This window comes from Ursus arctos, unplaced genomic scaffold (assembly GCF_023065955.2).
Source record: "Ursus arctos isolate Adak ecotype North America unplaced genomic scaffold, UrsArc2.0 scaffold_8, whole genome shotgun sequence".
In the NCBI taxonomy this organism is placed as follows: domain Eukaryota; kingdom Metazoa; phylum Chordata; class Mammalia; order Carnivora; family Ursidae; genus Ursus; species Ursus arctos.
The window spans coordinates 26,732,695-26,804,783 of NW_026623100.1; positions in this window are offsets into that span (position 1 = coordinate 26,732,695).

The following is a 72,089-nucleotide window of genomic DNA, read 5'->3' on the forward strand; positions in this document are numbered from 1 at the left end:
GAAGGTTGGAGAGACACTCCAGGGCATGAAAACAAGTTCAGAAAGCAGCTATAAAGCAGTGTGGCTGGAGTTCCAGAGAGTACGTAGTTAAGAGAAAAGAGGTAAGAAAGGAGCCTGGAGAGGTGGATTATAAAGATGCTGAATACCACACTAGGGAATCTGGATCAAAGTTGCAGATTTTTCATTTGTTTGTTTTGTTTTTATTTGGTTTTTTAATTTATTTTTATTTATTTTATTTTTATTTTTTATATAATTTTTATTTTGTTATATTAGTCTCCATACAGTACATCCCCAGTTTTTGATGCAATGTTCCATGATTCATTACTTGCGTATAACACCCAGCACACCATGCGATACGTGCCCTCCTTAATACCCATCACTGGCCTATCCCAATCCCTCACTCCCCTCCCCTCTGAAGCCCTCTGTTTGTTTCCCAGAGTCCACAGTCTCTCATGGTTCATTCCCCCTTCTGTTTACCCCCACTTCATTCTTCCCTTCCTTCTCCTACCAATCTTCCTATTTATTATGTTCCATAAATGAGTGAAACCATATGATAATTGTCATGAAAGGTTTTGGACCAGGAGAATAATAATAACAAACCTGGTGTTTTAGAAAGATGTAAAAGAGAGAGACTATAGGCAAGACAAAGTGACCAGTTAGAGCTTACGAAATTTGTTCAGTCAAGGAGTAATAAGGGATTAAACTATGATGTCAACAGAGTGTACAAAGAGGGTCGATCTGAAAAAAAAAATTTGATGACCAACTGATTAGGCATGGAGGGGGATGAAAAAGAAAAATTCAAAAATGATTTTGAGAAGTAGTATATATACGCAATGGAATATTAGCCATAAAAAGAATGAAACTTGTCATTTGCAACAACACAGACGGACCTAGACGTTATAATACTAAGTGAAATAAGTCAGAGGAAGACAAATACCATATGATTTCCTCATATGTGAATTTAAGAAACAAGACAATAGGGGCACCTGGGTGGCTCAGCCATTAAGCATCTGCCTTCAGCCCAGGGCGGGATCCCAGGGTCCTGGGATGGAGCCCCGCATTGGGCTCCCTGCTCTGCTGGGAGCCTGCTTCTTCCTCTCCCACTCCCCCTGCTTGTGTTCCCTCTCTCGCTGGCTGTCTCTCTCTCTGCCAAATAAATAAATAAATAAATAAATAAGATCTTTAAAAAAAAAAAGGAAAAGAAACAAGACAAAGAGGGAAAAAAGACAAAAAAAGAGACTCTTGGCTAATTGGATTTAAATTAAAAAATATAAAAATTAAAAAAAACTCTTAATTATAGACAACTTATGGTTACCAGAGGGGTGGTGGGTGGGGGGATGGGTGAAATAGGTTGAAGGGGTTGAGAGTACACTTACTGTGATGAGCACTAAGCAAGGTTAGAACTGTTGAACCACTGTATTTTACACTTGAAAGTAATATAACACTGCATGTTAAGTATATTGGAATTACAATTTTAAAAAAAAGTACGTAGTGTGCTTTTTGAATGCTTTATAAAAGTAAATAATAAAGTTTTGTTTGCTTTCTTAAAAAATGATTTTAGGGGCGCCTGGGTGGCACAGCGGTTAAGCGTCTGCCTTCGGCTCAGGGCGTGATCCCGGCGTTGTGGGATCGAGCCCCACATCAGGCTCCTCTGCTATGAGCCTGCTTCTTCCTCTCCCACTCCCCCTGCTTGTGTTCTCTCTCTCGCTGGCTGTCTCTATCTCTGTCAAATAAATAAAATCTTTTTAAAAAAATGATTTTAGATTTCTAACTTGGTTAGCTAAGTGAATAACTATTCCTTAATTGAGAGGAGAAAATATAAAAAGAGAACAGGTTTAGGGGAAAAGATAGTTTGGTTTTAGAAATACTGTGCTTGAAGAAGTTCAATGGGAAGTCTCAGCCAGAAATAATGACAAGGGTTTCATCAGGGAATGTGCAGGTGGTAGCTGAAGCCACAGGAGTGGTAGTCACTCAAGAGAAGAGTGTGGTGTAAGATGAGTAGAAGACCCAGTATGAAACTTGAGAACCAGCTACATATTAGGACCATATGTGCAAGGGATATCAGAAAAGGTGACCAAGGAAGAGGCACCAGAGAGGTGAGCAGGGAACCAAAATAGAATGCCTCACACACCAGGGAGAGCAGGGTCAAAGTGACAATGCTACACAGAGTATGGATGAGATAAAAACTTAGAAGAACCAATGAATGTGGCCATTGGGAGATCACCAGTAATTCCAAGAGAATACATGTTATAGTGATGGGAGAAGTCAGATAAAAAATTATACAGCATTACTTGGATAGCAAATTGAGGATAAGGAAGGGTATAGACCATTCTTCACTCACACTGGAGATTAGGACTAGCTCAAAAGGAAGGCAAGGTTGAGAAAAGACTCTATTTAGTAAAGAAGAGACTCAATAATATTTACAAGAAGCCAATGCAAGAAAGGAGGAAGATAATCGACAGGTGAGATTCTAGTGGGTTCATGAAGGGGCGTGACCAAGTGCAAAGGTGGAAGAGTGTGGAACATCTCTTAAGGCAAAGAGAATGAAAGAAGGTAGCTGAAGGCTAGGTATGCTCGGTGGCAGGACAGAAGTTGAGGGAATTCAAATCTGGTAACTAGCATTTTTCACTGAAATAGAAAAAGTCATCTTCTAGTGCGAGTGAACAGGTGGATTGAGCACAGTGATAAAGGCTAAAATGGTTAACCCTAGTGGCACATGAAAGAGGTAACTAGAGATGAGTAAATGTCAGGGTCAGGACTCAAGTGAGCCAGTGAGGCATGGAGGGCACAAAACGTAAGGAGGCACTCATTCTCAGGGCCCAGCAAATGCATGGTTGGCTCCAACAGTGAGTTCTTCAAATTCTGCATTCTAGATAACTCATTTGCCCCACCCTACTCCTGGCCCTGGGATTTCTAAACAGCTTCACCATCCAGATGAGGTTGGAAATCATGGATTTTTCATGAGGTAGGCTAGCTCATCCTAGTTAGAAAATTTTCTTCCATAGTGCTTAGAAATTGAGGATAAGAAATGAAGAGAGACAGAGACAAAGACAGAGACAGAAAAGACAGAAGAAGAAGAGACCAGGAGAGAGGGAGATGGGAGATAGGAGATGTGGATGGGGGGTAGAGGTGGGGGAGGGAGAAGGTGAAGGAGTAAGATAGAAATTATTAGCCAGAGATTAGAAAGACAGATAAAACAAGTCAAAGGACTAAAAGAACTGAACGTGCTTGTGAGAGCAGAGTTGAAATGGTTGCACAAACAAGGTAGGAACAGAAATGGAGTTAGGAGGGAGTGATATACTGCTCACATAAGGAAAGGTCAAGAGACCAAGAGTCCCAATGAGACCAAAGAACATATATCAAGGGCATGAAAGAGTGAGGACTGACAGAAGGATCAGAGGTTGTGGTCAGAAAGGAGAATTTCAGAGTTCAGGATTTCAAAAATGGAGCAACTCCAGTTGATGACAAGGGCCAGTAGTTGCCATGGGAGCAGCTGCAAAAGTGAAGTTGAGGTGGAGGTTGTTGGAGAAAGAGGTGTCAGGAACTGTGAGGCTGAAGCATTGGATGGGGTCCTCCATGAAAATGTGACTGCAACAGTTGGAGAAAAAAAAAAAATCACCATGCTGTCCAAACACAGGGTTTTAACATAACCAGAGAGGACAGAGACAATTCTTCACATCCACCCATCTGTCTCTGCTGTCCAAGTCAAAGTAGTATCACTAGCATAAAGTACAGTGGACTCCTGCTCTCCCATTGGCTTGTTGCTTTCTAGATCAACTCTTCTATATTACGTCTTTACTGTAGACTGTTATATATCTTGGGATGATGTATGACTCAAGGTTGACATGAATCCATGCAGTGTGATGAGTATAATTAAGTGCTATTGAAATATCATCAAAAACAAAGCTGCTTCTATCTTCCACAGCTAAAAGCTTTCTTCTCATAATGCAGGTAAAGCTAGTATGTGGAAGAGGAAGATTTCTATTTCCTATGTTTTCTTCCCCAGTGTGTGAAAAGGTTTCTTCTGTCCTGAGCCCTATCTCCTATCAATTGTCAACTCGCATAGAACTACTTTATGAATAAAGAAAACCAACCGGTCAAGTGGGATTTAACTTTAAAAAAGATAACAGGTGAATTCTAGTCATTTTTATTGGAACAAAAACACAGTCCAGCTTTTTAAGACCTGAAGACCTGGGTCTGAAGTAAACACATCTGACCTAAGAGTTTGGATGGAGGTCATTCTATGTGGCGCTGACCCAGCTGAAGCTAAGAACACTTGTACAAGACTCTATCCATGTAGGAGTCTGCACCGGTGCTGGACCCATCCATTCTGGCTATTCTGCTCCGGGGGAAATTTTAAGAACATTTCAAAATCCATTTCCACAGACTATCTAGGACTCATTACAAAAAAGAACACCAAGAGTTAAAAAGTACCACCCAACAACACAGGAGAGCCTAAGCATGCAGCAGCCGCCATGGGCATAAGGGGCACAATTTGTCCCCATCTCTACTATTAAAGTATTCAGCAGGTATTTAATAATTATGACTTTACTGCATGGGCCCAGTTGGCTCCCTCTCTCTTCACACAGAAAACGTTAAGAATGTCTCAACTACGTGTCAACATTTTGGAGGGTCTGGATTAAGGGACTATATCTTTGTAATATTGGAGAAATCCATCACAGATTTAAGAAGGGTGAAAGACTTCAGGTCTTCTAAGAACACTGACATTTAATTAACCCTTTAGGACCCCATCTCAGAACTAGTTTCTACCACTCTCCCAAAGAGGCATACAAGAATCTTTCCTTTGCCCCAAACTGCTCCTATCCTTCAAGTAACCAAGTCAAGCGCCACATCCTCCAGGAATCCTTCCCCAAGTGCTCGAAGCCCTCGACACTTCTCGTTTCTGCAGGAAAGGAGAGTCTGCATGGCTTGGGGACCCATGTCTCAAGTGAGCAGCATTTATTCACACTGTTAACATATCCATGTAAATAAATTAACATTTCCCAATTCCAGCAAAGACTAACAAAATGTGAATAACAAGTAAAAAGAATGAAAAAGGAAAAGAATGAAAGTGTTTTATAATTGTTTGAGCTAGAAGAATCTATACTTCCTTTTCATTTCAATCAAAACAGTATTCACTCTAACACTTGACTATATACTCTTTTTTACAATACTGACCTGTATTAGCTTTGAGGGAAAGACACTATATATTTCTTTGTGTGCCAAAAGGACACAGCTACAAATATAAAATGTATATTTTAGAAAACAGAGTATCTCACATCCACCTAGATCCTAAAAACCAAAGGTGTCTAATACCATTCTCCAATAAACAGAACCAGGGCTCCTTGGAGAAATGGCTGATTCTAGGGCTAGGGGAGGGAATACACCTGATGAGTCTAAAGCATCATGCAGTGCCAGAAAGTAAAGAAGTGCTCATAAACCAGAATGATGGGGACATGTCAAAGTGACACAGAAACCAACTTGAAACAGTTCCTAATGGCCAAAACTGTAACAATTTGAGAAACAAAATAAATAGTGTTGGATTATAATCCAAAATTTATAATATATATCCATGTTATATGTCAATCACATCTCAACAGAATGGGAAAAATAAAATATATATCCACAAGTCCACACTGGTATAAAAACGTGACTGTATAAATACATGAGGAGAAGTAAATCTCCTTACAGAAGTATTCCATGTAATTTATGTAGGGACTCTTCAACTAGGACGTGGAGCTTCGTCCCTCTCACCCATGCTATCTTGGGTATGGGCTGCACTTAGTGCTAGCATCCAAAGAGTAGAACATGAAAGGGGAACAGGAAGAGTTTACATTGAAGAAATACGGCAAACACTACCTCAGCCAGATGATCAAGGTTAATTAACATTATCAGTTGATAGCATGTACCACTGATATGATGTGATAAGAATGGCATGTCACCTCTGTGGTCTTCCTCCCAAAAGCCCATAACCCCAGTCTAACCATGAGAAAAACAGCAGACAAACCCTAATTGAGACATTCTACAAAATACCTGACAAGTGGTCCTCAAAACTGTCAAGGTCATCAGAAACAAAAAAATCTGAGACACTGTCACAGTTCTAAGGCGGCGAAGGAGATAAGACAACTAAATTGTATCCTGGATAAGACCCTGAAATAGAAAAAAAGGGCATTATAAGACTAGCGAAATCTGAATAAAATGTCAACTTTAGTTAATAGTAATATATCAGGGACATCTGGATGGCTCAGTCGGTTAAGCATCTGCCTTCAGCTCAGGTCGTGATCCCAGCGTCCTGGGATCAAGTCCCACATCAGGCTCCTTGCTCAGCAGGGAGACTGCTTTCCCCTCTCCCTCTGCCTGCTGCTCCCCCTGCTTCTGCTCTTTCTGACAAATAAATGAATAAAATCTTAAAAAAAAATAGTAATATATCAGTGCTGGTTCCTTCGTTATGACAAATGTACCAAAGTAATGAAAATGGTATTCACTAGGGGGAAGGGGGTGACTGACCTACATGAACACTCTATACTGTCTTTGGAAGTTTGTGGGTTTTTTTGGTTTTGTTTTGTTTTTTGAAATCTAAAACTATTCTAAAATTAAAAGTTTAAAAGTTTACGGTAAAATGGAAAGAATGGGAAGAGAATTGATATCAAATGTTGTAACTAAAAGGAATTTTAGAAACCACCTAGCCAAAACTAAGCCCCTTATTACATGTAGAAACCAAAGACCAGAATGGTTCAATAATATGCTCAAGATCACACAGCCGGGAGAAAAAGCCTGGATCTCTTCAATCCTACTGCAAGATGCTCTTCATTATATCATGCTGGGAAAGACAGGTGAGAAGCCTCCAAACAGGAGATGAATGTTATCTTTGAAAGGCAATGTTCCCCTTTTCAATAGAATGGTATGTCTTTTAGGGAAGGAGCATGAGGAGGAAGGGCCAGTGCTCCACACTGCCCACAGTGGTGGGGTATTACTGCAAGCAGGCGCAAGGACCTCCAACACAGCTCCTTGGCCAGAACCCGTCTGCCTTTGTCCTTAGCTTTAGAGACTAAGGGCATCTTCTTATTTTGTTTGTTGTGCCCGTTTTAGTCTGGTGGGAAAAAAAAACAACAACAAAAAGAAAAAAGGGAACCCAGGTTCAAGAATTAGTTGACAGCCAGCAAAAATGAATAGAAATGAGGTTATTTCTATCAAAATAGTTTCATTACCATGCCGTCTGATAAAACCAAATGCTCAATCCTCTCTAGCAAGAAAGGTGCTGAAAGCAGTGTCCTTCATCCTTGGGGAGAAGAGAATCCATACCTTAAATATTTTAAACTTACAATAACCAAAATAATACCCACTCTAATACTTGATTATGTACTCTTTATGATACTGACCTATATTAACCTTGGGGAAAAGACATCATGTACTTTTTTACATGCCCAACACGACACAGTTATGCACGTAACTATGTATTTTAGAAAATGGAAAGTCTCCTATCCAGCCCATACCCATTTCTGATTGAGCCAAACTGGGATACACATTTTTCTCCAGTACAATCTTGAAATAATCTGAGGAGATAATAAAATAGCACTAGTCTTGTCCTTTTTTTTTTTTTTTTAATGCTTGGTTTTATTAAAAAAAAAAAAAGAGCAGATGCACTTGAGAATGCTATAAAAATTTGCCCTAGTTCTGGTAGGGGAAAATATTGTTAAAGATTTAGAAGCTAACGCATCTTGGCCATGGACCAGGCTTCAGGGATTGTGTAAAACTATTAAATTTTTTCTCGATGTTTTTCATACACAAGACAGTAGAGACTGTTCATTAAAAGTGATAGCAGAAGACTCTGTCAGCTGAACTCCTCTGCTGCAGGTGTAAACCTGCATCCTAAATGAAATCCAAATCCAGTTCTTCATGGCCAACCAGGCAGGAGTGAGCCGTCTGATCCCTACTATCTCCACCCCATAACTCACATTTTGACAAGGCTACATTTGCACGACAGGAGCTGGTTTTGGTGCCACTGGGCATTCACCTTTCCTACTTCCCTTTCCCCCACTTCTTATAACCTGTAATCAAGGAAGTACGGAAGGAAATAACTATCCAAATGAAAAAATATCTCACGACCACAGAAAACAAACTCCAATCCAAAGAAGTGCTCCAGAGAGTACTGTCATTGTAGCAGGACATTACTTGTTTCCTCCAAAAAAGGAATGAATGGGCCAAACTCCAGACTGTTGAGTCACGAGTCACTCGTCTGTTACCACCCGCCCCTTTCCCTTGAGGAAGAGGCCCAGTAGTTTCTCACTTGGCCAGTGAGTGAAAGCAGTCCTTCTGTCTACTTTGCCAATCCAGGAACAGTGAACTTCGATGGTCATTTTCCACTAGGCAGTAAAACCTTTCCTTTTACACATCTTGAGAGTTCTGACTACTCACTTTTAAACCAGAAACTCCAAGCAGGGCGAGTAGAGCACATCATTTGTAAACGACTTGCCAAGGAGGGAGGGCTGGGGCTCTCCGAACCACTGCCACGGAGCCTTTTAACACTGAACGGTGCAAATTGTCCACTAGGGATGACTTGAAATGTGTCTGCAATACACAGCGCCTGGTGCCTCCAGCCTGGCTCCAAGTGAGTTTCTTACCACTTACCAAAGACACTTACAAAACAGCCTTATGGATTCTCTCTGGTTCCGGTAAGAGAGGCAGCTTCAAATAAATTAGGGAAAATTCAAGATGGGAGACAAAAGAATGGGAATCTTCTTGCAGAAATCTGAGTCACTTGCCCCTGAGCAAGATACTATTATCTTGCTACACACACACTCTCTCTCACACACACATACACACACACACACACACACACACACACACACGCAGCTACTGAAAGCAAATCCACTTGTTAATGTTCAACTCTCCTATCTGGCTATGGAACAGGCTAGCAATAAAGGGCATATAGATCAGTTCTTTAAGGCGGACACACCACCGATAAATCAGAAACAATAAAGCTGGAGACAGGCTTGCTGGGCCCCAGCTGGTATTGCTTATATCTGTCCTAAGCAATCAGGAATCATGAAGAAACTTCTTTTTGGAACGCCTAACCGCAAAACTTCACAGTGACCGCCTCAATCCCACATGCCCACGTGCTGAAGAGGGGTGCCAGGGACTGGATACCTTTATTCTTTTTGACAAGATCAATCAGTCTCTCTGGAATCTTCCCGTGGCCCACTTCTGCCTGGCCCACTCCCATCCTCCCCACTCCAGCCCACGTCCAAGAAAGAAGTAATAAAACAATGAGGCATTGCTTCCCTCCTCTGCTTTTGCTAGAAGCTAGCCAAATCTTGGTATGCTCTGACTCAGAGCACACCTCAAGGAAGGGAACACAGTTACCCCCAAGAGAGTAAACAGAGGCATCGTGCCCTGAAATCCAGAAATGGCAAAATCACACCCAGAAAACCCTCATCCTCAAACAATGAAGTCCTGGACTCCCACCAGGCCAACTAACTGGATTTCTACCTGGAATCTCTCCCACATCAAACTAAAAATGCCAGCAAGGTGTAGGAGTTTAGTGATGCAGGATCAGCCACGGTGATCTGCAAACTCATTTTCCTACTGCGGCCCCAGGAATGATAGTAGCTCTCTGGTCAGAACCAAGCTCTCCCTCCCACTGCATCATTTCTCTTATACCTGTTCACACGCAGAGACATGTGCCCAGCCAAGTCCTGGTCTAGAAACACACATTGGGCACATCCCCGACTTTGCAATGGACTGGCTACTTCTCCATCCTTTCGTTGTGGGGTCCACAAACGGCATCTCATGTTCACTAATTACTGCAGCCTCTACCTACTGTCAGTCATCAGAACCTGCCATGTGGTTACCACCAGGTGTGCTCAAGCTCCTGTTATGTGGCATTCCCGGATGCCCCAAACAGATATTGCAGAATCTGCTTGGGTTTTTACAGGCCCACTTATATTTCAAAGAAGCTCATTTGGCTTCAAGTGATTGCTAAGGCGGGGGGGGGGGGGGCTCCTTGTTCAGCATTGTGCTCTACTGAAAACCCCAGGGCTTCCCCTCTCCCCTACACCACTACGTGCCATGTCGGCGCATCCTGTATACTGTTACCTTTGGGAAAGAGTTTAGAGAGTGTTTTCCATGATTTTAAGGCAGGTGAAATACTGGGGAGGATGCCAAGTTGATCAGTAAAAGGGTCTATCAACTCTCCATCAAAACTAGATATATAAGGAACAAGAATAACCTAAAAGAGACCCCAAAGAAATGATGTCAATACATGATGTCATACCGTGTATATCTGCCACTGATCAAAATACATGTGGCTCCGATCTTTGTGCTTTCCAGGTTACTGAAAGAAGACACACTTTATTAGAAAGGCCCAAACCATGTAATGTGCTCACGGACAGCCCAGTCCTTCCTTCCCCCTTAAGTTCATTGCTGTCTGACCCTTGAGGGTATCCATTTTTTTTTTTTCCACCTGAATCACAGGTGTAACCAAGTTGGAAAACTCCTCTGTGGATCTGAACACTCTGAATGATGTACAGGGTCATGTGGTCTGAGTAGATAAAGCCCTGTGTTAAATTCTGAAATAAACGTGGCGTGTGATTGGGCAGGATCTTCTACCCACAGTTGCAGTGGCTTTTGAGTTACTGGCCCTATTTCTAGCAGTTGCACAGAGCCTGCAGGTCTGGATTGATGACAAAATTTATAATTTTGTGATAGCATTACCATCAGTAGGACATTTCTAGAAAATTACTCCAACATATAATTTTGTCAATTGGTTTATACAGACATGTGAACTTAAATGGCAATGTTGAACTTGGTTTATAGATATAAATACTTCCTATTTCTGGGTTTAACTTAAACTCACACTTTTCAGGGCCTGAGAGCCCTAGAGGGTGAATCATTAACTCTGCATAAAGGTCCAGAAATGTGCATTCACACACACACACACACACACACACACACACACACACGTCTCCACAGTGATTAGGGGAATAGAAATATGATGAAGTGCAGAATTCTGGCTTAAATTCCAAGATTCTCTGTTCCAAATTATTTCCTATTAGTCACATAGTTTCAGAAATGCCCATTAACTTCCCAGGATAGACTAAACTCTATTTTCTAGCCTGACAACAGAAAAATCATTGGAACAAGGCACCTTCTATTTTCCTATGCATATAAACTTCTTTAAGGAAGTTACAGACATGAGCATACTGTGTTTGCCCCTTTTCGTGGACAAACCTGTGGGTGACAAGGGATGGCTACACCTCTAACAGGAAAGTATAAAATACACTCAGTAATCTCTGTGCCTCTGGTGAGGGAGTGCCTACATATACGGTGGTGGTGTCCAGGCTAGTCACTGTGGCCTCATAGCCATTTCATAGAAACCAACCCCATTCAAGGAAAAATGACTCACCAGGAAAAAAGAGCAGGTCAGTATCCAGGGCTCAAGGTCACATTTCTACAAACACCTGCTTGTTCTCAGATAACACCTGCTCAGAATATCAAACAAAAAAGGGCAGGGCTCCATCGATAAAGTCCTCTCCTCTAGGCTACAAAGGGAAGCACAACCTTCTTGGTGTGGTGAAATGGAGATAATAGGAGGGAAAACTCCCAGAGTGTCCCAAAGAATTGCTTTCCCCAACATGGAGACTGGTTGACAGTTAGGGAAGCTTTAGATGCCCCCATGGTTTGTACAAAGATATGCATTGAGAATGACCAGAGCGCTAACCCAAAGAGCAAGTTACGTCAACTGAATAGATTAAGTCCCTAGGTGGGTCAATATTTGGAGGAAATTACCATTAAATACACAGTGTCTATTTTCTCAGTTATTCTCACACACCAAACAGCTGTTATTATAGCTTCCAAATTCAAATTGTAACTCTAAAGGCCTCCTATGAAGGACATGTGGGTTCAAAGAAGACACCGAAAAAAAGGAGTCTTGGGGCACCTGGCTGGCTCAGTCAAAAAAAGCATGCAACTCTTGATCTCAGGGTTGTGGGTTCCAGCCCCACACTGGGTGTAGAGATTACTAAAAAAATAAAATAAACAACAAAAAGAGTGAGTCTCTAATTCTCCTGCCTTCTCTGTTTTACATACTAGGTTTCTGAACACGCTTTTATTCTCATCAAGGTGTGGCAGGTTCAAGATGGCCACAGATCTTTGCTATTCCTCCCAATGAAAGGTAAAATCCAACCCCCTCCACTCAAACTGGCAGCATCTGTGACCCATGGCAACCAAGAGAATATGGCAAAAGTGACATTGAGCCAGTGTTCTAGGCTGAGCCTTAAGAAACTAGAAACTTCCATTTCCTCTCTCAGAGAACACTTGTTCCTTGAGTTTTGAGTGAGGCTTGGACTAGGGCATTGCCAGTTGCCCCTGATATGGCTGACCTTATGTGGGCAACAACATGTCCCGAGCTTCTCAAAGCCACAGATACAATAAAGGGGGTCTCTGGTATGAGAAACCTTCTAGGATGCACTAAAAGCAGAACTCACTAAGAGGCTGAGACCCCCACAGACTGCATGACATGGCACATCTACTCCTGGCAGCATGCTTTTGTTGTCCTTGAACTGATTTCCATAGGATTCTTGGGATGAGATGAACAAGACCACCCCAAGGGACTGAACTAGAGTGATACAGATTATGAGGAAGATTTTGGGCTTGGAGTCCCATGGCTAATGGTGTGAAATGGTTTCTTGGAGGAGTGTTAATATGTGTGTAGTCTTGGGTAGGGCTGGGCAAGAGGGAAATGAGTGAAAGTAATAGTATCAACAAAGACATGCCACTAAGAGTAGATGTGGCTTATCTTATCCAATTCTCCTTTCCTCATTCTTGATGAATGAGCATAGCATAGGACCAAATACATAGTAAGAGGTATGTAAGAAATGAGACTTGAATCTGGAATTGGAATTGAACTGAATTGACCCCTACTCACTATAAAAATAAGCTTGAAATCCAGACCACAACTGAATGAAGGACCAGGTCTTCCTGCCAGTCCATTAAATATAAGTAGGGGCTTCCAGTCTGACCTGTGAGCTACTTTCATTGTGGCAAATTGAGGATGATTGAAGTCAATGTCAGCCTTAGGCCAAGCTGGAGACAGAGAGAAAGCAATTCTTAGCATTCTCCCTTCCTACCCAGGCCTGGGTCCTCCCTTCCCAAGGCTACCTTCTCTGGATCCCTACATCCTCCTCAGCTGTCTTCCCAGGGATTGTACCTGTCCATTTTTCAACTTCATTCTCACATTTAATTTAAACCTCCTCTTCCCCTTCCCTCCAGGCCCAGACTGGAGCTCAACTCCAGTAGTAGAGAGCACAGAGAAGGCGTGGCCTGGCCTTTAGAAACATGCCCCAGCCCTCCCTCTTGTGAGTGCCATCTCCTCCAGGGTGAAGGAGTGAAGAAGGAAAGGGGCATTCCACTCCCAATTTGGCTGCAAGACTTTACAGTCACCTCCTTGTTCAGAACTGTTAGGCTACCTCATCGTCTCTGGGTTCACTGAGGTTGGATGGGAGCATCAACCTGCCCCACTGACATGAGGTGGCCCCCAAACAGCTCCCTGGGGTGCTATTACCACATAATTTTGGCCACATTTTCTGATTAACACCAATCACATATCTCCAGTGCAGCAGTGTCTGGAAGTCAGAACCTCCCACTGTCATCAATTACCCATGGACAGTCAGGAGACCCATGGCAAAGGCAGGGTCCATCTTCTGGAGCTCTCAGTGGTGGCAAGAGGGAACTTCATGCATACTACCTTTCCCCACAGCCATCTCTGCTCTCCTGGCTCTTACACTGGGTAAGTGGAGTAATCAGGCTTGTTCTCTGAACCGACATCTCCCTGGAAGCCTAGGGAGAGGGGGCCACCCATGGTTGCATTTGTCCTGAGACTTGAGCCCTAGCTACAAACTCTAGGACCACAGGAAAAAGCACACTGGTCAATCTTTGACATTTTTTACATATATTGGACTTTCAAAACTTATCTGAAGAATCCCTCAGCTGAAAAAGTTTGAAAACCGCTGGTCTCCACCGTTAAAGCCCAGCCCTTAATTCTATGGATAGTGCTGTTTCTCATAATTTCAGCTGTTTAAGTCATACTTTCCCATACTCTAGGGAAGGGTCCTGTCTTACTCATCCTGCCCCAGACCTTGTCCTTTCCATGTATCTGGTACCCCAATGTCCAGGAATGAACCCATGGGTGGCCACGCTGCTCGCCATCCCCTGACTACTTGCTATATGGATCTCAGCAGGGTCTTGCTAACAACATATTGGAAATACAGCTTTCCTGGCCCACATGGACAGGTTTTTGTCTATTTTCATCCTTTCCCTACTCTGTTTAAATATGGTGTCTGTGACTGAGTTTCGTGTTCCGGAGGCATGCGGTCCAGAGAGAAGGAGCCAGTGTTGCTTCTCTGCCTTGGCGCTAAGGAAAGAGCAAATGGGGCTGCCACCTGCCCGGTCTGGGGATGGTTCCAGAATGGCTCAGGTTATTCACAGCACAGATCCACCCGGGGGTAAAAATACCATCCCAGAAGGACTCTCCTTCTAGCCACAAAAATACCTATATGGGTAGAGAGAGACTCAAAAAATGACACAAGGTTTAGGAGAAATCATCCCCTTGGAAAAGAAATAAAGTAATTAGTACTGGTCTTATAAGAGAGAAGATAAAGAGATCCAGGAGAAAGAATGAGGGCAGCTCAAGAAGGATGTAAACTGAAAATATAGAAAGAGAAATATGGTTTAGACCGTAGGAAAAACTTCCTGACCATGAGACGTACGGAAATCTTCACAAGGTGTCTCCTTGGGAGATGTAAAACAGAAGACAAGATCAGCTCTCCTCTGGGAGGCCTACTATGAAGCAGAGGATTAAACTGGGCAATTCTACTAAGTTCCCACCAGCCTTGGGCATTTACAACGAATGCTGGAGAAAAGCTGACTTCTCCAGTAGAAGAGTGTATCTTCTGTAAGCTCTCTGGCTACATGCCCCTTATGAGCGGCAGCCTTTCGATTTCATATTCATTTACACACTCACTGTGTTCCACACCTGAGGCCCAGGGGCGCATGAAATGAAGATTTCTCCATCTCAGCCTTCACCATCGGGGTCCAAATCCCTCCTCTCCAACTTTCCCTGGGTGCCTTGGAAGCAGGCTCACACTCTGAGCTGACCTCAGGTGCCATGAGAGGGAATTTCCACATTCTACACCCCAATCCTGGAAGTGGATATTCTTATGAATTCATTACAAACTCTGTATTGCCTTTGACATGGACCTGTCTCCAAGGACAGAGAGGCACCCAGAAAATCTATCCTTAAGAGTCAAAAAGGGTGTTATCACCTGTATGACTAGGGTTCTAACTCACTTCTTCAGGGTGCTGGCCCTGAGATAGTGTCCATTCTGCATCTATTATCAGCAATATGTCTTCTTCAGCTCTCCCAAGTCATTCTGAATCTTCATGTAAATCCGGGGGGGGGGGGGGATAAAGAAGTGTCCAAATCCTCAAAAAGGTAGTAGAAAACAACCAATTTGCTAAAATCCAAAAACAAATTACTGTGCCATTGGGTGGTTAATGTTTAAAATAAACTAAAACATTCCCCTCCATGCCAGGCTGAGAAGCAGTTCTGGCTCCTTCCCTTGGACTGCATGCCTCAGGGACATGGAACATAATCCAGAAACCATATTTAAGCAGAGCATGAAAAGGATGAGCACAGACAAAAACTTTTCCATGTAGAAAAGGAATATTGCATGGAACGTATAGAGTATAAAGCTACTAATTATTCAGAAACAGTTCGATCATACATTCCAAGGTATGTTCATTTCTCAGGTTGGTGTTTTCTGATATTTTCATTTCCTTTGAATACACACTTGTCTCCTGATTAATGTTATATGATACAAAAAATCTGAATGCTAAAAAAAAAAAAAAAAAAAAAAAGGAGGCACCTCAGCCATGAAAACCTGTGGTTAGAATTGTTCAGTCAGCAAGCACTCTAGCTCAAAATCCCCACTGCAAGAACATGTTCTTTCTGTAGATGACTCTGCGACCTGCAGCTTAAGATGATGCAACAGATCAGATGAAGGGGATGGAAAGGGAACAACTCCAGCTACCAAGGATCCATACATGAAAATAGGGTCACATACTGAAATGAACTGGTTTCTGTTCTTGTGGAAAGCTCCGTGGTTCTTCCTCTTTTTGTTCCATCTGAGACATTAATTCTAGAATAAAGTATTTCAAATATCAAACTAACTAGAACAGCTGTTGCCACTTCCTCTGTTTTGGGAGCCTCTATCACATTCCAGTTCCAAATCACCACAAGGCAACTCTCTGGCAACATCTTAGAATAAAGCTCTTGGGTCTTAGTAAATAAAAACAATGAGAAAAATAAAAATAATGAAAGCTAATACTGTGGTGTTTTCTATGTGCCAGACACTGTTCTAAGTGCCTTATCCTTGATTCTCACAACAAAGTGATGATGTAGGTACTATCACCACTCCCATCACCCGACTGCTCCTTTGGCTGAAGGAAACCTGTGAGCTGCTAGAGAGAGTGCGTATCTCTTGCGACCTTCAGTAGTAGTAATAATAATAATCACTAAAATTTCTTGACTATTAAATGTGTCAGACACAAAATGTTTTAGTGCTCTATCTCAACCAGTCCTTACAATAAACTTAAAAACTAGACATTACCCCCATTTTACCTGGTAGGTGACTGAGGCTCAGAGAGGTTTAAAAATAATAGCCCAAAGTAACAAAGCTGTGGCAGAACTTGACTCTTAATCCAGTTTGTCTGATGCCAAAATCTTGGCTCCTAACCCCTACTCCTTTCTGGGTACTTCCCACCTCTAGAATACTAGCAATTGCCACAGAAACCCAGCCTCTTGGGCTATTTTCATCAAGTTAGAAGGCCCTTTCTGAGGCTGAAGATGGCCAAGCAGATTGCTCCCAGAGAGCCCAGGGGCACCGTTGCCATCCGTTGGCCTTAGCCACAGCTGTGGTTTCCAAAGGAAATCACTCACGCGGCCGTTGGTCGCACCTGTCACTCACTGGAACCAGGACTTGCATCAGAACACAGGGGCCCCACAGGGAAGGAAGAGCAGCTACATCAAACCGATGGGCATCAACACAGGCCACTGTGGGATTCATGAGCCTGCCTCCCTAAATCTCAGATCAACCCCACTGTGGTCCATTCTTCCTGCTTCAGAAGGTCAGAGAGAACACCACTAGACCTTGGATATTCTAGATCTGCAGACAGCCCATCACAGTGCTCTAGGAAGGCTGGAGTACTGGCAAATCAGCAGGCATGATCTAAATTAGGTGAAGCACCTCTAAGCTTCCATTGATTAAAAAAGAAGTGAGACTTAGTGCTACAGAGAAGAATCTAAACAAGAAAGGTCAACAAATGACCATAAAAACTGGGGTCTTTCCAGAAGTCCCAGAAGGAGGAAAGGGCATGTAGAACCTTCAGACTGTGGGGAAGCAACAGGAGTTTGACGAGAACACAAAAATAGGAAAACTTCTGGGGCAGTTTGTGATGGTGGTATATTCAGGGAAAACTAGAATGAATGGTGTCAATTTGATTCAGTTGAATGCAAAATGCTGTAAACATTAACAGAGCATCGGCGAAGCATTTACAACAAAATGCAGGGAGTACTTACAAGAGTTATTGTACCTGCCCCTTCTTATACTCTTGCAGAGGAGCCAAGCCGTATGTGCTTGGCACCCTTAAATAACAGGAAAGGCTGGCATGTGAGGAAGTGCTAGGATGAGTGGTGAATTCCGTGAAAAGCAGAGGATGGAGGTATGTGCGTGCTTAGATGGGCAGAAAATTCTTTGTGGGTGATGCAGAATTTGGTCTGGAGCCCAGAACTGGTCCCTGAATCTAGCATTCAAATCTTCTCTCCCTAACCACAGCCTCCAACTGTACCTACACAGGTATCGGAAGAACCAGTAGTTGTGCTCTAATCCTGAATTACTTTTGTTCTGTGATGGGTGGTTTCCAACACCACCTTCTTATGGATCTCTGAATCCTTCCCAGGACTCAGACTTCCCCTGTGGATACAGAAAATCTTTAGTACTGCACCCTACAAGCTGTATCAGCTGCTTTGCCATGTGATGGTTTTCTGGGGGTCAGAACTCTAAAGGCAGGGGGAAAGGCCTGGGTAATCGAGATACCAAGATGTCAGTTCTTTCCAGTTGGGGAATTTTCCAGAACTAAAGGAAAACTACATATTAAAAAAAGGAACTTCATTTTTTATCTTGAAAATATAACCACGGAGATGGATTTGGCCAACATACCAAAGCACAAATATCTTACCTACCTTTGTGCTATTCAAACTATAGAGAAGACAAAGTAATTTTAAACCCTTCCTAGAAATAAAAATGGCGTGGGGGTCCCAGTAATCCAGTAACTTCTTGTCACTGAGTCAAAGACTACCCTGGAGAACATAAGAACATAAGCTGCCTACAGAGGAAAATGTCTCATGACTTTAGAAACACCAGGTTAAGATGTCCCTCCCAACAATCTCTTCTTTCTTCTACATATTTAAAAAGTACCCTCACTCTATTAGACTACCAATATGAATCCCAAGAACCTAAAACCAGTCTAATTCACCCCATCCCAAAGTGTTTTCTTGACATGCTCTGAATCTATCCGAGGATAGCAACACACGTCTGACTGAAAAATCCAACGTGTTGTTTTCTCCCATATGGCATTCATCCACCCCACTTGAGCATTATCTGATAATCTCTTTGGAAGAGTGTGGTGGTCTGATTGCCCTAGTAGAATATCAGCTCCCCGAAGACAAACTCATCCTCAAGGTTGTCTCCTATTTTGTCCTCCAGCACCAAGCACAATGCCTGGCATGCTATAGCTGCTCCATAAATCTGTGCTGAATGAAACAACCGAGAGCACTGTCAAGCAGAAATCATCATAGCAAAACCAAAGGCAAGATTCAGGTTCTGGGAGGGGGTTAAGGTCAGGCACCAGGCAGGCCCAGATGTGCTGGGGGTCTGGCTAATTTTGAATTCTTTGTCTCCCTGTCAAGCTCTCACTGATCAATAACCCAACCTTAGGATTCAGTCAAGAACTAAAACGTCAGCAAGCCAACAGTAGACTGTGATCTCCTTCCTCATTCCTAGAGCACAGCACCATATTTGGCCCTTTGTAAAGGCTCAGCAACATTTACTGAACAGAACTGGAAAAAAATGAAAACATTCACTCATGTTTTTCAGAGGCAAAAAAGCAAAGGACAATAACTGGTATTTAAGAACAGGGGGACCTTTACCACTAGACGTCCTGTGGCCTTTTCTGGGACATAGAAAGCCAGTGTGAAGAAGCCAGAGCTCTGTGCTCAAAGGCCTTTCACAAACAACCTTCATGCACAGCCATGAAATCCTATGGACAAACTGTGTAAGTACACAAAAGTGCAAGGCCAAGTACAGTTCAACTTCTCATCCTCCACTTTCACTACTATCTCAGGCCTGGACTTGGTTTCTGAAAGACCTGATGCCAAAGAGGACCTCAAACAGTGAAGTCTCAGGGTCTCCTAAATAGGAAAACAAGATTTGCTGGATGCCTCTCTTTTAGGACACTGTGTGCAAGGGGTCTTTCCCTAGAGGCCATCACCATGCTTCAAAAAGCCCATGAACTCTTTGAAATTACTTTATGTGTACGTGTATTTTCCAGGGAAGGGCCATATCTTGCCTGAATTTCTCAAAGGGTTTCATGACCTATAAAAAAGGTTAAAAATCAGTGATTAAGTAGCTTAGGTATTTTAAGTTTGGAGAAAATCATTTGCTGGGTAATAGGTTCAAAAACGTTCTACATTAGAAAGGCAGCGTGGGATAAAGAAAAAACACAGAATTTAGAGTCAGACTCATTTAAGTTTAAGTTTCAACTCTGCCATTTACCAGCTGCCTGACCTGAGCAAGATACTTAAACCATCTGAACTCCTATACAATGGGGTCACTAATACCCACTTTCCAAAATACACTGACGTGCAGAAAGCCTGTCTAAATAAAAGCTAGTTCTCTTCCTCTCTTCATTAGTAGTCTTCCTCCCTCCCTCTTTTCTTCCTTCCTTCCTTCTTCTTTCTTTCTTCTTCCTTCCTACCAGCTCCCTCCCTCCCTTTCCCCATCTCTGTACCCCCCCTCCAAAGCACAAAAACTTTGAACAAATGCCCCTTTTCAAAAGTACAAATCTGTCATCTGACATAAATAACAAGTTGACTTGCCATTGCATGGCCTGACCAATATTATCCTTTTACTGAAAAACACAGAACACAGGAATGGGTTTTTGCAACATGAACAATATTGAGGGGTAAAACTTTTCCTTCTATTGTTCTTTGTTATTTTATATAATCCAAACCCAGTAACCAACAAATTACATGTAGATCATAATCCCTAATGGCAAACAGTGAGAAGTGGCTCAAGAAGATGGAAGCAATGAGAGGAGCTTATGATGATTTCTGAAAATGTGAGCACCAAAATCTCATGTTTTCACAAAGATGCTGCACAAGCAGTTCTCATAATATCGCTTAAAACAACCAGAGCTGTGGTCTATGGGTGCCTTCACAACCCACTCTGCCTAACAGTTACTCGGAATACCTCCTGTAGTTCTCAGGGAGAGTCTGGCCTTATGGATGCTTTAAAGTTGCACTACGTCATGAGTCATGTAAGACTCTCCTCTGTCCCCTCCATCTGTGGAGAAAGGAAGAAAGAAGAGAACAGGGGATGGAGCCGGGGTAACCAACGGTAGTGGTCTGGGCAGAGGAATGGTGAAATTTCACAGCTTGCCAAAGATTACAGAAGTCCAAAGTTTGACTTTTTGGCATCAGTTTTACCCAAGGGGAAAATTCCCAATTTTCTCTACTTGGTCCTTTCTCTCGGAGGAAATTCATGGTTCTGTTAAACTCAAGTAAATGCATCTTCCTTTCCTAAATTTCATGTGCTGGATTCAATACTAATTTACATCCACATTTGTGCCAGAGATCTTAAAAATCTGCTGTTGTTTCCTTCCCAAGCTGTAGGGTGGGGGGCTGGGGAGGTGCGGAGGAGTGGAGTTGAACATGAGGGAAAGGAGAGAGGGAATGTGGTTGGAAAAGTGAGGAGGGAGAAGAAAGAAAAACTTCACCTGGTAAGCATTTTCCATACTTAATAATTTGATTTTGAAGGCTAGTCATATCAAAGAGCAAAATATTCAATATTGTTAATTCAGTTTTGCAAAATATATTCTTAATTTAAAAATGATTTTGCTCCGGGTGGTAGTGCAGTAATAAAGCAGTTATTGACCAGATCTTATTGATTGTAGAGTCTGCGGGCAAAGAGCACTGACCTTGCTCACACTCTTATTGCTTCCTCCCTCCCTGGCCTTCTTCATCTATGCTCGCTCAATAATATATTATTAATATATATTTTTAGCAAAAACTGTATGTTACAAGGTTAAGGGCTTCTTAGTGATTTTTTTCAAGCTACTCTCTGCCTTTGGGGTGTTAGGGGAAGAACAAACTTCGTAACCGAGTATCTGGATATAAATGGCTTTCCATGAAAATATTTTACCCACCACTGGGAAGCATGTTGTCACCATCCACATTTTTCTGTCACATAGGACAAAAAGAAAAAACTCCCTAAGGCAAAGGGTGTTGCAGCATTTTGGGCAATGATGTTCCTACAGAGAGGAAACCACACCATGGCTATAAAGATCAAATTCAGGACATACCTGCATCCTTTCCAAGAAAGTAGCTCTGCTCTGGGAAACAAACTGAGGGCTTCAGAGGGGAGGGGGGTGGGGGACTGGGATAGGCCGGTGATGGGTATTAAGGATTAATACCCATACCATGCATACTGCATGGTGCACTGGGTGTTAAACACAAATAATGAATCGTGGAACACTGTATCAAAAACTGGGGATGTACTGTATGGTGACTAATAGAACAAAATAAAAATTATTAAAAAAAAAAAAAAAGAAAGAAAGAAAGAAAGTAGCTTTGAACCCAAAGAAAGGAGATCTGTGATCATGTCAAATTCAGTGATCAGTGGGGTCCAAAGCCTTCTGCTCCTTTTAATAGCTCTTTCATGAAGCTTTCCCCACCTTTGCAATCATCTTCCTTATAGCACAAATAAGATACGTAGTGACTGCTTACTTTAGCATTTGCACATAAACTCTCCTACACATCTGCCTGGTTTTTTTTTTCCAGGTTAATCTTACTTCTCTAATAAATGTATAAGTCTTCTGAAGGCAAACACTATGCCATATGCTCCTGCAATACTCCTTCTATGACCTGTCATGCGCCAGGTTTGTAGTAAGCACGTAGTCAATAATTATCAAATTGGAATGTGAATGATGCACAGCTCTGTATTAAACTTCCTTTCAAAGAAAGCAAGAACACAGAGCATGGCAGTGCAGTTTGCTTCTGTCCTTTGCACCGGGAGCCTCTCCAATCGTGTGGTTTGCCTACCTCCACATGTGCACCAGGTGAGAGATGGAAAAGCCAAGTACCATTGAATTTGATGAATATTGCAGAGAACTATCTTGCACTGTTGCATCATGAGGTAGAATGTTTGGGCAATTTGCTTTCATGTCATGTATGAAGAAAGAGGAAAGAACAGTGATCACACCTCAGGAACACTGAATTCAGAGAGGCTAGCAAATCCCCAAGCTCATGGGCAGATTAGGACAGAAAATGAATGCACATGATGGTCACCTGCCACTTCTGACCCCACCCACATCCTGCACTGCACTCATGAATGCGGTTCTTCCTCGGATGGCCAGAGAGATAGGTTAAAAAAAAAAAAAAAAAGCCTGGATTTCTCTGATTCCCTTTGCACTGTCTATCCCCATTCCTGGGCTCCTGCTTCTAGGAAGAAGTCTATCTAAAAAATCCAATATTCATGAAGGATAGCAAAGAAGGAATGGCATCCAGATCTCTATTTGCTGCTGGTTTCAATTGCCCACTGAAGGGGGACAAAGAACAGGACACGAGTGATGCAACAATGGAACACCACGGCCTAATAAAAACAATCCAGGTGAGCAAGAAGGAATGCTAGCCTCTACCTACCAGCTGTGTGGCCACTGGCAAGCTACACATCCTGCAGCATCCGGCAGGCATCAGCTGCTCATTCAAGGAGTTTAATAGTAAAGAATGCATGAAAGTACTTTTTACAAAGATGTGGGAAGGACAAGGAAACCAACAAGGATCAGCAAAAGGGCTGCTGGCAGCAGGAAGCCTTTAACACTGCCAGCTCTGAATGGGGCAGGAGAGACTAAAAGGCCTGTGGGGCAATGGCAGCAAGTGTGGGTGTGGAAAAGAGGCTGCCGCAGAGGACTATGGGCACCTCCAATTCAACACGCACAGGCAACCCAACCTCTGTCTCCTGGTGCCTTCTAATCTCACATCAGAGCCAGAAAACAAGAGAGACTGGATGATGCGGTCTTTCAAGGTCAGCTGACCAAGGCAAAGGGTAAGGCAAAGCAGGACGGGGAATGATCTGGAAGAGCAAACCAACGGACAGCCCCATCTTTGTGCACCTCATTTTCTCCTTTGTCACACAGGAATAATTATGTAACCATACCTACCACACAGGGTCCTCTTAAGGACTAAATGTAATTATAGCTGTGAATGCACTTTGTTAAACTTTCCAACCTGCCACAGATGCTGTGTTGGTGAGGCACCCCCTCTGCTCTCTGTGGAGTCCTCTCCCCATGCCCATGCCCACGCCCAGGCCAGGGCCCCCCCCACGCCCAACCAGAGCCAGAATGATGTGAACAGAGCTGCACAGGGCTCTGCAGGTGGCAGGGGGAGGGGGGAGCTGCACACGCAAGGAAATAATAGAGACTGGATTGTTTATGCTTGTGGGAAAGGGCGCATGAATATGGATAAAACCCTGTGCGCATTTTGCTAATTACCCAGCATCAGTGTTAAAGGAGGAGAGAGCCCACTGCAGATTTTCAAGCCAATTCCATCCCGCCAAGCCCACCCCCACCTATATACACACACAAATCACCGCTGCCACTACTACCACCACCATTTTCTCTCCTCTCATATACATAACTGACAATGCTCCCCTGAATATGAACCACATGAACCCATTTGAGTTAAATCTGAACTGACATAAGATTCCAACTCTGTATCGTGCCAGAAGGCTCAAGGAAGAAAGTCCCATTCTGATCCCAGTTGGCAGGAGCTTATTTTCTACGATATCCACAGTCAGAACAATTTGATAGCTCCATGGGCAAAGACATGAGGTGAATCAAGGAGGGAAGGGAGGTGGAGAGACAAAGAATCATACTTAGGTGGAGGCCATTTCCATGGGAAGCCAAAACTATGGTCGAAAAGGCAAAACAAATCCAGTCTCTGGCTCCCAGGCTCAATTACGACCTCTTTCCTTTCTCTGCTAAAGAAAGAAAAGATGATGAGCTCGGCCTTTGTCTCCTGGTGGCTCCTGGGCTTTTCCTAGACAGCCAGCCCCAAGAAGATGTCTGCCAACTCATCCTTGAAAACCAGCAGGGATGGGTAAGTTGGAGAAAGTGCTCAGGGAAAGGGCTTGCTCAGAGTGGAGACTTGGAGGGAGGAACTCAAACCAGCTGGTTTGGGTCCTGAAGTCCATCACCAAAGGCTGCCAGAGGACTCGCTCTCTTTGTTTCCAGATCAACCAAGCTAAAGGGTGATCAATAAGCACCGCCCTGAGCCACATGCTTCAGGGCAGAAACAAAGACCTAGCCTTTTTATATGATTCCTTACACTTGTCCTCCTCTGCAAGAAAGGCGGCAGCAAGTGCACTAGAAAGACACCTGCCTGCACGTCTGGAGATCCAGATTTTTATACTGGCTCCGTCTCATGTAATTGTGTGATTATGAGCAAGGCACTTAGCCCTTCTAGGCCGTGGTCCTACAGTTCCCTTCATCCGAAAAATTAAGAAGCTTGACCTAGAAGAACTCACAGTTCCAAACTTCAAAAACTCTGATTAACAATGTCAGTAACTAACATAGATTGAGCTCCTCCTAGGTGCCAGCCACTATTTTACATATATTACATAGCTCAGTATTTCTCAATAACCTTGTGTTATATACTCATTTCATAGATAAGAAAACTGAGACCCAGTATAGTTAAGTCATTTTCCTGAGTTGGTGGGGATTTGAACACTACAATAGCATACTGGATAGTGCAGCATACCAATGAAAGCATAGACTTTCCATCAATACGTCCTTCTATCTAGACTCAAGACTTTGTAGTCCAGTGTTTCTTCCACTACACCATACAGCTCTTGTCACTTTCCAGGAGAAATTCCCACATCTCTAGATCACTGTCAGAAGAACCAAAAAGAGGCACTCATAACCCAAAATTTCCAAACAAATTCTGATGGATACTCCATCTTCAGTGGGCTGAAAGGGGCAAAATGGAACTTCTGGGAGAAAGCTGGTCTCCAGTTGAGGCATACATACTCTATACAATTAGATGCTCGACAAACATGGCATATACATTGTGCACAGCAGATGTTCAATAAAGGCTTGGCACAATGCTGAGTATTCAGTAAGTGCTTCACAGACTCTTGGCACCTAGATTAGGAAACATGACAGAGATTATAAATTGGAATGGATGGAAAAGTTAACCAAAAAGCATAAAAGAATAAAATTAAATAATAAAATTAAGAATACGAAGACATTATATTATCAACGCTGGTAGCTTCAACACTAGTAGTATCCCTCCCACATCCACTGCCCCGCTGCCCCACCCAGAGAAACCCACGCGAAGCACCCATACTGCCTCCGTGTGCCAGAAGGGAAAAGCATCCTCTAAAACCTAAGTCTTGCTGGGCCTAGACTCACTACCGTATTTCTGCCTTAGACTTTGCATGTAACTTTTTCACAGGGAGGCGGGAGCTGATTGGATTATAGGAATACAAATGGATTAATTTGGGGTGGATTAGATACATCACAAAACATAAGTTTGACTTGCATTAACATAAAAATGTCATAAAAATGTAGATGCTGAGGCAGAGCTTATTTGTGATGCCGCTAATGCATTGTTACTCCAGCAAAAGATGTACACAATATTTACGCTGTATCTGACCACATAAAACATGTCGTATACATATGCGATTTTTCATTATGTAGAGCGAAAAGAGCCAGAGGGCCCTTCAGAATTCCAATTCTTGAGCTTCTGACTTTCCCCTCTTTTTTTTAAATCTTTTTTTCTTTATTTTCAAGAAACAAATACAGTTTTAAACCATCATTACTGTATTTTGAACAGTTAATATTTCATATCGTGACATCTCTATTCAGAGGTAACAGGTTTAGTTGATTACTATTTGTTTATAGAGCTGAAGAAACCTGCAATCACAGGGAACATAGAAGGATTGCAATTAGATCTATTGGCTGAGAGCTGCACCTTGCTGACCCACGGTTAAGTGGTTAGCGCTATCAGAGAGAAAATGCCTACTGGCAGCTGGCACATCTGCACATAATAATATGGGCAAAACTGACACGGCCACTAAAGGCTGCTGCTCTCCTCTTTACCCAGAAGCTGAAAACAGATCATGCTTTTTAATAGTGCATCAACACTTTTCTTCTGAATTAGCATAATCATGTGAGTTATGGGAGGAAGTGGGTACATCTTGGCTAAGCTGCTATGAATTCTTCAAATTATCCAAATAAAAGGGATTTTTTCCCCCACAAACCTGAGTCTATACTCAACTTTCTAGTTTATTAAAAAGCAAAAGGACAGGGAGAGAGCAATAGAAGAGAAAGTTACTCTAAGTTTTCTTAACAAAACACATAATATCCCAAGTGTGACAGCTTGGACACACACACACACACATACACACACACACACACGTATCACCTGAGGCAGGACAGGGGGCAACGAGGGGTGAGGGAGAGTGGTTAACATAAATACACAGGCAGGACTCTATCAAAGCAAAAGTGATGATGATGATGATGATGATACCTGATTTTAAGTACGAGCTCATTATGTGCCTATCACCGCATAAAGACTTTAGAGGCTCTTCCAACAATTCTACACCCAGGGGTCCCAGCTCATCTTGCTCCACCAATCATTTTATAGATCCCAAAATAAACAAGGTTGAGCAACTCAACTGAAGACTCTCTCTCAAGCATAGTAAGATGACCACCAGAGAGTAAGCCAACCAAATTCCCATGCTACTCTGGGACAAGAAAGTAAAACAGGGGTGCTGGGGGCCTCTGTTCCCCACTAGAGGCATGCAGTTCCCAGGAATCACAGCTTCTCTTTCTGCAGCCAACTTCCTTGAGATACAGGCCACATCAGCATATACAGCACCATTCCGAATATTAGAAAAAAAAGATATTCACTCTTGACAGGCTAATTAGGATAAGGCAGCTCAATTAGGCTTAAACATCAGAAGTAAAATCGAAGGACAAATGAAGAATTAGGAGAAAATATTTTAAAAACATAAGAAGTGAATGTGTGTGTGTAAGAGAGAGAGATTGGTTGAATAAACTGATACACAAAGTGAAGTACTATGCAGCCACTATTAAAAATAAGCAAGCAAAAAAAGAAAGATCTGTATGAATCTATATGGGGTGATTTGCAACATGTACTGTTAAGTGAAAGACAAAATATAAAGAGAACACTCTGTACGATATTTTACAAAAAGTAGGAAAGAAATACAGCATTAAGGAATCTGCTTTTTCCCCCCCCAAAAAAGAAACATAAGAAAGATAAATCAGAAAACAATGAAATTGGCAACCTACCATTTCCCACTAAAAGGAATCAGGAAGCTCCTTGGAGAAATGGATGGTTACAGGGCTTGGACACAGAAGATACAAGATGACCCTGGAACATACTCTCACTCCACAAAGTAAGGAAATGCTTTAAAAAATAATGGTGGCATGTCCAAAAAACATAGGAGCAGCCTGAAGGAGCTCCCCACTGGACAATGTCTGATAATTTGAGCATCAAAATAAATAACAGATTATCAACCCACTGTAAGAAAGAATGAATCTATGAGTCCATAAGATTATAAATAGATGATAAACAAATAAAATAATGTGTTCCTTACAATAAAATGCTGACTGATAAATATGGAGAAAGAGGTAGATAGGAAAACCACCATATTCAACCAGTAATGAGCAAGAACAATCAATGGACATTAAACCCTGAGGTCAAGATTTGACGAGTTACAAGATATTTACATACTTAAAATGTGTTCCCACACGTAATTTATTAGTTACAAGGGTAAAAGCAGTAACCATGCAGTGGAGAAACCACACAATACCTTGATCAGGTTATCAAAATTAGCATCGACAATAAGGGTCAGATGACATTGTGTGTCTCCAGATATGTCACACTGAGAAGTACATAACGTCATCTACACAGGAATCTGGACAAGAATGCATAACCTGAATCTAATCATAAGTTATTATCAGATAAACCCAATGAGAAATGTTCTATAAAATAACTAGTCTGTATTCTTCAAAACTGTCAATGTAATGAAAGACAAAGAAAGGTCAAACTACTATTCTAATTAAAAGAGAAAAAGGGGGGGCAGCTGGGTGACACAGTTGGTTAAGCATCCGACTTTTGGTTTCAGGTCAGGTCATGATCTCAGGGTGGTGAGATGGAGCCCTGTATCAGGCTCCATGCTCTGCGGGGAGTCTGCTTGACATTCTCTCCCTCTCCTACTGCCCGTCCCCCAACTCATGTGCACATGCATGCTTGCATATTCGCTCTCTCTCTAATAAATAAATAAATAAAATCTTTTCAGAAGAGAGAGAAAAAAGAGATGTGGCAACTAAATGCAATTCAAAAGCCTGGAATGGATCTTGCGCTTGAGGTAAATATAATGCTATGAAGGACATCATTGGTAAAATTGACAGAATTAGAATATGGACTACAGATCAAATAGAATCATTACTTTGCTGTTAAATTTCCTGTTATTTGATAACCTTATTCTTGTTCTATAAGAGGTTATCTTTGTTCTTAAGGGATATACATTGAAATACTAACGTACCTACTCCCGAACGATTCAGAAAGCACAATAGACAGATACAAAACACATGTGCCAAAATGTTAAAAATTGGTGAATCTAGATAAAAGGTGTATGAGTGAATTATTCTTACAACCTCCCTCTAACTTTGAAATTATTTCAAAATAAGACATTTCAAAAGCAAAATATGAAAGTGAAAAAAGAAGAGCGCCCTCTATAGTCCCATGCCAACATTAGCACTGCTGAATTTCAGTACCACATATACCTTCAGCCAGGAGCCCTTACCTAAAGCAAACCTTTCACAACCATACACAGCAGCCTTGGTGAGGGGCCCCTTCATCCTTCTAATAAACCCTGCATTTGGGGTTCTCTGAATGCCTCTGTCTTTGCAGTCAAATGACCCCTAACCAGTTATTTCTCAACCTACCAGACGGGAGAGAGCAGAATACTATAGCCAGATTCCCATCTTCTCCTGCAAGGTCTTGGTCTCATGATTGTATATTTCTCCTCTACTCTGGGAACTTCTGATGTCTTGTTCATCCTTAGGTCCCAAGTGACTGACACACAGAAGATGCTCGCTAAATGTTTCAGTACTGAGTGGAGCTGGAGTATGTTGACTGTGGGGATTTATTCTATCATCAGTCTTAACAAATCAAGGGTGCACACGCCCACAGAAGCCATTTCAGTTATGCCTGTGTTAGCACCCTCTCCCCAGACATTTGCCAGGAGAATGCTGGAGTGACAAGCACTAGCATTATGTCTCCACCTGATGGCTTAGACACTACTTTGGTGGATTTCCTGCATTTTATACTAAGCTTGGGGATGGAGAACAGGTAGAGAACTTTAGCCCCACTCTAACTATTTATTCTAAACATGGATAGCAAGCACAACAGTAAAATGGTTTAAGCTTTCTGGGAGTTAGAGAAGTAGGTTAGAAATCTTTGCAGATCCCTCCACCCAAAGAATTACTGCTCCCTAATTAAAAAGTGAGAGGGCTCCAGTTCCCACAGACTATCAGAAATTCCTGAGTTCCAATTCCAAGCATTAAGAACATGTGAGTCTTTTGGATTCTCACTCTGACAGGTCTGACCTATTCAGGTAAGAGCCTGGACTCAAAAACCACCATACCTACAACTGCTCTCTTTGTCCCTTAGAGCCAGGCCTCACAGAGGGAGTAAAAAAAAAACTCAGTAACAAACCACAGAAGAAAACTCCATCCAACTGAGGCCTTTCCTTGGAATTCCTTCCCAAGTTCTTAGTCCTGAGCTATGCAGAAGTTAATGAAAACAATGAACAGTTGGAGGGAAGAAATGGTTCTTGGGGAAAAATTTGGAATTGAAAAGACCAGAAATAACATTGGTCTACTCTATTTCAACAAAGACATCACTACAAATGTGACTAGACCAAAGGCATCTAACTCTACTGCCTAACCAGAGACAAGAGACAAGCAAGTCTTAAGTCAAATTCTCTTAGCTAAAGCCAAATTATGGTTTTTCTATCACTATTTTAATCATTTTGAAGTTACACAGAAGTTACTACTTGTGTAAGCAGATAAATGAGCTTTCAAAGACAGTTTTGTAATCTATCTACATGGAAGACATGTTTTCCAAAGCCTAGAACCCAGGAAGTGAATCCAAATGAGAAGGACACTACAGTGGTCTTGAAAAGTTGAGTTATTCAGAGAGCTCTGTCAAAACACCTGGTTCCTATTGGGATAGTTTTAGGGGAAATTCTTAATTGAATGGAGAAAAAAATATGCCCATGGAGCCTTTAATAGAGCTAAAACCTCCTTGGAATACCTCTGCCACCAACTCAGGCTTGTCACCTGAGGGGGAGGAAAGCCTCCATAGAATAAAGGAATGAATAGACCCTAACAGTGATTCTAATGAAAAACTAATTAGGAATATAGCAAGGAGATTATTAATTCCTACCAGAATCAAAATTACAGACCTTATCATATTGGAAACATGAGCAGTAGAAAAGAAGAACTCTCAGGCCATGCTTTGAAAACTGCCACCTGGAAGGGAGGACATGATGAATTTGAATGCCCCAAAGGGAACTGGAGACAGGGGCGAACAAGAAGGTTTAATGCTAAAGAAATATCTTGCCCCAACTTTAGAGAGGTCACTGGACTGAGAGGTCATCACACTGTGTGTGACTCAGAGTCACAGAGGGTGATGGGGGCAGAACTGAAGCTGGCTCTAGGCAAATGCAGACTCAAGGCCGAGTACTGAGGAGAAACTGAATGTATGTAGAGGGCAAATGGGCAGAGGAACCCTACACTGAAAGGAAAAGGAACTACATTCTTCTACAGGGCATCAGGAAAAGTGTGCCTTAAATCTGTCCTAATGTTTTCCCAGAGTTGAACTGAATAGGTGTGAGGGATTTTTTTTCTTTTTTTAACTATAAGGAAATTTTGCAATTATATGCCAAATGAGACCTGAAATAAATTTTATGGATTTTATTTCTAAGATGGTAAAAACTTGGGCTGATTTGATTTAGTCCTTAGCCCAAGGACATGAACAAGAGAACTCCTATTTTGCAGATGGGCAGGATAAGTTCTAAAACAAAACTGAAGAGCCATTTCACGAGCCACAGAAGGCCAGCCCTCTTTGAAGCTAGACTGGACACTGAGGAACCCTACATTGGTGTTGGGTCTAGGCCTCTATGAGGCAGTCCTTCTCTCTACTCTGTCCTTGCATGCCTTGGAAAATGTATCTCTATTTCTACAGATCATTTGTAGTCTCCTCTCTTTCCTTGCCCCCCATCAAGAGCTGGACAATGTTGTAATTTTCTGTTACTAAAATTTTTATTTCTCTAAAGTGGTCATAAATGCTGGCTTGATGACAATCCAGAAATACTCCATATACTAAACACAAAAACTTGCTATGAAAATTGCTTGGTTTATTTTTGTTTATGTTATTGAGTTCTTGCAAATGACACAGCTGAATGTTTATCCTACCATAAGGAAATGCATTTTGGTATTTGTATTTTTGTTTTTTTGTGAGTTTTTTAAGGTTTGCTTAAAAAGATAAGAGCAATAAAGAGAGAACTTAAACATGTACACACCCATATCACACACACAAACACATGTTCACACATAATTCTAAATTTAGGGAAAACTTATTCTATAACCTTCTAAATTTTATTTTCTTCTCTTCCATCACGATTAAAATACCTAATTCAGCAATAATAAAAACTGAGAGAGACTAGACCTTCACCATTTTCTCTATACTGCACCCATACCTTTTCCTAGGATGGCTGCCAAAGACCCAAGAGCCTTTATCCCACCTTCATGTAAGAATTCTTCTTGAAAACTCTTGTCTGTAGAGGTAGACTGTCCTGACCAGAATGGACAGAGACAAAGAGGTCCAGTAGGGAGCAAAATAAAGGGACTCTAAGAGAAGGACAGCCCTTGTTAATACTATTAAGTGATATAAGACCCCCAAAATTATAGTGGCAATAGGCAAGTTACAAAATTTCATGGAGATGGCTGTGAAATGGCAATTAAATCTAGATGAATGAGTAAAGTAAATACTGGAGAAATAGGATATGAGACATATGCATGTATGGTCCCTTATTTTGCAATCACATATAATAAATGGGAGCATGGGAGTTGGACTAGTAATCAGAATTACACACTTCTTGGCCACTGTTGGAAGGTCTGCCTGCCCAAGACCTTAAGTGAACCATTGTTGGGACCTTAGTTCATCTTCTCCTTGATGGGAAAACTAAGTAAGCGAGCACCCACATCATCATTTCACTATCCTCTCTTACAACTCCCTAGGGTGGACAGGTGCTACATCACGTTGTGTTTTTCTGAAAGATGTTCATTAGTCTCTAGCTCTCCAAACCTCACAACACTGAATGTTATAAAGAAATGACTGCCGAGCTTCCAAAATTTGGCAAACCCATGGAAAAAAATCCCAGCTGGATGGTTCTCCCTGGAGAGCAACATGCGACCAGGACATGGAGGTCCCTTTTGAACACCTCCTGAGTAATAAGAATGCATAATATGAAAACAAACTTGTAAGAAAAAATCATATTGGCCACAGATCTCAAAGAAAAAACTGATAGCCCCATGAACCCTATGACTAGTTTCTATCTTTGTGATCCCTGAGATTTTGCTCACATTCTATTTTGGCAATGTAAGTCCAATAAGGCCGTAACTACTAAGCAGTGTAATATAGATTACAAAAAGCATGGGCTTCGGGTAAAACTGGGTTCAAATCCTGGCTCCTCCTTTCACTGGTGACTGTGGGGATTACCTCTCTTTCATTTCCATCTCTGTCACAAAGGGTTAAGTGAAACCATATGTGCAGCTGGTACTCAATAAACATATTCCTCTTACATGAGGTTTACAGAGCTTGCCTCTAGAAAGAGCCTATGATTCCACAAATAACACAGATGCAAACACTTGTGTCAGCACTAGCTGACTAAGAAAAGGAATCAGGGATCCTTCCACAAAATAGAAAGTGAGGCACAAACTAGAATTAAGACACAGACATTGAATCCTTTCTAATCATGGGACTGTGTCAGCTCTCTCAAATGAAATTGTGCTCAATACCCTATATATTTGACACTGAGGCAGGGCATGGAATGATACATCATTGGTTAATTTGTTTCTCCTTAAATATTTTTCTAATTCTATATAAATTTAAAATAAAATCAGGGGAATCTCATGTTTAAAGTAGTTAACTTACACAAAATGCTAGTCAGCACCCTAATTTTCTCCTATACAACAATCTGGTAGCTTACCCAAGAGTAAATTACCTTGAAAAAGTAAAACTGTCACTATTTGCAGGTGACATGAAATTACCTATAGAAAAACCCTAAAGACTCCACCAAAAAAAACCCTATTTGAATAAATTAATTCAGTCAAGTTGCAGGATATAAAATCAATATACAGAAATCTGTTGGGTTTCTATACACTAACAATGAACTACCAGAAAGAGAAATTTAAAAAGCAATCCCATTTATAACTGTATCAAAAAGAATAAAATACCTAAGGGGGTGCCTGGGTGGCCCAATAGTTTAAGCAGCCAACTCTTGATTTTGGCTCAGGTCATGTTCTCAGGGTCCTGGGATCAAGCCCCACATCAGGCTCCATACTCAGCAGGGATCTGCTTCGTGATTTTTTCTCCCTGTCCTCCTGCCAGCCTTCACATGCTCTCTCTCTCTCAAATAAATAAATAAATCTAAAAAAAAAAAAAGAATAAAATACCTAGGAATAAATTTAATAGCAAGAAGGTAAAGGACCTATACTCTGAACACCATAAGACGCTGATGAAAGAAATTCCAGATGACACAAATAGGAAGATATACAATGCTCATGGATTGGAAGAACCAATACTATTAAAAAATGTCTATACTACCAAAAGCAATCTATAGATTCAATGCAATCCTATCAAAATACCAATGGTAATTTTCACACAACTAGAACAACCCTAAAATTTGTATGAAACCACAGAAGACCCCAAATAGCCAAAGCAATCTTGAGAACTAAGAATAAAGCTAAATGTGTCACAACCCCAGACTTCAAACTATACTACAAAGCTACAGTAATCAAAACTGTATGGTACTGGCACAAAAACAGAAACATAGATCAATGGAACAAACTAGAGAGCCCAAAATTAAACCCATACTTATAAGGTCAATTAACTTACAACAAGGGAGACTAGAATATACAACAGGGAAAATAAATGGTGCTGGGAAAACTGGGCAGCTACATGTAAAAGAATGAAACTGGACCACTTTCTTACACCATTTGCAAAATGGATTAAAAACCTAAGTGTAAGACCTGAAATCAAAAAACCCCTAAAAGACAATACAGGCCTAAGCAAATGGCCTTAGCAATATTTTTCTGGATCCATCTCCCCAGGCAAGGGAAAACAAAAGCGAAAATAAACAATTGAGACTACATCAAACTAAAAAGCTTTGCACGGCAAAGGAAACCATCAATAAAACAAAAAGGCAACCTACTGAATGGAAAAAAACATTTCAAATGATACATCTAATAAGGGGTTAATATCCAAAATGCATAAAGAACTCATACAACTTAACACCAAAAACAAACATCATCACCATCATCATCTGATTAAAATGGACAGAGAACATGAACAGACAATTTTCCAAAGAAGACATCCAGATGGCACAAGGTGCTCTAAATCACTAATCGTCAGGGAAATGCAAATCAAAACCACAGTGAGCTACTACCTCACACCAGTCAGAATGGCTAGTATTAAAAACACAAGATATAATATCTTGGTGAGGATGGGGAAAAAAAGGAACCCTGGTGCACTGTTGGTGGGAATGTAAATTTGTGTACTACTACAGAAAACACTACGAAGGTTTCTCAAAAAAAAAACTAAAACTAGAACTACCATATGATCCAGCAATTCTACTTCTGGGTATATATCCAAAGAAAACAAAAACACTAATTCGAAAGATCTGTGTACACGATTATGTTTATTATAGTATTATTTACCATAACCAATATATGGAAAGAATGTAAGTGTCCATCAGTAGATGAAAGGATATGGGGTATACATAATGGAATATTACTCGATCATTAAGAAGAATGAAATCTTGCCATTCACAACAATATGGATGGACAGGGTATTAGGCTAAATGAAGGAAGTCAGAGAAAAACAAGTACCATATGATTTCATTTATATGTGGAATCTAAAGAACATAACAAACAAAACAAAACTAATAGGTACAGAGAACAGACTGGTAGTTCCCAGAAGAGAGGGGGTTAGGGGGATGGACAAAAGAGGTGAAGGGGATTAAGAGGCACAAATTTCCTGTTAATAAGATAAATAAGTCACAAGAAGATGAAAAGTACAGCATGGGGGATATAGTCAATATTGTAAAAGTTTTGTACGGTGACAAATGGTAGCTACACCTGTAGTAGTAAGCATTTTGCCATGTATATAATTGCTGAATCACTACGTTGTACACCTGAAATTCATATTATATGTCAACTATACTTCAACATTTTAAAGATGTGCCAACCATGACAATCTAAAAAGATGTGACAATTTCAGAACAGACACCTGTGGTTTCAGATTGTGTTCAATGGAGCCAGGAGGTTCTGCAATGTTGGGGTGGGGGTAGCTGAATTGACAGAGATCCAGACCCCTGCTTCCACTCCAACCTGAGCACTCTCAGACCTTGAGATCACCTCGAAGCGCCTGGTCTATGGTAACTAGCTATGTCTTTGGTTAAGTATTTAATCAATCTGGGCCTATGTTTCCTCACCTGTAAAGTGAGGAGGGTGGTCTAGCATATGTAAGGTCCCATCCACCCAAATCTCTTCTAGCTCCCTTTTTAATTTCTAACTCAATTTTACCCTCTTCCCTCAGTACCACAGTTCTGAATCAATAAATGAATCCAGAAAATGAAAATGCTTCTAAATTTCCAAAGCACTTGGATTATAAAAAGCTATTTTCTCCTGGTTGATGAAAAAGCTGAGAATACACTACTAACGTGTGCCAGACACTGGACTGGGTACTTTACCAATAGGTCCTCATTACGTCTGAGCACCTGGAGCACTAGAAGTCCAACACAGGATGAGGGCTACAGGTGACGTGCATTGGGCTAAGTGTGTGACATATATTACCACGTGAGGAGTGCATCATCCTCCAGTGTTTACGGATGCCCAAAATGCCAAGTATAAAGCACAGTCACAATTCAAATGCAGGTCTGACAGTCTCCAAAGCCCAAGTCTTTCCTGGAATGCTTGCAGTGAGTCAGAATAGCTGGACTGTAGTGAGAGCTTTGCAGAAATGACATAACATGGAGTAGAAATTTACCCTCTCTGGGCCTCAACACTTTTCACCAAAAAATTTCCCCAGGTTAAGCCTCAAAGTTCTCCAACACTCTAAAATTTACCGATTCTCTGGTCAACTCAACAACCACAAAAAGTAAATGTATGAAGTATCTGTGAAGCAAGGCTCATTCCCATGTATAACTGGATTTCATTGCTCTCTGAGGCTTTTTCCTCCTCTAGTTCTTCCCCCTTGTCCACCTCCCTCCCAAAAAACAGCCGCCAAAGATTCAGGTAATTGTTCCAATTGGAACAATTCAAATTAAAGTAATATACGTTACACGGTAATACACCTTACCATAAAAAAGCAGGACAATCAGTTTATGAGAGCTTCAAAATCAAGTGTCTTCTTATTTCTCTCCTCACAGCTAATCAACAAGGGCTCCAGCGAGTTATTTGGTGATCTCTGAGTGTTAGGTGGTGTCCTCTCTGGCCCTTTCAATTCAGATATCAACCAAAAGACCTGAGAAGTTATTGTACTTCTGGGACTTTTCTTTGTTTTTTAAAAAAAAGAAAAGTGTAAGAAGATATTCAACGAAATAAAAGAGAAGCATTGACGTTTCCATTGGTAATCTGGTCCGTATGTTCCCTGCTACTGAGCATTTTCAGAAGGCCTGACTGTCTGGGTTAATTGTTTAATGCTTTTAGTTAGAATTAAACTTTGCACCTGCTCTGACAGTGATAAATTAAATGTGCTCCTTTTCCAATACTGTTGCCCTCTTTAAGTAGAGACCAAGAAGTGTATCTCCCTTCTTCCCCTGCATTTGAGGAATCTCTGCTACACTGGAGTGTAAACCAGCATAATTTGTCACCAGAGCTAGCGCCAATTAAATTGATTGCGTTGGACTGAACTCTGGGACCCCTAATGCAAGCACTAAGGGAAAAATGGGCTCTTTTCTGCCCATTCCCCCATGTGGCACTTAGGCATAGCTCAACAGTAGAAGGCTTTCAAGGTTCAAAAGGGTTTTATTTTCAAAAGAAATGGGCATTGATCAGCTGCATTTAAAGGCAAAGATAATTCCAGAGCTTGAAGGCTGGATTTGTGTTTAAGGTCTAAATCTCTTTCTTTAACCTTGGGGGGCCAGTATAACATAAAAGCAACAAAGAGATTAAGATTACAAAGGGTTTGCAAGTGTAAATGATGCAGTGGTATTCTCCAAACATAACACAGTCCCCCATTCACAAGCCCAGGCACAGACCAGCATTTGATCTGTTGGTTTTACACCTGTAAAAACAACTCGTGCTTATTGGTCACTCAGCAAACAGTTTCGGGCAAGAGGGGAAGAAAAAGGAAAGTGGAAGAGGAGTGAACTTGCTCATACTGCAGAGTTCAACCATGCCTTCCCCAAACCAACTGAAAAGTAAAAACACTAAAGGTCAGCATGGCAGAGGCCACCAGAAGCCTCCCTCCTTGCTGGTGTGGTACATACCACATAGGAATATGAAGAGCAGGGTGTTCTGTTCCAATCCTTGGTCATTTCCCTCATTATCCCAGCCTCTGGTGCTTGGGTTGGTTATGTCATATCCTTCTAAGGCAGGTGGTAAGTACACCTGGTTGTAAATACCAGCCCCTTCTTGTTCCTTTATTTATGAGCTACCCAATTGTATATCCTCTATCTTGCCTTTTAGCTCAATTCCCCACAATCTGTCCTGTATGGTAGCACCATTTGATTAAGCTAGATATAAATCAAGTCTACAAAGTTAAGAGACTCAGACTCCAAATTAGTAGATTCTATCGTGGTACATGGGGAAACCAACAGTAAGTGTACCCATTCCCTCAAGTTCAGACCTCCTTCTTCATCTGTTCTCTTTCTCCTTCAGAAATATAGATCTTCTCCTATTAACTCTATCCCCTGGTTCTTCTTTTCACAAACTGAAGCCTTGCCAGGAATATCAAGCCTTCATTGCTAAACCAGGTGGTGACAATGGCATCTTGCGAAAGGGGAAAAGAACTGATATTTATTGAGACTTTCAAGGCCAGATCGAACATCTGGACACCCTGAGGAGGTTAATTATTTGGTATGAACCCAAGTGACTAAAAATTCAGTGCTTGTTTAAAACAAGCAAAGAAACAAGAGTTTACCATTCATTTAGGAAAGAGACCATGCACCAGTAAGAAGAAAGTAGAAAGGGATGATTCAGATGGTAGCTCTCTATCTCCCTAATTTCTGGAGCAATTCAGCTCTGGCCCCAAACTTGCATACTCCACCCAGAAAACAAAAACTTTGTAGTGTAGTGAAATAATCATTCAGCATGATCTTTGGGGGTCTTATTCCTTTCCTGAGAATTTGATCAAAGCATTTCTTCTAACTCTATATCATAATCCCCCTGATAAGAATTCCAAGTTCTAAAAAATCCTATCTTGTTACATTTCCAAGGATGTTTTGCCATGCCAAAGCTGTATCAGCACCCTCTGTTAGCCTTCTGTGCTGTGTAACAAATCACAAAGAGCACAGTAATTCAAGACAACACCCAATTATTATCTCACAGTTTCTATGCACCAGAAAATCTGGATACAGAGTAGCTGAATCCTCTGCTCAGAGTCTTACCAGACTGAAATCAAGATGTCAGCTGGGCTACAATCTTATCTAAGGCTCAAGGTCCTCTTCTAAGCTCACTGGTTGTTGACAGAATTCAGTTACCTCCTCCCCATTTTCTTACTGGCACTCTCAGGTCCTAGAGAATACCCTCAGGTACTTGCCATGTGCCCTCTCCACAGGCAGTTGATAACATTGTCATCTGCGTCTTGAAAACCAGCAAAAAAATCTCTCCAACTTTTTTCAAGGACACATGTTTAGGTCCAGCCCACCCGGGATAATCTGCCTTTTGATTAGGTAAGATTCAACTGGATAGGAACCTTAATTTTATCTGCAAAACATTTTCACCTTTGCCACAGAATGCCATATAATCTAATCATGACAATGCTATCCTTTTATATTCACAGGTCTTATCCATGTTCAAGAGGAGAGAATACTATATGGCATGTATACCAGGAGTAAGGAATCTTGGAGTCATTTTAGAATTTTGCCTACCACAGACCTGCTTACAGAGAGATACCCCAGGCTTACCCACTCCTTGACCTAGCTGTTGTTCAAGGCCTTGTATTAGAAATGACATAAACTTCTTTCTAAAAAACTCTCCCCTGACTAGTTCTCAGGCAAATCCAATGGTTTTTATACTCCCAATTTTCGTTTGCTTATAGATCCATAAGGAAACCACTGGCATTGCAATGTTGTGGGTGATGGGCATCTAAGAGCCACAGAGCCCCCTAGAGGAAGATCTTAATAGGCCTGTGTAAGTGGTCTGGTGTGATTTTCTAAAAGGGCATTACACAGACCCTGCCTCTTATAGGTACCTTTAAATGGGAACATGCCAAAAGATGCTTTATCAACACACAAAAAAGGGGCAAAAAAACAAACTTTCTCATATAAATCATGCTAGTAGCCTCTTCATGAAAGAGAGAGAGGGAGGGAAGGAAGGACGAGGGGAGAGACAGAAAAAGAAAGAAAGAAAGAAAAAAGGAGGGAGGGAGAGAGGAAGGAAGAGTTTGCTGTGTTTTAGTCTACTGCATTTTTATTGGACTATAAGGGGAAATATTTGATGTGTATTAACAATAAGAAAGAAGCACATCCCATCCCACTGACCTGAAGGAATGCTCATCTTAAGGCTGTCACACTATCCTTCGAAATACCGCTTTCAACCCTATTCAAGGACAATCAATGGCATCCCATGTCCTATCACATCAAGCCAAAATGCCAGATCACTTTTGTCTCAGTCCAACACTCAAATCCCATAACCTGGCCCTACTATCTAACAAACCAGATTTCCCAAAACTGCTCATCACAATTCCTGTAACATTTTGCTGTCCCACAAAAACACTCATTCTTTTTGCCATAGTCAATCTACCATGCCGTTACTTGCCCTTCTTTCCCGCCAACACCATTACATTAATTCTTTTATTTTTTCACCATCTACCATGTACCAGGAGCTAAAGGCCCAGATCCATTCACACCTCCTCCAGGAAAACGTCAAAAACTGATTTGAACTCTTATCTTCCTCCTCTAACTACCGATTATAAAGTCTGAATTGGATTTAGCTTCACTGGATATCTTCTTTAGTTTGCTGCAGCACATATCTTGTTTTCTGAGATGGCTCCTTGTGTACTCTAGAACAGGGTTTTAAACCTATGAGGCAGTATCTTTTGGTAAAATCTGAAATCAATTTAGTAGGTTGCAACCAGAATTTTTTAATTGAAATGGTTAGACAAAGAACAGAAAAGGAGAGATCAGTATACAGATAACAAAGGTGTCTTGTTTTGTGAAATTCTTTCTTTTGATATATAATTTGTGTATTTATAAATTGAAACCTAAGTGTGTGGTATTGTGTAATGAAATAAAAAATATTGATAATTGTAAATTATTATTAAAAGGCAGTTTTTAAAGCACCAGAATGCACTGAGAAAAGCATAATGTACACAGATGAAGTTCCTGCAAAAATCAGAACAGGCCAAAAAGATGTCAAATCAGACAACCTAAAGCTCAAAACAAATACACTGCCTCTGCACTCCTGGAAGCCGAGCTAGCACCCCCACAGTCCCCAGATAAGGGCAATGATAAGAAGTAATGCTTATATGCAATTTTATCATTTGCTAAAGGTTTCACATTATGCCACCAGCCTTCCATGAGGAAAGCCAAGCAGATTTTTTTATTTCCATTTTTAAAAATATAAGCCTTGAGAGGTTAGGTGGCTTGTCCAAAGCTGTATAGCAAGTCAGTGTCAAATCTTCTGACACAAACCCCAAGTTCTTTCCTCTACTTGCTTGGAAAATTATAGACTGGTTCATCAGAATCTTCCCCATCACTAAGGCACCAAGGCAAATTCTCCCTCTCCAGAAAGGCATCCCTGATAGTTCCCATGACCTAACCCACAACTTCTAACACGGTCTGGCATGGTTCTCTAGATAGTGGTTGCTGCAGATGGGTAATCCCATTACAAGACCCCCAAGCTAGGGGGGCCATGACTTATTTCTCTTGCTAAATTCTCACTTATTGCTTATCTATGGGCGGTCTCAGCCTCTCATACCACTTAGGTATAAAGGAGAAGAAAATAAACTTAGTGTGGGACCAGAAATGATCAAGGCAACAGGCAAAGCGAGAGCCAGCCCATTGCCATAGGGCCCCATCCTGTTATTTCAAACCGTCAGGCATTCACAGTGGGTGCCTATACTAGGCAAGCACAGTAAAGAGTGCTGTGGAGCTTACAGCTTAGCGGTACAGACGGACAGGCAGGCTGAACCTGAAATGCACAGCAGAAAGCAAGGAAGGCTAACTTGAGGCACCAGACCTGGCTGTGGAGACGGGAGAGAGAGGAAGGGAGGGTGAGAGATGACTTCACTGTGAAAGCAGCATCAGAGCTGAGCCTTGGAAGTCACCAACATGTCACCAGCAGAGACTTTTTGAGACTTGCCATTAGCTCCATTTGCACGACTCATTTCAGATTCTCTGGAGCAGCAGGATCAAGAGCGACAGTGATTAAAGCAGAAGGTCACAGGCAGTCCAGAAGGACCCGCCGGGCTAGGCTTTAAGACCTCTGCCAATGCCTAGGCTGCAGAGGGAGCCAATCAGCCAAAGGTCAAAGATTTATCCCTGAGGCGGGCTTCCAAGTCATCCCGGTGCTCAACCCTGAGGTGCAATAGGAAGAGTCCCCTCTGGCTCCAGGGAGCTTGTAAAACCAATTGCCATCGGACTGCTCTTTTCTATAAGTAGACAGTATCAACCAGGCACCCTAATCTGTGACTATCTGAAATAGGAATGAGCAGATAAGCCTCTCTAACCCTCCCAGATCAGGCAGAAGTCATGCGAAGCCAGAGCTCAGAGCCAGGTTGGAGCCACCCTGGAGAACAGCCTGTGTTTTTACAGTGCCGGGTTGGTGGGAAAGAGGTCTCTCCTCCTCCTGCCCTCAATTTGGCAGTTTCTCTGGATGCAAGACAAAATACTTGCACATTTCTCAAGTGGCTCAGGAAACCCCTGAGAGACAGAGAGAAGAATCTATTGACTGATTTATGGTCCCACCATATGGGGCCTTCAGTCTCTTTTGTTCACCTACGAGTGTAGAGCAATAGAGTGACCCAAATCCTCTTTCTGTGAGAAAGGCCAACATGACAGCAAATATTTTCCCTCAAAAGGGTTTGCAAAGGTAAAGGCCATGGTGACAGAAACCTCAGCCTCCCTCAACGTCCCCTAATCAGTGTTTCGAAGGAAAAGCCTGTTCAATTAAGGATTATTCCATGCAAAGTTGCCAAGTGCCAACTGAGGGGATTTCCACACCTCACTTCCAACACAGCAGGAGAATATAAGTAGCAGGATCTAGTCATGTCCGTCTTTTACATTCTTTTTTTTTTTTTAGTATTTTTTTTATTATATTATGTTAGTCACCATACAGTACATCCCTGGTTTCTGATGTAAAGTTCGATGATTCATTAGTTGCGTATAACACCCACTGCACCATGCAATATGTGCCCTCCTTACTACCCATCACCAGTCTATCCCATTCCCCCACCCCCCTCCCCTCTGAAGCCCTCAGTTTGTTTCTCAGAGTCCATAGTCTCTCATGCTTCATTCCCCCTTCTGATTACCCCCCCTTTCTTTATCCCTTTCTTCTCCTACCGATCTTCCTAGTTCTTATGTTCCATAGATGAGAGAAACCATATGATAATTGTCTTTCTCTGCTTGACTTATTTCACTTAGCATTATCTCCTCCAGTGCCGTCCATGTTGCAGCAAATGTTGAGAAATCATTCTTTTTGATAGCTGAATAATATTCCATTGTATATATGGACCACATCTTCTTAATCCAGTCATCTGTTGAAGGGCATCTCGCTCCTTCCACGATTTAGCTATTGTGGACAGAGCTGCTATGAACATTGGGGTGCATATGGCCCTTCTCTTCACTACGTCTGTATCTTTGGGGTAAATACCCAGTAGTGCAATTGCTGGATCATAGGGTAGCTCAATTTTTAACTTTTTAAGGGATCTCCACACTGTTTTCCAAAGTGGCTGTACCAGCTTGCATTCCCACCAACAATGTAGGACATTCAGACTGAAAGTAAAGGGATGGAATACCATCTTTTATGCCAATGGACCTCAAAAGAAAGCTGGGGTAGCAAATCTCATATCAGATTGGATTTTAAACTAAAGACTATAGTTAGAGATACAGAAGGGCACTATATTATTCTTAAAGGATGTATCCAACAAGTGGATATGACAATTATAAATATATATGCCCCCAACAGGGGAGCAGCAAGATACACAAGCCAACTCTTAACCAGAATAAAGAGACATATAGATAAAAATATGTTAATAGTAGGGACCTCAACACTCCACTATCAGAAATAGAGCACCTAAGCAGAAAATCAATAAACAAATAAGAGCTTTAAATGCCATACTCGACAAGTTGAACCTCATAGATATATATACAACACTATACCCCAGAACCAAAGAATACTCATTCTATTCTAATGCCCATGGAACATTCTCAAGAATAGACCATGTTCTGGGTCACAAAACAGGTCTCAACCGATACCAAAAGACTGAAGTTATTCCCTGCATATTCTCAGACTACAACGCTTTGAAATTGGAACTCAACCATAAGGAAAAATTTGGAAGAAACTCAAACACTTGGAGACTAAGAACCATCCTGCTCAAGAATGATTCGATAAACCAGGAAATCAAAAATCAATTTGAACGATTTATGGAGACATCTTTTACATTCTGAAAGGCTAGGCTGAATTTGTGCAGGTCCCATCAGTCATTACCACTGACTCACTTTGGGCTCCTTATGGCCAAGGATTTAAGATTTCCAAGGTGCTTATGAATGTGAGTTACAGCTTCCCACACAGCTCTCCTCTCTCTCTCTCTCTCTCACTCACTCCAGGGAGGGCAGACGCATTCTGCACATAAGACAGACAAGAAGACTGACAACAGAGAGGGATCAAATGATCTGGACCACAACCAATAAAGGAAAGAGAATTCAAATTCTGAGTTCACCTTTCCTTCCCTTTCCTTTCATCAGAGTTCCAGTTTCTGGGGCCAGTCTTACAAAACACATTAAGATCTGAATTTGTATGGTAGGATAGCATGCATTCCCAAGAGGCTTTTTGGAAGGACTATGTATAAATCTTCCTAAAGCAGACTTCTTTTTAAAAAAATAACATCTTTTGTTTCTCCCTGATACAAAAGTAATAAATCTTCATTGAAAAAAAAATCTGAAAATATAGAAAAGAAGAAAATAAAGATCACTCAATAATCCAATACCCAGAGATAACAACTGCTAACATTTTGGTATCTTCTTTTTGTATGCATGAATTTACTTTTTTTAAACTAAGGTTATACTCCTACATACCTGAGTAGTCTGCTGTTTTTACACATAACATTTGACTGTGCCTATTTTCCCATGTTGATAGTTAATTTCTATAACATCATTTTAAGTAACTGTGACATAATGCATTACAGGGATGTGCCATAATTTCTTTTACCAATCTCCTTTTTGGACATTTGAGTTGCTTCCAAATATTCTCAAACGTAAAGAAGGCTGCGATGGAAATGCCAGCTATATTAAAGAAAGTTTGGGCAATATGGTAAAACCCTCAGACCAAACTTCAACCCTATTTAGTAATTCATTCTTCCTTTTATGGAAATGGTGCCCAAGTGAGCTTTGGTATATATCCTTCCCTGGATTCTTTGATGAACAGGATATATGGCCAGCACACCATGATGGCACAGATGGCATCAGAAAGGGGAAAGAGCACTAGACTAAAAGGTGAGAGATCTGATTCCATCACCAGTCTGCAATTCGACATGTGACCTTGAGTCAGTCACCGACCTCTCTGAACACTTTCTCCGTCCATTAAATAAGGGGATTGGATCAGATGACTTTAATAGTCCTTCCAGTCCTAACACTGGTCTGACAATACTGTTTGGGAGACAATACTCAAACCCAACACAGTGAACTGTACAGGACCATCTATTAATAGAGGTAGACTGTGTAAATCAGAAGTGCCGTTCTCAGCTGTGCTGGGAAGCAACTGTACACTACATGCGAATTGTTCCCATAATAATTTATGGTTGAAAATAATTTATTTTGTTTTAATAACTGAGAAGAGATTCGAGATTTCCCCCATGATAAGGGTACTGTCACTTCCTTTCTGGCATGCTCTCAAGAGTAGGAGAGAAGTTAGGGGATTTAGAGTTCATGTACCTAGAAAAGCATGGAACTTGGCGTCTACATTATTGCATGGACCCCTTAGGACTAAATCCTCATTGTCTTCAAAGTGCTATGAAAAGATGTTACCGCTCCTCCCCATTCCCTTCTCACTAATTCCCCAGGGGAAAGCAGACTAATTGCATCCATTTGAGAGACGAGGAGCCTGAAATAAAAGTACTCCTTGATACAGTAAAGGAGCCTCTCATGGTTCAGGGCCCTGATCCCAGGCCTGCCCGCACCACTCTGACATCAACTATTTGCTGCCTGACCTGGGTGTGCCTGCAGCAACGTCTTGTACATCACGAGTGCACGGCAGTGAGATCCACTGAGCAACAGGACTGCTATCACCTTGCCAAGAAAGGGCATTCTCAGCAGAGCCACAGTGTAGAGCTGACCCCAGGGAAAGCAGGATATGAATGAATAGAGAGGAGAAGAGGAGAAAGGAAATTCCCTAAGGGGTAAGCCAAAACCTGGAGGCTCGGTACGCCTTCCTCCCAGGCCCTAGACCTGGGTTTCAGTAGCTGTCACTGGATCTGCCCTGACTTTCTGGGATGAGTGGCCAGAGCCCAAGTGCCTGCATGGCTCACATTCAAACTTGTCTCTGCTCATGGCACCCATGTCCATTCAGGTGAGCAAAAGCACGCCCTGTTTTGTACAGGGGCGGGGAGCTGTCATCATAAAGCTCTCCAGGAGTCTGGTATGTGCATAAGGGGCTGGCTCCCACCCTGTCTTTGAAATATGTAGGGTATGTCAAGGCGGACACAGCTCATCTTAATTCCTATGTCAGTAAACTATTCCTGAAGGGTTCGGCCTCTAGTGAATCATCTCCTCTAAGCCAGGGAGTATAAACCATATTTTACAGAGCAAACTAAAGAGCCGGCAATAACAACCAAGAGAAAGAAAAAAGCCTCTAGTGTGGGATGACACGGACTGATTCAAACCCTCCAAAATTACCATCAGGGCCATGTTCCCAAAGGGAGCTCAGCTTAGGAGGGAGAAGAATTCAGTCAGTCCCAAAGCAGGCATGATACATATACGCAACAGCAAGACTTTCCTATCCAGGAACTGCCCCTACATTGAAAGCCCAGCTCAGGTTGAGCACCCCACAAAACCTGAGATAATCTGAGGCTCCTCCCCTTCCTATCCTTTCCCCTCTTCCTCCTCGAAGGCTCCACTCCACCAGAGGCACAATTTTCCCAAATCACAAGAAATCAAAAGTCGTGTGGCTCCAGAGCGTTACCTGACCATTTTGGAAGGACCTGGATATTTGAGAAAGAATAACTTCTGGCTAGTCAGCCAAAGATTAGGAGTTGAGGGGCGCCTGGGTGGCGCAGTCGTTAAGCATCTGCCTTCGGCTCAGGGCGTGATCCCACCATTATGGGATCGAGCCCCACATCAGGCTCCTCCGCTGGGAGCCTGCTTCTTCCTCTCCCACTCCCCCTGCTTGTGTTCCCTCTCTCGCTGGCTGTCTGTCAAATAAATAAATAAAATCTTAAAAAAAAAAAAAAAGATTAGGAGTTGAAGCAGCTGCAAGGGAAAGTTAGATCAGTCCCAATTTTCCACCCACTGACTCAGGATCACAGAGAGACAACACGGACAGGAGCACAGAAGACTGGGCTCTTGGTGAAGTTCCACAGGGAATCTGTAGGATCATGGGCAGCCCCAAGGCTCAGCCTGGCTCAACCCTCTTCCCTTCCGGTCTGGGGATTATAATACTTGCCCAGCCCACCTCGCCAGGTTGTGATGACGCTTCGTGTGAGCACCTCTAATTCAGCCAGCACTGAGGTCCCTCTACGTGATGTTCCTAGGAGTACAGATGTGGGTACAGTAGGGCCCCTGACTGACAATTCAGTATAGCTTATAGATGTGCGAGCCAACAAGTTATAATATGTGGCAACAAGTTCCACATTTAAAAAAACTAATACATTTCTTAAGAAAGAAAAAGAAAATACTTGTGTAAGAACAGATATCTTGAAGAAGACAATCAAAACTGTAAGAGCAAGACCTGGACAGCTCTGGATGCAACATGGAAGGTGGGAATTTTAGCTGGAATGAAAAGTAACTGCAAAAATACAGAGTGTCTATAAAAATGCTTTGGAAAATACAAATCTATTTTCCCAATGGCATGACTAGTCCTACAATGCCTCGTGGTCTCAAAGGGCTCTATACATGTCTCCCATTCTGGCCTTCAAAATTCTGTGCAATAAGTGATGCCCCGCGTCACAGATAAAGGGACTGGGCCTGTCAGAACATCAGCGCTCCTCGAGCACTAACTGCATGTAAGACAGAACAGCGCAATGGTCAACTGCTCATTCTCCGGTCACTTGCCTGGTGCCTCCCTTACCAGCGCTGTGACTGAGGCGAGTTATTTACCTCTCAAGGCCTCAGTTTCTGCCTCTGCAAAATAAGTACAATAACTGCATTAACTCATAGGGTTATTCTGATAATTAAATAGTACAAAGAATTAAATGAGAACTTGGTGTCCAGCACATAGTGAACAACTGCTCGATAATCGCTGGAGATAATTAGGACACTTAGTTAAAGTATAAGACCTGCTAGTTGTGTGATCTTGGGCAATCTTGTATGATCTTCAGAAAGACTGTGGTCTTTCTGAACTTTGGTGTTCCTATTTTGTAGGGCAACTTGTTAGACAGGGTCAGCTCTAAACTTCTCTTCAACCCTAACATTCTATGGTTCTAATGACATCAAAGTCTGTGATAAAGCATCTCAAATATCAACTTTCAACAAAATCTCTCTGAACACCCTCAACTACCAAGCACTTCTGTAGAAACAGAGAATCTCCCTTGAGGACCCCCGAGTTTAAAAAGGTGAGCAGACATGTGAAAAGATACAACAATCCAACGGGATCAGAGCTCTCTACAGAGGTCACGGATTGAGTTACGTAACAGGCCAGAGCTTGCCCCAAGCTCCACTGGTTCTCCAAACATGGTCCCCAGACCTGTACAGTCAGCACCACCTGGGGCTTGTTAGACATGTAAATTCTCGGGCCCACCTCAAACTTGTTGAATCAGAGACTGTGGGAGTGGAACCAAGAAATCTGAGTCTTTGCAAACTCTCTAGGTGATACGGACACGTGCTAAAGTTTGAGAAGTGCTGCTCTAGGATAACGCAGGAAGTCTCTGTGGTTGGACGTTACCCCGTGTTGTCACTTAGCTTTCATCTCTCAAAACATGAAAATCTAAGCTAAGACAGCACGGGGAAGCTCTCTTCCAGCTCCCCTGTGCCCTGTTTCCTTGCCCTTTGGTCTCAAAAACGAAGTGTTATAACCAACTGGAGGCAGTAGCCAGACCTGACCCTGAAAGAGACTGACCTTTCTGCATTCCCACCCTCCATCCCTTTGCCAGATGGTTCGCACAGCCAGATACAGCCGTGTCCCAAAAACCTTACCCTGCAGCCCCACAGAAAGGGTTTGAAAAACAGACGAATTTCTGCAGGGACCTGACAAAATGTGAGGCCACCCTGAGGGAGAGGTCAGGGGAGGAGAGGTTTGTGAGGAGTGAACAGGAGGCCCCATCCCCAATTGCAGGTGTTAGGGGTCTCCCACTCTCACACCTCAGCAGCATACGACGTCTGTCAGCCAGCCCGTACCTCCACCCTGGCTCCCAGAAACCCCACTTGAGGAAGGTTGCACAGCCACTCCCCTCCATTTCATCCTCAGCTGTTCCCTTCATATAAGACAAGGAGGACCAAAGCTGAATGGTGTGTTTTGTTTTTTTAACATTAGGTAGGGCATTCTTTTTCTAACTCAGGAGAATCTTCTCTACATCTGGATAAATGGACAACCAGCTGCAAGCCCTATCAGGAGTGTCCAGACCCAGGCAGCACCCTGTGCAGAGCAGCACTAAGAGCCTCACAGGGGAAGCACCTTCCTCACTCCAGCTCTCAATCTCTCCTTTAATCCATGGCTCTTTCTGACTCACAAGCCAGTGAGTGACTTTCAGACCCTTTTCTGGGCACCAGGCAGGCGCCTGGCTGACAGCCCCACATGGTGGGCTCAGGTTCTCACACTACACAGCCAGCTTCACCTTCCTGGCCTCCCAGCACAGCCTGACCACCAGGCACTATTAAACATGGTACCATGGAGACACCCAGACCCATCCACTCTTATCTACCCACACCTTTACTTCCCCTCATCTATAATTCAGGAGAAGAGAGAACAAGTAGGAAGCATAACAAAAGAGTGAATACAGAGATGATAAAGTGGCAGTGAACACAACAGAAAAAGAGAACATATAGGTTCTCAGAACTGAGAGATGGTATCGGGAGAGAAAAGAAGTCCAACCTGGCTTCATATCCTCTGGTTAACTGGCATGGCCATCACCTTTTCTTTTTGTAGAGTTGAGAAGCTTATCTTTGGATTTAGAGACAAATGATCATTCATACAGAGAAGCAGCCAATACAAGACTCTTCACCACCTGCTAGAAGTTCCCCTCTAGCACTCGGTGCTCTTCTATGCTCTGGACAGGGGTCTGAAGAGCTGAGCTCAACCCTGGAGATCAGACAGAGACCAGGACTTCAGTCTTGGGCTCAATCATCCACAGAGGCTGTTAACAACCCATTACTCCAGCCCAACAGACTGTTAAAGCCAAAAGCCACTCCTCTATCACCTCTTGGCTAATCTCATCCTAATTCTTTTCTAATGTTTAAAGATACTTGAACTAAAAATAAGGTGCCCATTCAGCCACAGCCCCCAGCAAGGACAAAGTCGTCTTCACAGACAGTAAAGGAACTAGACTGTTGTTCCCTAACAACATGCTGTAAATCCGAGCTATTCATTTCTGACAGAGTTCTCAAACTTGGAAGAGTAGGTGGCTCTGGAGGTCTGAGAAATGATCTCCTCATCATGGCACAACGTTGTCACCATGGTGTCTTACTTTTTCAAAAGAAAACTTGTCCCTATGTTTCTTTCTCTTCCTCTTTCCTCTTTTTTGGTTTCTTATTCCTCCCCTTTCACTATTCATTCCTTTCTTTATATTCTTCCTTCTTTCTCTTTTTTTTTCATACTCAAGAAATCTAGGACTTTTGTTAGGAAGAGTGATTATACACAGATTCAAGTGGCTGAACTTTTATGCATTCCTTTCTCTTAAAAAAAAAAAAAGACATTCCTAAGAGAGAAGGGCTAATAAAGTCCTATATCTTTGATGCAAGTGATGCAGTAGTACAAACAAATTATAGTGTTCAGAAAGTCTGAGAGACTGAAAAGAAATGCACAACGTAGAACACCAAATTTGCCTGTCAAGGTTTTTTTTTTATTATTATTACTACTTGTTTCATTTTATTTCATTCTTAAAGCTGATGTTTGCAGCTATTTGCTTCACCATAGGAAATTCCAGATCCAAGAGTACTGATTTACAACTTCAATCATCACCTGACAAATACAGCCCTTGCTAAGTGAGAGCTGATCCATAACAGGTATTTCAAATTTTCATAAGTCACAACATATCAACCCTAAAGTGAAGAGTTTCATTCACAGGAAACAATTTTCCAAAATCAGCAAATATTTTTTATAAAGAAAAAGAAAGAATAAAGGGGCAAAAACCCCTCCTATAAAGATAACTTCTCACCTGAATATAAGAACCTCTGCGTTAAAATATAGTGAGGTCTGTGGCTTTTCTTATTTTTATTGTATCTCTCTCCCACACCCCAGGTTTAACTCTTGCCTTTCCTTACCCAGGTAGCTTTCCAGGAACTGATAGAGATGGGGCTGGTAGCCTTAATGGAATACCCAGAGTTAACCCGTAAACCCCACAGCTCCTGCTTATTGTCACAAAACATTGTGCACGAGCCACTCTGACATCCTACTTCAAGTTTTCATGGAACATGAGGCCTTTTTGGATTGAATTATTACCTCAGATCTATTGTATATATGCCCCCCCCCCAAAACTGCTGCTGCTGCCAAAACTGTTAATCCCTCATCTGATATAGAAGTACAAAGATAGAAATATCACCCTTTCAATAATGTTCTTTCTTCTCTATCTTCTATTACTTTTATAAAACACAAAAAACAAAACAAAAAAAAAGGCACAATATTTTTACTTCTTTCAAAAAATTCAATTCTACCTGGAAAATGTATGCACAGTTACCAGTGAAACCAAAATATCTAGATAATTTCTAGTTTATTAGAAAAAAGGATTTGGACAATAAAAAATTCAAAGATAATTCCCAAGTTATTCATTTTGAATGTAATTAATACATTTTTGTACAAGAAAGATTTTTTTTGCTTTTTTGAAAAGACTTAATTCTGTAAAAGTGAAGGCTTATAGCATTACTAGGATAGCTCACTAATTTATTTTACAAGAACTTAAATATCTCATCTGGGAAATTTTCAGGTTAGGGTTGTTAGCTTCCAACTTGTTCAGAAGAGCAAATAATTCTTCAAATAAAAATATATCAAAATCCAAGGTACCTGGGCAGCTCAGTCAGTTAAGTCTGCCTTCAGCTCAAGTCATGATCCCAGGTTCCTGGGATTAAGCCCCACATTGGGCTCCCTGCTCAACAGGGAGCCTACTGCTCCCTCTACCTCTGCCCCTCCCCACCACTTGTGTTCTCTCTCATGCTCTCTCTCTCGAATAAATAAATAAAATATATTTTTTAAAGTATCAAAATCCTAATACGCAATAAGAAAGCATGAGGTGCTTCTGCGCCCTCAAATTAGTTTGGGGAGGAAAAAGAAAAAAAAAAAAAAAAATCACTGCGCGAGATATTATATGTTAAAGAGCAGCACCTAATGATAGAATCAGGTATTGCAGGCTAGCTCTCTTAGGCATTGGAAATAAATGCCTGATAAAGGAAGCCTGAGGGCTAAGTTCTAGGCAACCTACTGAATGGGAGAATATATTTGCAAATCATATATCCAATAAGTAGTTAATATACAAAATATAGAAAGAACCCATAAAATTCAATACCAAAAAAAACCAAATAATATGATTTAAAAATGGACAGAGAACCTCACAGATATTTTTACAAAAACCTATGGATGGCCAACAGACACAAGAAAAGATGCTCAACATCACTGATCATCAGGGAAATGCAAATGCAAAGGTGAGATACCACCTTACACCTGTTAGAATGACTATTATCAAAAAGACAAGAAATAAGCATTGGCAAAGATGTGGAGAAAAGGGAATCCTTGTGCACTGTTGATGAGAATGTAAATTGTTGCAGCAACATGGAAAAGTGTACGGAAGTTCCCCAAAAAACTGAAAACAGAACTACCATATGATCCAGCAATTCCACTTCTGGGTATTTATCCAAAGAAAACAAAAACACTGGGACATCTGGGTGGCTCAGCAGATTAAGCAGCTGACTCTTAGGTCAGGTCATGATCTCAGGGACCTGGGGTCAGCCCTGCATCCTGTTCCACACTCAGCAGGGGGTCTGCTTGAGGATTTGCTTTCCCTCTCCCTCTGCCCCTCCCCCCACTTGTGCACACTCTCTCTCTCTAAAATAAATAAATCTTAAAAAAATAGAAAACAAAAATACTAATTAGAAAAGATATATGCACCCCTGTGTTCACTGCAGTATTATTCACAATAGTCAAGATATGGAAACAACCTAAGTGCCCATCAATAGATGAACGGATAAAAAGATGTGGCAATATATACACAATGGAATATAACTTAGCCATAAAAAAGAATGAAATCTTCCCATTTGCAACAACATGAATGGACCGTGAAAGCATTATGCTAAATGAAATAAGTGAGAGAAAGACAAATACCATACAATTTCATTTATATGTGAAATTTAAAACACCAAACAAAGCAAAGCTAATAGATATGGAGAATAGGTTGGTGGTTGCCAGAAGAAGGGGGGTTGGGAGTATATACAAATATAAAATCATTATGTTGTACATCTGAAACTAATATAATCTAATAACTATGTATCAATTATCCTCAATAAAAAAGAGGAACAATAAGAAGGGCTAAGTTCTGAGTGCTCTGAATCAGAAAAAGGGCATTCCCCAAAGTAACATGTATTCCTCTGTCTAGAGCAGGTAGAGATAAAAGAGGTGATAATAGGAAAGTGTTGCCAAGTGTCTTGTAATTCTAAAATAATTGCAAAAGCACACCCAATATATCTCAAGGATCCCACAGGCCTGGATACCATGTTAACACTCTTCATATAACATTTTCAACTCATCATTTGGTGACTTTTTTATGGATATCCAAGTAAAATTTTATGGAATCAGTTGGAAAAATGAGATTTGATATAAAGCCAATTTCACTAAACAGCAATGATTTTGTAAAGTAAAAGATACTGATATCATCAATTACTCATGAAAATAGAGATAGGACAAGGACAATGCAAAATTACACATAATCTATTTTATTTCTATTTGGCTTTGAAATGCAAAGGCACAATTTCACTGCACGTAGAAACTGCCAACCCCACAAAATTCAATGATAAAAAATAATTAAGATCATGTAGACTCATAAAGATTATTTGACTGCATTTTTTAAGGGGCTTCATTAACCCTTACTAACACACAGTCTACACAAACCATTTTAAATAAAAGGACTTTTTTAGAGAGTGGCATCTTTGGTTACCCATCTACCGCCTGATTTATAATAAAGACTTTAAGTAACCAACAGAACAGTTAAAATGTTAAGAACCATTTTTAATATAAACAGAGATACTTAGATATGCTCCCCCCTGCCTTCAAGCCCAGCCTGTCTTAGCAATCCGTTTGTACGCCGGCAACCAACTAAGTAGAAGAAAGAAAGGAGAACTCTGACTTCCACAAACAACCGATGATTAAGCACCAGCAGATTATAAAGATTTGAATGCTGTGGCCCTACAGATTCAACAGAACCCAAGCCAGAAATTAAAACTTTTTACTTTCAAAAGAGAGTTTCATTTTCTCCTAGATTGTAATGTTTAATTCAGAGTACTCCAAATCTGGTTTAGGATTCTATTTTGTGCATATCCAAATGAAAGAAATGCATCTAAATGGTGGTTACTGTTAGTTATCTACTGCTAGATAACAAATTACAAGAAACAACAGCTTAAAACACTTAAAGCAAAACCACACACACATTTATTACCTCAAAGTTTCTGTGGATCAGGAGCTCAGGCGATGGCTTCACTGGATCCTCTATAAGGCTACAATCAAGGTACTGCCAGGGTTGGGGTCTTATCTGAAGCTTGACTGGAGAAGGATCTATTTCCAGGCTCACGTGGTTGTTGGCAACATTCAGTTCCTTGCAGACTGTTGGACTGAAGGCCTCAGTGTCTTGTGGGAAGTTACCTAGATGCCACCTCCAATTTCTTGCCAAGTAACCCTCTTCATAGGCAACTCACAAGATGGCAGCTTGCTTCTTCAAAGCCAGCAAGGGAAAACGTCTCTTAGCATGACTGGTCTTATGATCTTATGTAATGGAATCACATATATGTAATCACACACATTGTTTCACCTTTGCTGCATTCTATCCATAGAAGCAAGTCACAGATCACTTCTACTCTCAAGAGGAGAGGATTACACAAGGGTGTGAATACCAGGAGGAGAGGATCATGGGGATTAATTAGAATCTGTCTACTAGATTCTAGAAAGCTAACTCCAATTAACTGGGTGGCACTTATCTGAAGTGTGAGATTAGCAAAGATTCTGAGCCTCATCTCTACTCATTCACTCAGTAACACCTGTCTTTTAAGCATGGAGGACATTAGGAGAAAGAAGGGAAAAATGAAGGGGGAGAATTCAGAGGGGGAGACGAACCATGAGAGACTATGGACTCCAGGAAACAAACTGAGGGTTTCAGAGGGGAGAGGAGACGGGGGATGCATTAGCCTGGTGATGGGTATTAAGGAGGGCATGTATTGCATGGAGCACTGGGTATATGCAAACAATGAATCACGGAACACTACATCAAAAACTAATGAGGTACTGTATGGTGACTAACATAACATAATAAAATTTAAAAACAGAACAAAATACGTAATCTATTTTCAATAAATGAAGGGAATATTATAGTGTAGTAGAGAACAAAACAGATACAGACCGAACCCTCATGGAGTTGACATTCTAGTCAGTGGGCACAGAACATAAATAGGTAATATCAGAAAGTCCAGGAGGGGCTAGAGAGAAACATCCTAACTTAGAATTGAAGAGACACTGAGATCTATTTACTTCAAGCCCTCACTATAGAGACTGTGATGGTATGAGGAGAATGGCCAAGTAAAATAGGAGCAATTTCCCTGGCCCTACTGCTTTCACTCATGAGTTCTGTGACCTTAGGTGAATCAGCTCCCCAATACGAGCCTTATTTTTGCAATGATAAATGGGGAGAAAGTAGATATAAGTGGTCTCAATTGTCCTTTCTATTTTTAATCTTCTGTGCCTTTTATGAGTAGATTTTGTATAAAAACAAGAGCCAATCTGCTAGTCTTAGTTTTAAAAATATTAACTAAATTTTTAAAAAATTCTTAGACATTCCTTATATTCAAAACATTAAATGACAATCCACAACACCTTACATAAAAGTTTTCTTTAAACCCTCTCAGATGAGTCTAATTTACCATCTTTAGCCAAGAACAAGTTAGTTATTGATTTATCTCTATTGTTAGTTATACAGTTTCCCTTCATGGGTGATATCACTGACCTCTTCTAATTTTGCCAATCTCTTGCTCTTTTATAAACTGCAACCAATGACTCAGGAAGAAAATGTTTCATGATAAATGTCTGCCATGGGTGAGGAAGAGGTATGATCTGACATGGCATGTATTTACCTTTCCTGTTATAGAAGCTTTTTTTAGACCCTAATCAGGCTACTTAGATAGAAGAATGACTAATAACAAATCCATGCAGAAAACTTAGCTGAGAAATTTACACTTGGTAATATACATCTACACTACCTGAACTAAGATAAACAGAATTCATCTTACATTATCACTATCACAAAAGTAAACTGTATAAAGTTGTAAAATATTCATACCAGGCTATCGATGTGACCAGTATTCTAATGCTAACCTTCCTATCCTTAACTACAGTTATTCGACAAATATCTTTCTTCAACACTCTTTTATCTTTTATCTATGTCCTGCATAATTTGATCCCCTATGTGAGTTTATGCTAACCATACTATCATAAACCTGATAATCCATTAATTTTGCAGACAAGACTTGATAAGGAATCATTCCAAAGAAGCATGTCTGTTCACCTTCCCTTAGAAAATCTTTACAAATAGCAATATTGTTTAAATCAGAAAACATAAGACCCCCTCGCTACTTAAAAAAGAAAAAAAAATGAGCAGAATCTCTTCAAGCCTTCAACCCAGAGTACAATGCATTTGGGGGGGAGAGGGGTACTTTTTTTTTCCAATGGAAAATATTTTATTTAAATTTATATTGTTTTGATTGGTTGAGGCTAAAAATAGGAACCATTCTATTTACCTACATGTTCTGAAAATCAGATCTTTTATCCATTCTTTAGATGAGATTTTTGCTTTTTACCTTTTTCTTTGTTTTCATTAAACGTCTGTCAGTTTTTCAACCTCGTATCTCAGCAGGGATGAAAAATTTCACAACATGTTACATCAGGCCAGTACTAATATACAAATAAGTTTTAGGTAATCTAGTAATATACAGCTCGGTAGGAATCAGACTCTTAGGTATAAAATAAGAATAAAATGTATTTTAAAAATAATATGTCAACTTCTCATATACAAAAAGAGTTTTAAGGAGCTGTAGCTACAGGTATTTTGCCATAATCATTCCTTTATTTAAAAACTTTTGTTAAAAGCTTCCTCTGGGCTAGATCCCAGGGTTGGGATTGAAGATACAGCTGACTCCATCCCTGCCTTCAAAAAACTCACAAATTAATATGACTGAGTGTTTCTAACACATAAGTTTTCAAATTATACTTCTCATTACCTAACAAACATGTCTACAAAAGTCACATTAAAACGCATCTTTGATAAACTGAGTCATTCTGAATATGCCATTTAGGTGTAATCCTGTGGTATGGTGAATCTTTTCACCACGCAAATAACATCTTTAATTTGCTACTTAGGTTTTTAAATCTTGAATTTTCTAAGCTTTATATAATTTATTTAGTTAGTCATATAGCTACAATATGTTGGAAAAAAACATTTAACTTATGAGGAAATAAATGGAGATTAAGTACAGGGTATGATCCTAGGCATGTCATGGTCAGCCTCAGTTTCCTTACCCGTAAAACAGGGATATTATCTCACCAGTTTGATGGGAAAGAGACGTAAAATAGTACGTGTGGCAACCAATCTCCAATATCAGGCTCCCCATGATCCTTGCCTCCTGATATTCATGCCCTTGTGGAGTCTCTTCCCACAATGAATGAAGACCAGTCTATATGACCAACAGAATGCAGTGTTATATGACTTCCAAGATTAGTCATTGCAACATTCACCATCTTCTCTTATATCATTCATTCTGGAGAGAGCTAGCTGCAAGACACTCAAATAGTCCTATGGAGAAACCCATGTGGGAAGTACCTGAGACCTCTCAACAAGAAACCTGTGAGGAAGCCATCTTAGAAGTAGATCCTCCAGCCTCAGGCACGCCGTCAGAGGACGGATACCCTAGCTGACGTCTGACTCCAACCTCTTGAAAGACCTTGAGTCAAAACCATCCAGCGAAACCACTCCTAAATTTCTGACTGACAGGAACTGTAAGAGTTAATAAATACTTATTATTTTTAAGGCACTGGGTTCTGAAGTAATATGTGTAATAGCTAACTAATACAAACTACGAAAGTTATGTGTAAATAAAAAGTAGAAAAATAAGCTGGAAAGAGCACCCTCTTTCAATTGTTCATTCAACAGCCATCCACAGGCAGAGCTCTTTGTGCCCAGTTCAGTGCTGGGTCTGTAGTTATAGTGGTACATAAAACACAGACCCTGCCCTCAGAGAGCTTACAACACAGCCAGGAAGATAAACATCTAAACAAATAATCACAAAAAAGCATGAAATCGCCATGTCAAGGAAGTGCAGGATACTTCTGAGCCCTGTTCTAAAGGGAGCTAATCTATTCCAAGGGGTCAGGGAAGGCATTCTGAAAATGAAGCTAAGAGGTTGCTGAGATAAAGAGACGAGAGACAAAGAGATGCCTTGTTCCTGTAATCAGCAAATTTGGAATAGGTGAACTTGCCAGTGAAAAACTCAGAACTGCCAATACCAATTTCTATTTTTTCTTTCAGCCATAATTTACTGAGTGCCTACTATGTGCCAGGGACTATTCTAGGCTCTGAAAGTTCATCTGTGAACAAGGAGACCAAATCTCTGCCCTCATCATATTCGGGAAGGAAATAAGAGCTATTCTTAGAGAAGTGATAGAATAATAATGATTTGGATCCAGACTACTTGCTCAAATCCAAACTCCACCTCTCACTGATTCTGTGACCTTGGACAAGACCTTTCTTTACCTCAGTTTCCCCCACTGTAATAATAGCACCTATCTCCTGGATTGCTGCAAGAAAATGAATGAGTTAATGCACATCAAACCCTTAAAACAATGTCTAGCACATAGTAAAAGCTCAATATATTTCAGCTATTTTTGGTTTCCTTGTGATCATACTTATAAAGCTCAGGACTTCACCATTCTTCACTCACTTTCTCCTGTTCCCAGTTGAAGAAAAGGCGCAAGGTTAAATTTAAAATACACGAGATCCTTACAAAGTAGGTCATTTCTGTTTCAGCATAAGGTTGACATCCTGAGTAATTTATTGCCTGAATAATTCTGAAACACGGAAATGCAAATGTACAAGAGTTCTAACCATGTTGCAGATGGAACAATGCTGCTTATCCAAGAATTCGTTTCATCTGTTAAACAACCCCTAAAACAGGCTCTTTCTGTACAATACTAAAACAACCTGTTGAGAAATACAAAATTTAGCATAGTCCCAAAGAAACTGCTTTTAGGTTTAAATACAACCTGTAAGAATAGTTTTGCATTTGATCAAATATTGTGAGTGAATACAGACTAAAATAACACTGTCAGCTTTGAGAATGAACTCCAATTTCTTCCTTGTTTCCTTTATCTTGTTTATTTCTCTCCAGCCCAGTTTTGAATGGAAAAAGGTGGCCAAGAACGAATGGTTCCCTCAAAACTGTTTCATCACTGGATATCCTTACTAACAATTATTTCGTGTGTTTCAGGCCCCAGAGAGTAGCTGTAGCTGGAGTGCTTCAGTGAAGAGCAGACGATCACAAAATCGTAGACACTAAAGATGGAAAAGACCTTTGAGGTCATCTTGTCCACTCTTTTGTCAACTCAGTCCTCTTCCCCACAGCATATTCTCAGGGGCTTTCAACAGCCAACTTGTAAATGATTCCAGCACCACCGGCCCTGCCACTGTCCCCCTGGAGAGACCATTCCACTATCTAATAGACCTTTCTGTTAGGTAATTTTTTCCCTTGATATTCAGCCCAATTTTACCTTCTCTTAGCTTCATCCCATTATTCATTGACATACTTCATTGGACCAGGCTAAGCATCCTTCTCCTTTCAGTGTAGATACTTTGTCAGATTAATTATGGCATCAGCAGCTTCAGCCAGCCATGTTCACAAGGTCCAGCGCGAGGCAGATGGATCCTAGCATGAATGCCTCATCTAGAAATTTATAGCAATGACGCCACTGACTGCAAGGAGATCTGTTCTTCTTTGTCTTTCATTATCTACTTCCACAGCTTGCTCAGGGTTGGTATGTTAAGGGCAGCGATGTTTGATACTTGCAGTTTTCCCTAAAATCCTTCTCTTTCTCTTAGTCCCTTTTCCTGGCTCCAGAACGACCACACAGAGCCTCAAGAATGCCTCCCTTCAGATGTCAGTTTACTAAGCCATGGTCTTTTCCATCCCAATAATGAATCCTAATATCCACCCCAGCCTTTGCCACGGGACAGAACAGCCCTATTCTAATTCCATAGTTTGCCTTGGGTTTATAAAACCAAGGAGGAGGTAGTTTCAACCAGGTTTTCTGCATATTTGCCATTTAAGATGCCAGGTTTGTCTGCTGCTTTGGGGAAAAGCAGTTAACTCTGTGTGTGTGTGTGTGTGTGTGTGTGTGTGTGTGTGCACGCACACACAGGAGCATGTGTGTACATACGTGTCTTTGTAAAATCACTCTGTGGATTATGAATTTTGTTAATTTTTTGTTTTGTTTTTGGTCATGAAAAGTAGTAACAGTTGAACATTTTTTGCCTCATGCTACATCCTAAAAGATATTTTGCCACATCCTAAAAGAAAACATTCTCTATTATATTTCAATGCAAAATATGTAGGTGTATACACATATGGAGAGAGATATATACACATACACATACATATGCACACACACATAAATAAAACTTCAGGAAACAGTATTTATCCTTACCTCACATGTGATACACTCTATTTGCTATTCTAATCTTTTTCAATTACTTAAAAATGATAGCCTCAACCCATTAAATTGATTTTATAGGCCACTAACAGGTCAACACCAAATTTTTAGAAACCCTAATGTAGAGGCTCCACCTTTACCTCCGATCCTGGAAAGTAGCTGGTGTCCAGGGACGCTCTGCTCTTTGTACTCATCCTCACTGTGATAAGTGCCCAGAACCTCAGGTAGCCTCATTTCACTAGGAAACCAGTAAACTTGTTTATTTTACATAATCTCCACACCCAGCATGGGGCTCCAACCCATGACCCTGAGATCCAGAGTCGTGTTCTCTACTGACTGAGCCAGCCAGGTGCCCCAGAAACCAGTAAACTTTTATCAGTTGCCATGGGCAGGTTCTGATTCCCTGACCGTGGCTCCCAGAACCAAAGGAGACTAAGAGGTCAAGATCATGAAGAAGAATGCCAAGCTGAATCGCCATACCAACATTCTCCCAAGAGCCTCAATGCCCAAATGCACTGTATGGATCAGGAGTGGTGGCAGCAGCTGCAAGGGTACAGACAAACGTCCTTCTGGGATGGATTTTATAACCAAGCTACAAGATATAAGCTCCATGGAGTGGTCATGATTTGACCATTTTATAAAACCTGTCCATCGCAATATCAATGGACGTGCAAAGACACATCTCAAAAAGGGCTTTCAGCTAAATCATGTCTATGATATAATAATTGAGGTACTCATGGCCCCCTTTTAAATATTTCCTTTCTTCTCAGGACTTTTCCATCCCCTTAGTGTTTATTTATTTCAACTAAATAATATGTGAGAACTCAGGGAAGTTATTTAAAAGCTTTAAATACATTTCTCTTAAACTTTCTTTTTGATTTTGTAATGAGTTTCATGTACTGGTTCTCCTAAAACAAGGTGAATAATAACTCCCCTACAGAATGATGACTCCCCCTTTTTTAAAGGAAAAGACATGTTCAGTCGCCTATAGCTGCATGGAGTGGAAGATGCCCTTTCTGTCTCGGACCATCTAAGGATAACCCTGGATCTGGATGCTGGAGCTCTCCCACCACTGGCAGACAGGTCAATCCCCCTTTCACAGCTCTCCACTTTACAGAGACCCGTATTACATGGTGGCTTCAACCAAGTAATGGGCATTGGATTAGTACCATTTTGCAGCTAAAGACGACAAAGCTCAGAGAGGTTGAGGAATTTACTCAAGGCCACAGAACACATGGAGAAACTGGAATCTAACCCAGTGCTAGGAATCCCTTCTCCTCAAAAAAAACGTCTTTCCATTAACACAAATGGGTTTGCAAGTTTAAAAATGTCATGATTCTTATACCTCATATGAAGATTCATTACTTAGACTTTTTTTTTCTATACAAACACACTTCAAAAACCAAAACTGAAGTCAAAGTTAAAATGTGATTCGATTAATACATTTTCATTTTAACTCCAAAATGTATGTTATATACCTAATGAATTGTATAAAGGTAAGCTAGAATACTACAGAGGAGGCAAGACTCACTTTCTTAAAAATAGCCCAAAATAGTTATTTTTCAAAAAATGGATAAGGAATTTACTGTATTAAAAAGGGATTCTTTGAGAAAGCAAGACCACCATGTATTTTAAACATTTATTTGATTTTATTTTTAAACAACTGCCATGCCCTTTAAGACATTTTTTTTTTTAAGATTTTATTTATTCATATGACAGAGAGTGGTAACACAAGCAGGGGGAGTGGGAGAGGAAGAAGCAGGCTCCCAGCAGAGGAGCCCGCTGCGCGGGGCTCGATCCCAGGACTCCAGGATCACGCCCTGAGCTGAAGGCAGCCGCTTAACAACTGAGCCACCCAGGCGCCACCCTTTAAGACACATTTATAATGTACAGTGATGTTTACCAATATCTTTGCTCTATCAACTACCCAAGAAAACAAGAAGCTCATCCAAATTTAAAATTAGGCTATCGGCACTGGTCTCAACGTTGGTAATAATTAACGGGGCAATTAGGATGGACATAGTTCTCTACCCCCTCAAGGTTTATGATTACAGCCAGAGCCCCTACATTAACATTAGGAGGCATAACCCCCTGCAGATAGTAAGCAGTGCTCCCCCTGGTTATGAGGTGGTTCTCACACCCTTCCTTCCAAAGAAGCCCGAAGTCCTGTTTTTTTCACCCCTGTAAGAGGTGCATAAGAGAAACTTCAGTCCAACCTTGACCTTTCTGCTGATACCAACATGCAAATGTGTTTAAAACACTCAAAAAGCCTCCTTAATCATTTCAGCTTCAGTGAAAATCTAGAAGAGACAAACTAGGGCTAGAAAGTGAAGAAAATGAGTGGCCAAGGAAATCAGAGATGTAATGCGTCTATCAGACGTTCCATACAAGAGATTTGGAAGGAGTCAAATTCTAGCACAGTCCACACGTTCTCCAGCCAAAGATCCTGAGTTGAGATTTTTACCATCCCAGGCCTCTCAATCATTTAAAAATTATGTTGACCTCCCTCCCTGAATCTTTTAAGCCTTAGGATATATGGGGGGTAATAAAAAATGTTAATGGATTGGAAGCTTGGTTCTTGTGAAGTAAGATGGCTAACTTCAAGTTAACCTGTCTAGACATGTGAATAAAGTCTTTTAAAACTAGAAGGCCCGCTAGGGCCAAGATGGGTTTTCCCAGAGCCGTCCCATAGCTGAACAATTTTCCATGAGCTCAACTCACTTCACGGAACATCTTTAAAAATAAGAAAGAAATAATAAAACTCACCATATGGAAACCTCTTTGGTCTCTCCTTAGTTTTCTGCCTCCTTTCTTCTTTGAATCACAGCTTTCCATAGGTAGTATGTAAAATATTTGGTTAACTGAATTCTCCCAACCTGCAAAGGCCAGATTCCCAGGCCACTCCTCTACCTTGACCTACCAAGGCTGTAAATGTCTAAACCCATAGGGATGGTATCACTGTTGAGGGCAAGTTAGGACAGCATGATATGCACCACAGGCATTGACAGCTGACACCAGCAATCAGCACTGCCCTTCACAGAACAAGAGGCCCCAACCCTAGGACCCATGCATTGAGGCCCAGCTCTGTACCTCTGCTGCTTATTCTTCCCACAGCTATCGGGGACCACATAATGCCCTGCCCAAGTAGCCCTGGCTTGTTTCCAGAGCCCTTCATCTCCTGAAGGCAGATTATGTCACCAATACACACATCTCTAGGCCTAAGCGGATGGGATATTGGCAGAGGAGGTAGATATGTGTGCAATGTGGACACGAAACATGGGTATGTGGGGCTAGGGTATCTACCTACATATGCATGAGTCCCCTCTCAGTGAAGGTCAGAACTGGAGAATGGGAACAAAAGCCCTACAACACTCAGAACCCCTACACAAGGACGAGGACCATGGACCCCCAAGATCCCACCCCACCCCACAGGAATATGGGAGACACTAGAAGAGAGCCATTAAGAAAACACTTTGGAAATGGACAGAAATAACTGATTAATACCCATGACCTTGGACTTTAAAATGTGTAAGCTTGCGTGAAATGGCAAAGAAGATAAAGTAATGGAAGGAGGGAAGACTATATATCTAAGAACAAACAAAATTTAAAAAGAAAAAGAAAATATAGTGTATTGCTTCATACCATAGTCAGGTAATGTGTACTTAGATACATCACAATCACGATTTCGTATATATATTATGCATATCTATAATAAGATATAAAAATGGCAGTTTCAATAAAGACACCAAAATACCAGAGATCAAAAAATCCAAAATGAGGTACTAGACCAACCTATGTAGAATTTTCTAAAGAAATGAACTATAATTGGTATCATGACTCTTAAGTCCCTTACCCACTTGGAAAATATAAAAGACTAGAGGAAGAAAAAAGATTTTTGGGGAAAATTTTCCTTTAGAAAAAAACAGGGACATTCCCCCAACTCAAACCTTGTTGTTGGGGCAGGGACTGAGTGGGGAGAGACTCCAATGAGATCATTTAGAAAGCTGATATGAGGCCCCTGAGGTTTGGGAACAGAGAGGATATCAGGAAATCTAGAAAGCAAGAGGCAGACCAAGCAAGTGCTTCCACTGAGAAGGGTCCATGGCAGGCGAAAGCACACCCACATTTCCCCCAGAGCACAGTAACCTGCCCTAGAAGCACATACTCCAGAGCCAGACTGCCCAGGTCTGAAACTCTGAAACTTAGTAGCTATGTGGCCTTGAGTAAGCTGTTCGACCTCTCTGAGGCTTACTTTCTTCCTCTGTAAAAGAGAGATAATAAAAGTACCTACCTCATAAAATCACTGTAAGAATGAAATAAGTTCCTATATGTAGAGGGTTCGACATAGTGTCTGGCCCAAGCTCAGTGCTGTATTACTATATGTTATTACTCCGATGGAGACTCCACAGGAGGCAGAGCCAGCCTCGAGCCATTTTAAGTCCTACCCAAGGGGACCAGGATCCTGCGTGGACTGGATCCCTGGAGAACAGGGGATTGGTAGTAGCAGTAGGCCAAAGGAAGGGCATCACCCACGTCAGGAGCCACTCTAGCCACAGGGTCTGGAGCTTCTGAAGTCCCCACGAAAGTGCCCATGAAAGGGAAAAAGAACCAGCTGAAACATCAGCCAGACCCAGAGATTCATCTTACAACAGTGTAGTTCCCACCAGGACTTTTCATGTTCTGCCCCCTCCTCCCTCCCGCTGTGCTAACCGTGGAGGAGTCAATCACAGCAGCCAGCCAGGGGGCAGAGAAAATTACCAAGAAAGAAAGATGGGTCTAGAAATTCCCCCCACCTCCCACCCCACCACAAATATACAACCCACAAAAGGGCCATCACCCCACATGAAGAGATGTGACCTTGCATCATAACAGGACTCCAGATTATTATGTAATAATAATAATATTATTATTATGTATTCTAATGACAGCAAGAGGACAGGTTCTCCAAAGAAACAGGACCAATAGGATATATGTGTGTGTGTGTATGTAAATGTATGGGTATATATCTGTATCTATAGATACAGAAATAGAAATAGATATATGTATACAGAGATTTAAGGAATCATGGAGGTTGGCAAGTGCAAAATCTGAAGGGTAGGCCATCAGGCTGAAGACCTCAAGAAGAGCTGCTATTATAGCTCAAGTCCAAAGGCAGTCCGCTAGCTAAATTCACTCTTCCCCGTGGGAGATCAGTCTTTTTTACTATTAGGCCTTCAGCTGATTGGATGAGGCCCACCCACACTATAGAAGATAATCTGCTTTACTCGGTCTTCTCATGTAAATGTTAATCTCATCTAAAAAATACTCAGAGAAACATCTGGAATAATATTTGACCAAATATCTAAATATTATGGCCCAGGAGAGTTGATACATAAACCATCACAGAGAAAAATGTTTCATGTTATTGTTGATCGTATCTCACAAAAGAGGCTTATCTGATGTACTCCTTCTACATAGACACACACACAATTCACTGTGTGTTTTATGTGCTAAAATAGTAAATTACACAGATATATGCTTTGTTTTCATATTTTGTTACTAACATTAGACAGTTAAGTAGTAGTTCTAAACTAGCAGAAATTAGAATTAGAACATACCTTGTCTTTCCAAAGAGATAGTAAGTTGGGGGGGGCGGGGAGTCCCATCTTCTGTGCCTTTGTAGTACCACCCTAGGTGACACGACATATGTAATTTATGCTCAAGGTGTACCTCCTTGATACTTAGCCCTCCTTTCTGTAACATGAATGCTAAGCCTCTATCTAAATCACAGAACTGAATTTTTAGGCCATCAAGTTGACACACATGGAGTCCCTAGATAGAGAATTTTCCCTTTACTCTACTTGCAGGCAAAGTCAGAAGTGGAGGGAGAAAGGGGGTGGAGGGGCAAGATAAAAAGAAGAGGTATCTACCACATTAACCACTGGGCCTACCCCAGGGTTCTTCTCAAGCACTATTTATGTATGGCAGCTTTATTTATCGATTCACAAACATCTACTGAGCACCTACCATATGGCAGTGCCTGTCCTCTTAAAAGTTATCCTTATTCTAAGCAATGCACAAAGGCATTTAATCCCCTATAGTCAAGGAACATGGGGGGCCTGTGGGGACCTCTCTGGGACACACATTTCTCCCAAGAGGAGGGTCACATAGAGAGCAGTAGACCCGAAGTGACATCATCTGGCTTCTGGTTTCAGCTGTGCCACTGTCTTAACTCCATGATGTTAAATCAGTTATGCTTTTTCCTTCCTCTACTAAACAGGATGGCAAGTATGAATAACTATGCACGCACTTGTTACAAAGAGCAGTGAGATAATGCAAATGAAAGTGCTTTTTTAAAAAATAAAAGTGAATACGAATATAAGGTATTTCTAGACTCTGCCTGGGAGATTTTTCCTACTGGCCTCCTTTTAGAAGAAGCCAGCAGAGCTGACTGGCAATAATGTAAGGCAACTGCCACGTAGGGTGAGACTCTGCACTTTTTTATCTGCTTAATACCCCCAACCATGGTCCCTCAAGGGGAAGATGCTAGTAAGGCTAGCTTTACAACTGCCTGCTCCCAAACAACCCCCCATCAGCCTATGGTACCTATCTGATATTCAACCACTGGCAGCTGTCATTCCTTTGGGCTAAACCATCCACCAAAGACTCAGCACGTTAAGTTATTATTTACAGGCTTTTTTATGTGAATGTGCCTTGGTTTACGGAGCCCCATTCTAACACCACAGCCAAAAGAAAGCATATAGTTGGAAGGCAGGGGAAAGAGGGATCAGGAAAGATCAGTAGAAAACCTTATTTTACTGATTGGGAAACTGAGCCTCAAAGCAATGAAGGTAACTGTCCAATATCACACAGCTAATCAGTGAAAGAACTCTGAGAGCAAGCTCTGATAGCCAAGCCATTCTCCTCACTACTGTATACACTCCTTGGCTGATGAGTTCTCTGTACCAGATGAATTAGAAAAAATACTTCACTACTAGAAATCTACTGAACCCATGAGCTCTATGGAACACCTCGCCAAATTCTGAGTACACAACAGATACTCACTCGGTAAATGCTTTTTGATTAATTATTAATAAAACTTTATTGCAGGGCTCTAGTGTTTATTTCTCCAATTGCTTTCACATTTACAATCTCATTTTTATCTGCAGAGCTGATAGTGCTGGGGTCATCCAATTCAAGAACAGAAAACTACGGTTCTGAAGGGTTACATGCCTTTCCAAAGCAGGCACAGAGCCTCCCTAGAACCCAGGTGTCCTGGCTTGCTCCCAGTGTTCTGCCATGGCCTGGACTCGACACCACCACAGAAGCCCAAAGAGTTCATGTGGATGCTGCCGCACCAGCAGTAGCACATGGCTCCTTGCCTGCCCATGAAGTGACTTCGTATTCTCAGGAACCTTTCTCAACCCTCCTGGTAAGGGAGGGGGCAGGCAGGCCCTCGCTTTCGTGAACTCGGTTTATAATGGGGAAACCCTGGGCTTGCCAACATATCCAGCACTCCCACACAGGGCACTACAGGCAGCCCAGACTCTGCCTTCAGGGTTCCTGGGGATCAACCCTCAGTTCTAGTGGCACGCAATGTAGTAACTGCTCCCTGGGACATCCACAAGTCTTTTGGGCAAAATTAATGCCTTTTTTCAGGGTGCATGTGCAGGTACACACACACATACATTTTTCACATATTTTGAAATTAATTATTTATATATGACTATTTTTTTCCACTTGACTCCTGGACAGCAGTGTCAGAACCTTCCACCTTGTCTTTAACTTTGTATCCATAGCACTCAGCCTGAGTAACACAGAAGTTTGACAAGTATTGGTTAAAATGAAATGAGGGTGGCTGCAATACCGCTAGGGAGGGGTAAAACATTAAATCCCGGACGCTTCAGTCCAAATTTGCTTGTCCTGGGTCTTTTGTGAGGACAGGTGCTCTGGGACAGCAGGAGCCCCAGTCTCCTGAGGCTATGAAGCAACAAGAGAAAGGAGGCGCTGGCTGAGAACAAATCTCAGAATGGACAAGGAAGTCCCAAGGGCAGAATCCCAGATACCAGAACTGAGCTGCATTTTACTAGAGGTCCCTTCAAGTCCATTTGAAGAGCGAAACTGTTCAAACATTAGGATTCAAGACAGAAAAGTCATAAAACCTAATACCAACTAAGCTCATGGAGAACAATCAATACAATGAGTCCCAGGGTGGCTCCTACAATGTGTGCCGAGGTCTCACCTTCCCTTCCCACAAGTGTGGGTTCAAGGAGTAGATCTGACTGTTACTGCTGTTCCAAGAAGAGACCTGAGACCGAAACGACCGGTACTGACTGGATGGACCACTCATGTCTTCTCCAGGGCTAACCGGGGGTGTTTGTTTTCCTTCCTACCTCCAGCTCAGCTTTCCCGAAAGGAGTGTAAGAATGTGCCTCTACTGAGTTGAGGGACACAGGCCCTGTGGAGTCTGATAGGATTACTCAGTATAGAATGGGAAAGTGGAAGAAAGACTTTCTCTATGCAACATACTTCTGAATAAATCAAAACCACCTAGAGTTCGTTTTAGAAACACAGGAGACATTTCTGAGAAAGGGGAATATAGGGCTGTTGTTCTTATCTCTATGGCTCATTGTGGCATTTCTAGATTCTGTTTCTTTTCATTTATTTATTGAGTATTAAGTAGTCGGGGGCTTACTATATGCCCAACACTGTTCATATATCATCTTACTAAATTTTCCCATTAGATTTATGTGTTAGATATTATCGTGCCCACTTCCTAGATAGTGACATGGAAATACACAAATTAACAAACCCAAGATCACATACCTAATAATCAGCATAACCATACTCAGCCCTAGTTGAGTCCAAATCCCTTGCATTTTCCAGTATTTGAGGCCACTGTTTTGTCCCACAATCTACCTCCCCTGCTTCAATGAGTCTTTCCTGAGGACTAACCAGGTCCTGAATATTGTGTTGGTTCATGTAGGAGTAACAGAAGTAGAAGGCCTGGCCCCCTAGCCTCAGAGGCATCATCAACAATGAAGAGAAAAAATACTCAACGAATGCTAATTACCTGAATTATAGCTCTAGCCTGAGACTAAAGGGTCTACCTCCCTTAGTCTGATCTATGAAGGTAAGTCAAATGCATTGGGCCCCACTCAAGATGAAGACTGAAAGGGCCTCATCATGCCACCTGGAGGAACTTGGAAGTTACTCAGTGTACACAAAATTACCATCCAGGGCTAAACATTTTGGTTTTGACCATTTTTGTCCTGCAAAATTTTTAAATCAAATACTTAAAAATAAATAAATAGATAGATAGATAGATAGATAGAGAGATAGAGAGATAGAGAGATAGAGAGATAGATAAAATCCAGGAATCAGGAAAGCCTTCTTCCATTCGTTAGGAAATCAAGGTACACAAGAAGTAAATTTAAGCTCGGTTAATTTTTCTTCTACAGGTTATTAGTATTAGGATCTTAGGATAAAATTGGAAATAAAATAAAACTCATACACTGAAAGAAATACAGTTAAGGAACTTATACCAAGAATGAATCTGTATATGTAATAGAATCTGAATCATGGCACAAAGCCAGGCATTTTAAATTCAACAACTATTCATTGACTGTTTTGCCATGAAGCCCATACTTACAAAGTCCAGATACCTTATAATGGGCTATCAGAGCCTTTAGGTCTGGTTGCAACCTAACCTCCAGCCTTACTTCTACCCTTTTCCTAAAACAGCCTGTGGCCCAGCCATGGGCTACCTCATCTCATGCTCTTATAGGTTGTTGTGACTTCAAGCATGCTGCTCCTTCTGCCTGAGCTGATCTCCACCATTCCCCATCTAGTGATGCATCCTTCTAAACATTCCGTATTACCCCCTCACTGATGGTTTCCCCCACTCTCACAGGAAATGTCCTTTTTCTACCCCCACAATCCTTGGGATGTAACCAAAGTAGCAAGGAGCTCTGGACTGAGCCCAGGCTGAGCCCACAGCTGGCAATCAAGTATGTTTGGAGATGTCTAATGAGGTGGGGCAGGAGCTTCTTGGGTTAGAATTTCTCCTAAAGGAAGACAGAATCAGACAAAACAGCCTTCATCATTGGGGCAGGAGTTACCAAGCAAGGTAGGATAGATATGTCAACCCTACCCCTGATGGACTTGTGTATCTCAAGGAAAAGATGAGTAAAATCTAAAAGCTCTGTCCCCTCCTAAACCTCTGTGAGATATTTGGAGACAACTGCCTTGGGTTCCTCTATCAATGTATGCTTAGTGGCATTTGCACCACAGGCTACAGTTGAAGCAACATCTGTGGCCAAAGAAGGCAGGGGTGAGGATGGCATCTACAGGGGGTATAGATCCAGCAGCAAGGGCAGCAGAGCCTAGAGGTCAAAGCTCACCCAGTGGCTAATGCAGAACCAGAAGAAAGTGAGAAATAATACCCCATTAGCTGACCCAACATAGGTGGGAGCATACAGGAGACAGTCGAGGAGCCTCAGGAATGCCAGGAAGGGGCTTTCCACAAAGTTGAGGTAGGAACAGAAAATGGTGACATATAAGATACATCAGCACAGCATTTATCAACTTATTTTGGTGTTGAATGAGTATCTATCTCCCACCCTGCCCCTTTTAGGCAGAAAAAGACACAGAGGTCAAGAAGGGAGTGATTCTGTCTAAGTCCTTTGTATATCCTCAAGCGAGAC